The 61,503-nt window shown below is 39.2% G+C and overlaps 2 pseudogenes across 1 annotated transcript; one reads left to right on the top strand and one right to left on the bottom strand.

The window, feature by feature from the left end:
• Positions 1-14,003: 14,003 nt before the first annotated feature.
• On the bottom strand, positions 14,004-21,377 carry LOC105529601 (annotated as a pseudogene).
• Positions 21,378-21,709: 332 nt separating this feature from the next.
• Positions 21,710-23,201, top strand: LOC105529589 (annotated as a pseudogene). The gene has a single exon (XR_001004534.1). The product of XR_001004534.1 is annotated as a tubulin beta chain-like (transcript).
• Positions 23,202-61,503: the final 38,302 nt, after the last annotated feature.

Genomic DNA, 61,503 nt, shown 5'->3' with positions numbered 1-61,503 from the left:
GCATTTACAATCCTTGAGCTAGACACAGAGTCACAGAGTGCTAGTCCTCCAAGTCTCCACTAGGTTAGCTAGATACAGAGTACTGATTGGTGTATCTACAAACCCTGAGCTAGACACAGAGTGCTGATTGGTGCACATATGATCCTCTGGCTAGATATAAAAGTTCTCCAAGTCCCCATCCGGTTCAGGAGCCCAGCTGGCTTCACCCAGTGGATCCTGCACCAGGACTGCAGGCGGAGCTGCCTGCGAGTCCCAAGCCACGCCTGCACTCCTCAGCCCTTGGGCTGTCGATGGAACTGGGTGCCAGGGGGCATGGGGTGGCGCCCATCAGGGAGGTTCAGGCCACGCGGGAGCCCACCACAGGGGGAGGAGCTCAGAGATGGCGGGCTGCAGGTCCCAAGCCCTGCCCCACGGGGAGGCAGCTAAGGCCCAGCAAGAATTTGAGTGCGGTGCTGGTGGGCTGGCACTGCCTGTGGACCTGGCCCAACCTCCGCAGCTGCTGGCTCGGGTGCTAAGCCCCTCACTGCCCTGAGCCAGCAGTGCTGGTCGGCCGCTCCGTGTGCAGGGCCCGCTAAGCCTGCACCCACGCCCATGCCCGCCGGAACTCACACTGGCCCACGAGTGTAGTCCCTGTTCCCACCCACGCCTCTCCCTCCACACCTCCCCACAAGCAGAGGGAGGAGACTCTGGCCTCAGCCAGCCCAGAGAGGGGCTCCCACTGTGCCATGGCAGGCTGAAGGGCTCCTCAAGCACCGCCAGAATGGATGCCGAGGCCGAGGAGGCACTGAGAGTGAGGGCTGCTAGCACATTGTCACCTCTCAATATGAGGCCAGTTTCTCCAGGGGCTTTATTGGTTCCATAAGTCAAGTTTGATTCCTTAAAGGAAAGGACACCACTCCAGTAAAAGCCTTGGTAAATAACCAGTTTCTCCAATTGTGTCCTGTTAAAATGAAAGCAGATTCTTACTACACTTATGCAAATAACTGTATTGCCATAAGTTAAAAATACTCACAAATCATTTCCAAATTCTGGAGAAATCAGGTAGAGAGAAAGAAATATGCTCCAAATTTTGTTCATAGGAGTATACTGAATTGTTAAAAGATGTCAATAGCTGAAAAGTTTCAAGACACTGAAAAACAAAACAAAGGGTCAGCAATATTTTAAGCAAGAAGTCAAGAAGATTAGTTCAGTCCATGCAGTTAATTCCTGTTCTGCTTGATATTCATGAACATTTTAGCACTCCATGAGTCCTGAAAGTTTTTCCTCTATTCTGATGTTACAGTCTCCAAAGTTATCAGAAACTTGCATTCAAGAACTCCTGTTAGAGTTTTATATTTGATTATAAAACCATCTTCTAAGGAGGACCAAAACAAGACAACAATTGTCCACAGACGACAAAAGTTTTAGGGCAGCCATAGTCAAAGACACAATTGATGAGGAAATTTGTTACCTCTGTGGCATCCAATAATTTTAACATAACAATTACTATAATTACTGATAATGTACTCTAAGTTATATCAGAATTGTAGGAGTTTCCCATAATTTTGGGACAGATACCAATAACATATTTATACAAATAAAGCCCAAAGAAAACCCAACACCATTTCATATTTGACAATACTTCCTGTATAATTTTTGTACCAAATAAGCCAAACTATGTTATTTTTTGGACTTTAGGGAACCTAATATGTTAAAGGACTAATTAGGTCAGAAAAAGACATAATTTACAAGTTGATGTTGGAAATTTTGTCAAATATCAAAGGTTTTAAACACTTGATATCACAAAACATGACCACAGGTCTTTGTAAAATAAGTCATTTATTTAACCAAAGTGATAACTCAAGGATTTTTTTTTAAAGGTGAAAACCTTTATTCTTCGAGAGAGGAGACTTAATTTTCCAAACAAGCCCTAATAATAATAGCAACAAGCCAGTAAAATTTGTTTTTCAAAATTTTGTAAACAATCTATAAAATGTTAATCTTGACCAGGCACAATGGGTTACGTCTGTAATCCCAGCACTTTGGGAGGGTGAGGCAGGCGGATCATAAGGTCAGAAGATCGAGACCATCCTGGCTAACACAGCGAAACCTCATCTCTACTAAGAATGCAAAAAATTACCTGGGCATGATCATGGGCACTTGTAGTCCCAGCTACTTGGGAGGCTGAGGCAGGAGAATGGTATGAACTCAGGAGGCAGAGCTTGCAGTGAGCCAAGATCACACCACTGCACTGCAGCCTGGGCAACAGAGCGAGACTCCATCTCAAAAAAAAAATTTAACCTTGACTATAAGATACAGCTTCCATAAGCCTTTTAAAATTATTATTATTATTTATTATTATTATTATTATTATTATTTTGAGACAGAGTCTCACCCAGGTTGTAGTGCAGTGGTGTGATCATGGCTCACTGCAACCTTCACTTCCCACATTCAAGCGATTCTCCTGCCTCAGCCTCCTGAGTAGCTGGGATTATAGAAGCATGCCACTATGCCTGGCTTATTTTTTTATTTCTAGTAGAGACAGGTTTTCACCATGTTGGTCAAGCTGGTCTCAAACTCCTGACCTCATGATCCACTCTCCTTGGCCTCCCAAAGTGCTGGGATTACAGGCATGAGCCACCATGCCTGGCCCCATAAGCCTTTTGTAATCTTTATTAAGGAGTTGGTTAGTGCTTCAAAAAAAACCTTGTTAATCCCACACAGGGGCCCATATGCTGGTCTTGTATCAGTGTGTCTTTGAAATTAATAATTAATTTATAGAGAAACTGAACTTTTTTATCTTTTAAAATTGACCCTTACAGTCTTACATGCCCACCTCTTCTGTAATAGTTCCTGGGCCTCAAGGAGTTCAATAGCTTTAATTTACTGCCCTGTGTCTCAGGAATGCAGTTTGTTTTTATTGGCATCTTCTATGTGGCCTGAAATGAGGCTTTGATTGGTGTCAATGTTTAAGATTTAGCAGGACTTGATGTCCCTTTTAGACCTAGGAATCAAAGCCCTGTAACTTAATGTCACAAGGACTTTAAAAGCACATACAGGAAGACACATGGATGTAATAACCCTTATTAAAAAATCTTTTTCTCTCAATTCTTTTTCTAAGCAAAACAAAACTTAAATATGACAATTTGATCATATCAAAGCTCTTTTTTTTTATTTTGAGACGGAGTCTCCCTCTGTCACCCAAGCTGGAGTGCAGTGACTCAATCTCGGCTCACTGCAAGCACCGCCTCCTGGGTTCACGCCATTCTCCTGCCTCAGCCTCCCGAGTAGCTGGGACTACAGGTGCCCACCACCACACCTGGCTAATTTTGTTTTTGTATTTTTAGTAGAGACGGGGTTTCATTCTGTTAGCCAGGATGGTCTTGGTCTCCTGACCTTGTGATCCGCCCGCCTCGGCCTCCCAAAGTGCTGGGATTACAGGAGTGAGCCACCACGCCTGGCGCCAAAGTTTTTTTTTTAAGCATAAATCCTCTTATTGTGACTTACACCAACTGTTCATGACATACTTGGACTTTCTGGTTTGTCCTGAACATTCCTCCTTCTTAAACAACCCTTCATTTTATTTTAGGACTAAATTTACCATACAAGATTGTTTTTCATATACAATTATTTCTCTTAAAGCTTTCTTACCACAAAATAGTTCTTTATTTTTATAACTTTCTTTATATTTCTTTTTTTTTTGGTTCCTTTTGTTTTATACATAACTTTTAAATAAGCTTTGAATGAGACAAAACTTGCTCACATTTTTTTAAAAGGACACACTTTTTTTTTTTTTGCAAGAATGTTTTCCTACAGTATATATTTATTGGGAAATACCCAAATAATGAAATATCTGTTATTTAGTTCAGTACAGTTTTATATTCCAAATTATGACTGATTTGGCTACAAGTATTTATCTCATTACATTTGCATAATTACTTAATTTTAATTGTTTATGTAGATTATTTATAAAAACTGTGATAGTCATGATTCAAAGTTATGAAACCACCATTGCAAAATTATAACTGAGACAGTGAAAAAAGATTTGACCTAACTGACTCTATCTTGCTCTTAACCTTCAAGCTTTCCTTGTTCATTCCTGGGCATCGGCTGAACTAACTTTGGGAGGAACTTAGTTTATAGCTTTGAAACAAGGATGGTACAGTCCTTTCCCAAAACAAACCTCCTTATTGCCCGTGGACTAGACTGCCTAAAGCCACAAGATTGGAAGTTATGGTAATCTTACTAAATTTAAGATGCAGCTATTTTCATTAAACCTATACTGATGTCTTATTTATTAAAAATTACACAACCAATCAAGATCATCCTGGTTAACACAGTGAAAACCCATCTCTACTAAAAATACAAAAAATTAGCCAGGTGTGGTGGTGGGCACCTGTAGTCCCACCTACTTGGGAGGCTGAGGCAGGAGAATTGCTTGAACCCAGAAGTTGCAGTGAGCCAAGATCACACCACTGCACTCCAGCCTGGGCAACAGAGTGAGACTCCATCTCAAAAAAAAAAAAAAAAGACATTACACAAGCAAAGATCATTCTCTTTTGGGCCAGGTTTATAGTTTTGTAACCCCTATGCCACATTTTTGACACCTTATAGTATTTTGCTGGGATAAGTATGAAACTGCTTGATTAATAAACATAAACGTATGCTGGCAATTCTTAAGACATTTCTAATGTTACTTTAACAATAATTTTACAGCTAGCTTATTTATTAAATATTTTAATTAAGTTACATGAACTCATAAAACATTTTCTTTCTTAGTATCTAAGTGTTTTTATTTTTTGTAAGCCAATTAGAACGCTTTTATATATTTTTAGTAGTGAAACATTGTGTACACGACACACAAATACATAGGTTAGGTACGTTAATGTTTTTATAGATTCATAAAAACCTTTTTTTCCTGTATTAGACTTTTAGATTCTTGATAACCTGTTTTACAACCCTGGGCAATTGTCAGCTAAATAGCCTTAAATTTGCATATTAAAGGAAGCAACTCAGGTGAAAGTCAAATAGCAACATTTGACTTTTACATTATAAAATACAAAGAGAAAAAGGTTGGATTATAGGAATTATAAAGTCCTTTAAAGTACACACACACACACACACACACACACACACACACACGGATCCTATAGGTTTTACTTCAGAACTTTTAGCCATGAGATAAACACAAATTTACCGACTTGCAAAAAAAAACTTGTTGGATCTAAACAGTGGTTTTTATCTTAATAGAAAAATAACAGCAGATTTAGAGCAGCAGAAAAGAAGAAATAGAGAAAAGGGGGACTTAGGAACGCTCTAGTTTGCAGGTCGACTTTAGGGCTATTTTTCCTTAATGTAAATGTGCACAAAGACCATATTATTTCCATAAACTTTGGCAAGCAGAAGTGCCATTAAATCTACAGAGTGCTCAAAAGGAGGTCCTTCTCCTCGTTTTTTCCTCACTTGTTTCTTGCTTTTTTTTTTTTCTTAAAAGGAGGAACTGAGCTGTGGTCAAGGTTTTTGTGTGGTGGATTGCTATGTGCTGCTTGTGGGCAGGACTCTACAGTATGTCACCACTGAGTCGTTTCTACCCTTTTATGTGCCTCAGTTTCTCTCTCCAAAGGTCTGTGACCTCAGAGAGGGTTCAAAATGCCAAGTGATCAGCCCTCACATGTGTTTCCTGGATGAGTCATTTTTAAAATTAAGTTTTTGGAGGGATTTCCCTGCAGGGCCACTGCATGTCATGGGGGATCAACCCCCCAGACACTCCCATGAGGCCCAGGGGTGCCTTTTGGCTGGGAGGGGCAAAAATGCCCTTCCTTTTCACAGCTGAGAAAACTCAGTTTCATTAACATATGACAACAACAATTCAGTTCCTCATGCAAATTCACACAGAAAAACCAAATTAAGATTAAATTTGGGAGAAAAAGCAATAGAGGACCCTTTAGAACGCATCTCTGAACTAGAATTAGGATCCTTAAACAACAACTTCAGAAGGGAACAAACAACAAAGAAACCCAACAATTGATCACTGAGTGCTCTAATCGTAAGGAGAAATTAAGACCAGCTGGTTGTTATCTTAACTTTGGCCAAGACAAACCCCAATTCAGTTACTTACCTAGGGATGGGTCTCAGACTGAAGACTACTCTCTACCATCCTAGAAGCAGAAAAAACAAACTCATCTTCCCTGTTGGAAGTGAGCTCAAACTCCACAAAGGAGTTACCTGCCTTTCATCATTATGGAAGCAGGAAAAATTTGCCTTACTTGTGTTGGAAGCAAGTAAACCTCCAAGAAAAAGAGGAGTTGTACAGCAAAATACACTTTAGATCCTGACCAAATTTTGGGAGATCAGGGCTTCTCTGGAGGGGGTGCTCTCAGACTTCAGCAAACTGTCTTTTTGGTTTAAGCCATAATGTTAGCTCATGCTGGTACCAAGCACCAATAGGAGATTTGTCAAAAGTCAGGGGCATCTCCATTCACGATCCCCCCATGGCTACCAAAATGTGACCCCTGAAAATCTGAGACATATCTCAGTTATTTTAGAAAGTTTATTTTGCTAAGGTTGAGGATGAGCCCATGACATAGTCTCGAAGTCTTGACAATATGTGCCCAAGGTGGTCAGGGCAAAGCTTGGTTTTATACATTTTAGGGAGACATGGGACATCAATCAATGTATGTAAGAAGTATATTAGTTCCCTCCCAAAGGTAGGGAGAGTTCAAAGCAAGGAACCCCCAATGCTGGGGGCTTCCAGGTCACAGGTAGGTGAGAGACAAATGGTTGCATTCTTTTGAGTTTCTGATAAGTCTTTCCAAAGGAGCTAGTCAGAATATGCATCTATCTCTGTGAGCAGAAGGATGACTTTGAATAGAATGGGAGGCCGATTTGTCCTGAAGAGTTCCCAGTTTGAAGGGGCCCAAGATATTTTCCTTTCACAGGGAGTACCCATTTGTTGATTCTCTTTTCTTCTGTGGACAGCTTGTGATTTCCTCTCTTTCCATCTATGGGACACGCCAGTCTTTTTGGTCTTCAGGTATAAGCACTCAGCTGGGAAACTGAGATCCTAGAAAACACAGCTGGACAGAAATACAGGTCATTGCATTTGTAGCTAGTGAGACTTTTCTTTCTTCTAGCTGCCTCTGGTTTGACTGTGGATCTTGAGAGGATTACTTTTCACCTCTTTGGAGATTTCTAGTTCAACCTTCCTTGGTTAAGTCACAACATTAGGTAAGGTTTATTGGTTTTGATGAGTTACTAGAAAAGTTACCTTTAAAAAAAAAAAAAAGCTGGTTACAGTGTTTATAAAAGATAATTTCACAAGTAAAGTAGGCTAGCTGCTTTTTCAGAGTCATATATCCTGAGTCCAGGCATAGGGCATGCTTTTGTTGCCTTATTCATTAAGGGGATCCACCCTGAAGTCAACAATCTAATCAAGAAACAGGTTAAGTTGAAAAGACCATCTCTCTAACCATATTGGTCTCCAAAATATGACTGCTGGAGTTTACCTAGCTATTTTGAAACTCTTTGTAAAATAAATTTACATCTATAAAGAAAATTTCTATTTGTAAAGGCATCTTTCTCCTGCATTCAAACCACTAGAAACTTTTAAGATAGGAAAGACATTTGCTTAATATTTACGTAGCAAGCTTTACCTATGTTTAAGATACTTTCCCTGTCAATCGTGTCTTGACAGAGCCTTTACCTATGTTCTTCTTGTCTCACAAATAACACTGCTTAGATTTAGGTTGTGTGCCTTTGGGATGTACATTTTCACTTAAGGAACCATCCTATTAGAAGTGCAAATTTAGGATTGCCTAGCTAACAATTGTTTAGGGCTTGGCAGTTTAAATTGGGGAGAGAAACCATTTGAAAACTGGAAAATGAGAAACCTAATAAAGCTATAAAATCTCCTGTCTGTGAGTCTGTATGTCTATGTGTCATGTGTATGTTATATTTTACCACTAAAATATATGAAAGAGCTCTAATTAATTGGCTTAAAGAAAAAGTAAGTGCTTAAATTAAATATCTTATCAGAAAAATAGAAAGTAACTCAAATGCCTCTTAGTATACATGACTTGAGTATGTTTTTGGTAAATAAGATGTTTTGTTTTCTACAATTTTTTTTTCTTTTGGGCTATTTATAGCTTATGAAAATTGAATAAAGCATATTTTTGTGAGCAAAATTGAAATATTTATATTTCTCTTTATCTGGTTTTTCCAGAATTTGGAAACTATCTAAGTATTTTTAATTTATAATGATGTAGTTATTTGCCTAAGTTCATCAATAATATGTTTTCTTTTATAAGAGGACACATTGGAGACACTGATAATTTTACCAAAGCTTGGACTGGAAAGGCATATTTTCAGATATGACTAGATTGCTTTAAGGAGTGGAGGTTGGTTTTATCAAACTGATAAAAGGGCCTTTGGAAAGACTGGCCCAATACTTTGTCTGTACAGTTTCCTTACAAAGTTTGTGACCTTATGGTAAGTAAAAATGTCACCTTCTGACAGGTCCATGAACCTCAAAATACTTTGGGACATTGAGAAGAGTTTACCCAATTCATACAGGCATTGCAGGCACAGTCCGATGGTGAATCCTTGGCTTGGCCTTCTAGCCCCAAGAGGCTTTTAAAAGTCTAATCTGATATTCCATATGAAAAAGTACCAGCAAAGCCAACTTACGAGAACCTTTATGGTGGATCACTATTCTTGCTGTACTTTATGCAAATAATCAGACCAAGTATAGTAAGACTATAAAACTTATTTTACAAATAACTTGGTACTACTAAGATTTATCTTTTGTAGAAACGGAGAACTTGGGAGAGCAAAATTATGTTTCAGAAGAAAATTGTAGAACACCTGTTTTGAGATTCTAGCCCTAATCATTATTTTTGTAGAGATGGGGTCTCACTATGTTGCTAAGACTGGTTATGAACTCCTGGTCTCAAGCAGTCCTTTCACCTTGGCCTCTCAATATAGTGGGGTTATAGGCATGAACTACCACACCAAGCCTGCCACTTTTTTCTTTTTTCTTTCTTTTTTTTCTTTTCTTTTCTTTTCTTTCTTTCTCTCTCTCTCTCTCCCTCCCTCCCTCCCTCCCTCCTTCCCTCCCTCCTTCCTTCCTTCCTTCCTTCTTTCTTTTGGAGAGGGAGTCTCACTGTGTCACCAGGCTGGAGTGCAGTACTACAATCTCTGCTCACTGCAACCTCAGTCTCCTGGGTTCAAGTGATTCTCCTGCCTCAGCCTCAAAAGTAGCTGGGACTATAGGCATGTGCCATCATGCCCAGCTAATTTTCGTATTTTTAGTAAAGACGGGGTTTCACCATGTTGGCTAGAACGGTCTCAATCTCTTGACTTTATGATCTGCCCACCTAGCCTCCCAAAGTGCTGGGATTACATGTGTGATTCACCGCGCCTGGCCGCCTGTCACTTCTTTAAAAAAAATCCAGTTGTAAGGACTACTAATCAGAATGTAAATTCAGGGCAACTTGAATCTATGCTCCTGGGTGACCATCTTTAATCCTTTTTTTGAGACAGGTCTTACTCTGTCACACAGGCTGGAGTGCAGTGGCATGACCTGCCTCCCAGGCTTAAGTGATCCTCCCACCTCAGTCTTCCAAATGTCTCTGGCCGCAGGCCTGAGCCACTATGCCAGGATAATTATTGTATTCTCTGTTGAGACAGGGTCTTGCTATGTTGCCCAGACTGGTCTTGAACTCCTGAGCTCAGGAAATCCACTCACCTTGGCCTTTCAAAGTGCTGGGATTATACGCATGAGGTACCATGCTTGGCTGATCCTTAATCTTTATACTTGAATAAGTTCTCTTTTAACTAGACTCTGAACTTTTTGATTATTTCAGTTTGACCCTATACTCTGATGTATGTAATAAACTGAAGTTATTTGTTTGAAAGATGTTTCTTACTATGTAAGGCTTCACTGCAAGTAGTATTATATTAGTGAACACATGTATGTGTAAAGATTTTATAGACACATTTAATAAATCTAACAATATTACTTATTAGCTGTATTGTTAACAATGTTAATTCACTCATTGTAAATGGTTACCAAGTTATAATATCTGTAGTGATATCTAAAACATACTTACTTCAAAGATATTTTGCAGCATGAGGCTTACAGGCTTTGTAACCACCATTTTCAGCAAACTAACACAAGAACAGAAAACCAAACACTGCATGCTCTCACTCATAAGTGGGAGTTGAACAATGAGAACACATAGACCCAGGGAGGGGAACACCACACACCAGGGCTGTCGATGGGTGGGGGCCAAGGCGAGGGATAGCATTAGGAGAAACACCTAATGTAGATGACAGGTTGATGGGTGCAGCAAACCACCATGGCACGTGTATACCTGTGTAACAAACCTGCACGTTCTGCACATGTATCCCAGAACTTAAAGTATAATAATAATAAAAAAGTGTTACTTCAATGAATCAATGTAATATATGAAGTGTGACTACACCTATGTTTAAAAGATAATTTTAAGAATGTTACTTATGAGTTGCATTAATAAATAGTATTAATTCAATCAATAAAAGTGTTTACCAATGTCTAAAGTATGTATGTGTTTAAACATACTTCCTTAATAAAAACTTTTCCTTATATATGTTACTTCTTTGTTGTGAAGAGGGTTATGTCAGTTATGCATATTATGTAGTGAAGTGTTTGTAGATACATTTAAAATGATTCTAATAATTTTCTTAAAACTGATGCTAACAATGTGAATTCAGTAAGTATAAGTGGCAAGCAAACCATAATGTATGTAACAAAGTGTTTAAAGATACTCCTTTAAAATATTTTTAAAAACCATCTGCCCACCTTGACTTCCCAAAGTGCTGGGATGATAGGCGTGAGCCACCACCTCCAGCCTATTTCTTTTTAAGAGTATTCACTGTTGCATACATAAATGCTACTGATTTTTATATGTTGATTTTGTATCCCTAACTTTACTGATTCATTTGTCAGTTCTAACCAATTTTTTCGTAGAATGTTTAGGGTTTTCTAAATACAAGATCATGTTGTTTGAGAACGAGGATAATTTGACTGCTTGTTTTCCAATTTACATGCCCTTTATTTCTCTTTCTTTTGCTCAGTTGGTCTGATAGGATTTCTAATATCATATTGAATAAAAGTGGTGAAAGTGGGTATCCTTGTTTTGTTCCAAAACTTAGAGAAAACAGTTCCAATTCTTTCCAGTTTGCAGTTAGATGTGGGTTTGTCATATTTAGTCTTTTATCTCATTGAAGTACATTTCTTCTCTACACAGTTTGTTGAATGTTTTACTATAAAGTTGGATTTTAATTATACTGTATTTACTATATACTATATTTATTTTACTATGAAGTCGAATGCTTTTTAAACATCAATTGAAATAATAATATGGTTTTGGTTTTGGTTCTGTTAATGTGATATATGAGATTTTATTGATTCATGTATGTTGAATCATGCTTGCATCCTGGGATGAATCCTATTTAATCATGGTGAATGATCTTTTCAATATGGATTGAGTGAGGATTTTCTAGTATTTTGTTGAGCACATTTTTGTCTATGTTCGTTGAAGATATTGTCCTGCCTGTAGTTTGCTATTGTTATATCCTTATCTGGGTTTAGAATCAGGCAAATGCTATCTCACAGAATGTGTTTGGAAGTATTTCCTCCTTTTTAATTTTTTTTTTTTTTTTTTTTTGAGACGGAGTCTTGCTCTGTTGCCCTGGCTGGAGTGCAGTGGCGTGATCTCGGCTCACTGCAAGCTCCGGCCCCCTGCAAGCTCCGGCCCCTGGGTTCATACCATTCTCCTGCCTCAGACTCCCAAGTAGCTGGGACTACAGGCCACCACTCCTGGCTAATTTTTTGTATTTTTTTTTTTTTTAGTAGAGAGGGGGTTTCACTGTGTTAGCCAGGATGGTCTCAATCTCCTGACCTCATGATCCACCTGCCTCGGCCTCCCAAAGTGCCAGGATTACAGGCGTGAGCCACCGTGCCCGGCCTCTTTTTAATTTTTTTTTAAAGAATTTGAATAGACTTGGTATCAGTTCCTTTTTAAGCATTTGGTAGAATTCATCATTGAAGCCAGATCCTTGGCTTTTTGCTGATGGGGGACTTGTTATAATGCCTTAAATCTCATTACTCTGTTTTTTTTTCATACTTTCTATTTCTTCATGGATCAGTCTTGGTAGGTTGTTTGTGTGCAGGAATTTACGCACTTCTTCCAGGTCTTCCAATTTGTGTGTATACAGTTGTTCAGAATAGTTTTTAATAATTATTTGCATTTTTGTGGTATCAGTTGTTATGTCTCCTTTTTCATTTCTGATTTTATTTCTTTGGGTCTTCTATCCTTTTTAGTCTAGCTAAAGATTTGTCTCTTGTTTATCTGTTCAAATCCTCAACTTTTTGTTTCGTTGGTCATTTGTATCCCTTCTTAGTCTCAATTTTATTGATTTTTCCTCTCATCTTTATTATTTCTTTCCTTCTACCAAATTTGGATTTAGTTTGTTTTTGCTTTTCTCGTTACTTTAGTATATTGTTACGTTGTTTACATAAAACCTTTCTGTTTTTTCAAATGTCGGCACTTATTGCAATAAACTTCCCTCTCATCACTGCTTTTGTTGTATTCTTCAGTTTTTTTGTATATTGCATTTCTATTTTTGTTTCCAAACATTTTTAAATTTTCTTCTTCTTTACTGAACCACTGAATATTCAGAAGCATGTTCTTTAATTTCCATGTGTTTGTGTAGTTTCCAAGGTTCCTCTTGTTATTGTTGTCAAGTTTTTTTCTCTTGTGGTTAAAAAAAAGATATAATTTTGACTTTTTTTGCATTTGTTGAGGATTATTTTGTAGCCTAACAGAGGCCTGGAGAATGTTTCACATGTTGATGAGAATTATATGTACTCTGAAGCAACTGACTGACATGTTCTATAAATGTCAGTTAGACTCATTTGGTCAAGTGTGTAGCTTAACTCCAATTTTGTGGTTGTTGTTGATTTACTGTCAGAATGAGCTGTTCTTGCCTCAGAGTGTTGAAGTACCCTACTATTAATATATTGCAGTTTTCTCTCTGTTTAGATCTACTAATGTTTGCTTTATGTACTCAGGTGCTCTTGTTTTGAGTATATATTTATAATTGTTATATTTTCTTGCTAGATTGACTCCCTTTTTTAGACAGGGAAAAAAATTTTTTTAATTACAAACTCAATTCATTTGGTGTATTTCAAAGGTGCAATACTTTTCTTCATTTATCAGTGAGAGAAGTTAGAAATTAACTTCCCCAAAAAATCAGCAAATGGCAAACAAATGTCCTTGAAAGTCACAATCACATATAGTGTGTCCTAGAAAAGAGGAGGGGCAAGACAGGCTCCACCCACTTTCAGGAGTTTCATCCAATACTGGATCTACTCCAGGGTGGGGAGAAAAGGCAACTTTCAAAAAGGAGCATGTTACTAAATGAGGCATTTACTCTACTCCTTCCTAAGAGCACCAGATGAGGAACATGTTTTCTAAACTAGATCTAGGAAGTGAAAAGTGGAATCAATCCATCCTCCTCCCCTTAAGGGCTATCCACTGGTTAATGAATTTAAAAAAACAGGACTAAAAAACAAACCCCACACACAGTCCTTGAAAAAAAGAGGAGAAAAACAAAAAAAGCCAAAACACTAAGATGTCCCAGATTACTCTCCAGAGTGGAACCAGGGAGCAGCTTCAACAATTCGTTAGTCTGTATGCCTTACTTTTAAACAAACAAAAAAAATATTTTTTCAAGCTACAAAACCAAAACTAGTACTAATCACTTTTCTGACAATACACAATTACTCAAAGTCACCTAGTCCTGGGAGGGGGAAGGGGCCATACCTATGGCCGTGTCTCACGTGAGTGTATGTGGGTAGGTGCAGGGCATTTGCCATTATTGCAAAAATGAACTTTAATTTTTAATCTTTAGTTTGATTTAAACATTGCTTTTAGTATGATGCCAACACCAGCTGGGCAGAAAGGGCTCTGGAGAGATGTTCATAGCAGCACACACCTGCGGCTCTTCTTTGGTTCTGGAGGCTCCAGGGCAGCCAAAATTGCTTCGTCAAACACATTCTTTAGGCCTTTCTGTGTGAGTGCGGAACACTCCACATACCTTACAGCCTTCAGGTCACGGACCAGCTTTTCAGCAGTCTCTGGAGTGACAGGCTTCTGTTTGTTATTGGAAAGTTTCTCAACAGTAGAGGGGTCATCTCTGAGGCCAATTTGGATCCCAACAAGCAAAAAAGGAGTCTTTGGACAGTGGCGAGTTATCTCAGGCACCCACTTTTCTTTCGCGTTTTCAAATGAAGGTGGAGTGACCACTGAAAAACAGACTAGAAATACATCTGTCTGTGGATAACTCAGTAGTAGTAATCTGTCATAATCCTCTTGCCCTGCAGTATCAAAAAGACCAAGAGTATATGGGTCTCCACCAATCATAACTGACTGCATAATTGTCAAAAACAGTAAGCACATGTTCCGATGGAAATTTGTTTGTCGTGTAGGATATTAGGAGACTTGTTTTACCAACAGCATCATCGTCCACAACAACACACTTAATTGTCTGTATTGCTGAAATAGGTTTGTATCCACCTTAAATATTTAAAATCTGATGTTGACCTCAGCTTCTCCACTGGGGTGTTCAAAATTGACCCCTTTATCATTATATAGTGACCTCCTTTATCTTTTAACATTTTACTTGTGGTCTATTTTATATGATATAAATATTGCTACTCCTGCTCTTTTTTGGTTTCCATTCGCATGGAATTTTTTCTCATCCTGTCATTTTCAGTTTATACGTGTCTTTATTGATGAAATGGGTTCATTGTAGGCAGTGTGTATATTCTTTATTCATTCATCCACTCAATGTCTTTCAATTGAAGAAATGAGTTCATTCTTTTGATAAATGAGTACTGATAAATAAGTACTATTGTCATTTCGTGACTTGTATCTTTGTTGTTTTGTAACTCCTCTCTTTCTCACTGTCTCTTCTTTGTGGTTAATTTTCTATGGTACTGTGTTTTAATTTGTTGCTTTTTATTTTCAGTGTATTTATTAGAACATTTTGTTCTGTGATTATGAAGATTACAAAAATATCTTAAAGTGATTACTTTAATCACAAAATAATATAAACAAAGAAAAAAACTAAGAAAGCTCTACACTTCCCCACATTTTGAATTTCATTGTGTCACTTTATGTATCTTTGTATTTCTTCTCTCTTAACAGGTTCTGTAGCTACTTTTGTTTTTGATAGATTTGTTTTTAGTCATCATACTAAAATGATAAGTGGACTTCATACTACAGTTACAATTACAAAATTTTGAGTTTGTCTGTGAGCTTATTATTACCACTCGTTTTTATAACTTTAGATGTTTTCTTTTTTGCACATTTATGTTTTTCTCTTTCAGACTGAAGAAGTTCTTTTGGCATTTCTTGTCAGAGGGGTCTGATGGGATGCATTCTCTTAACTTTCGTTTGTCTGAGAAAGACTATCTCCCCTTCATGTTTGAAGGATAGCTTTGCTGGGTACAGTATCCGCAGTTGACAATTTTAGTCTTTCAGTACTTTACATATACTCCCACTCTCTCCTGGGTTGGACAGTTGCCATTTAGAAGTCTGTTGCCAGTCAGATTGGAGCTCCTTTATATTATTCACTCATTTTCCCTTGCTGCTTTTAGTATTTTATTTGTCTTAGATCTTTGAGGGTTTTATTATCCTATGTCCTAGGGTAATCTTATTTGGCTTTACTCTGTCTGGTGATCTCTGACCTTCTTAAACTTATACTTGGAGATTTATATCTTTCTCAAATTTTGGAAAGTTTTCTGTTATTATTTCTTTGAACAGACTTTCATTTTTTTCCTCTTTTTCTTCTTTGGGAAGGAGTCTCACTCTATCACCCAGGCTGGAGTGCAGAGGCATGATCTCAGCTCACTGCAACCTCTGACTCCCAGGTTCAAGCAATTATTTTGCCTCAGCCTCCTAAGTGGCTGGGATTACAGCTGCGCACCACCACACCCGGCTAATTTTTGTAATTTTAGTAGAGACAAGGTTTCACCATGTTGGTCAGGCTAGTCTTGAACTCCTGACCTTCAGTGATCCACCTGTCTCAGCCTCCCAAAATGCTGGGATTACAGGCATGAGCCACTGCACCCTGCCTCTTTGAATAAATTTCTATTCCTTGCTTTTGCTCAGCTTCCTCTTGAATATCAGTAATTCTGAGATTTACTATTTCAATATGATTGTCTATATCTTACAGGCTTTCTTTACTACATTTCATTCTTTTCTTTTATCTCATCTGACTGTGTATTTTCCATCAGCGTGTCTTTAAGCTCACTGATTTCTTCCTCTGCTTGATTCATCTGCCATTGAGAGCCGCTCATGAATTTTTGTTCAGTCGATATACTTCTTAGTTTTAGGATTTCCGTTTGATGTTTTTAAAAAATAATTTCAATCTTTTCCTTAAATTTCTCTGATAAATTTCTGTATTGCTTTTCTGTATTATTTTGTGTATCACTGAGTTTCCTTAAAAATATTATTTTGGGGGCTGGGCGCAGTGGCTCACACCATAATCCCAGCACTTTGGGAGGCTGAGGTGGGCAGATCACAAGGTCAGGAGTTCAAGAACAGCCTTGCTAACATGGTGAAACCCCGTCTCTACTAAAAAAATACAAAAGTTCGCTGGGTGTGGTGGCGGGTGCCTGTAATCCCAGGTACTCGGGAGGCTGAGGGAGGAGAATCACTTGAACTCAGGAGGCAGAGGTTGCAGTGAGCCGAGATCATGCTATTGCACTCTAGCCTGGGTGACAAGAGCAAGACTCCATCTCAAAAAAATATATATATAATATTTTGGATTCTTGACCAGAGAGCCTAACTATCACTGTTTAGTTAGTGTTGGCCAGTGGCTTCTTGCTTTGTCCACTCGGGAAGATTATGATTTTTTTGTCTGCTGTTTTCTCTTATGAATGTACATCCATGTGTCTGCATTAAAGGATTAGTTATGCATTCAAATCTTCTCTATCTGGCTTGTTTTATTTTGTATTGGGTGTGTTTGTTAGAGATTGTTTGCAATTTACCTTGAATATCCTTTATGCTATGTCACTACCTCCTTTTTGGCACTAGATGGCACCTTAATCCCAGGTTTGCCTCAGCTCTAGCAACCATTCAGGGCACCTCTTGTGCCAGATGAGGGAGGTCCTAAAGGGAATACCAGGGAAGCTTGGCAAGGCTAGCTAGGGATTTGTGATCTAAGAACCTATGAAACACAGCTCCTACAGCATGGTGTCACTGAACAGCCACTGTGATTTGGCATCTCCTTTGGCTAAATAGCTACATTTCCCAGGCTGGGGATACCTGTTACCTAATCTCTTTGTTTCTGGGTGTCCTCAGGAGTTTTTCCTCCCTTAAGGCACTGGCTATACTTCTTGTGGGTGTCTTCTGTCTGGAATCCCCAGATGGCGGGAAAGCTGGTTGTCTTCCTGAATCTTCTTTTTCTTCACCTTTTTTTTTTTTTTTTTTTTTTTTTTTGAGATGGAGTCTTACTCTGATTTTCTGCACACTTGGTGTCCGGCAGATGTGTGCTAGGATGTCGGGAATATAAAAGTCTTACTCCTCTATATCTGCATGGATTTTTTCACTTCTCCATTACTTCAGTAACTATCTTATTTGCATATTTGAGTTCTGTGATATTGCTGATGATAATCTTGGTGCTTTGAATTTGTTTAAGGTTTTCTGTCAGTCAGGAAGTGGAAACCAGCTTGCTTCTACTCAGCCTTTTTGGTGATGTCACTGTCCTTATGAATTTTGAAAGCTTTACTGTGAAGGGTGTTTGTTATATAAGTAACATGTAGTAAGGTATTTGTAGATACATACTTAAAATATATTTCTTTTTTTTTTTAACTGAGATGGAGTCTCGCTCTGTCACCCAGGCTGGAGTGCAGTGGCGTGATCTCGGCTCACTGCAAACTCCACCTCCCGGGTTCATGCCATTCTCCTGCCTCAGCCTCCCAAGTAGCTGGGACTACAGGCACCCACCACCATGCCTGGCTAATTTTTTTGTATTTTTTAGTAGAGACGGGGTTTCACCATGTTAGCGAGGATGGTCTCGATCTCCTGATCTCATGATCCACCTGCCTCGGCCTCCCAAAGTGCTGGGATTACAAGCGTGAGTCACCGCACCCAGCCCTTAAATGATATTTCTAAGATGTTGTTGATAAAATGAATTTGTAAATGTATTAATTTAGTGATTTCAAGTGTTTACCCAATTGCAAATATATAATAAAATGTTTAAATATGTTTCTTTAAAGAAGTTCCTTACTATACATCTTAAAATCTTTGTTGTGAAGAGTGTTCTTTTAGTAAGGGGATATGTAGTGTGAGGTTGTAGACACTTATATTAAAGATAATTCTAATAATGCTATTTATTAGATGAGTTGGTAACTATGTTAACTCATTGAATGTAAGTGCTTACCACGTGATAAAGCATGCAATAATATGTTTAAACATGTTTTAAAAGATGCTTTTGTTATTCATTTTAAGAGCTTTGTAATGAAGAGTGTTATTTCAGTGAGTAGATGTAATACTATGCAGGGAATAGTTAGTAGACACACGCCTAAAAGATGATCTAAGAATGTCATTGATAAAATGAGTTGGTGACTATGTTAATTCAGTGAATGCAAGCAAGTATTACCAAACTGGAATGTATGTAATAAAGTGTTTAAACATGGTTCTTTAAAGATTTTTCTTACCACACATTTTATTTTATTTATATATATACATATATATATATATATTTTTTTTTTGAGATGGAGTCTCATTCCGCCACCCAGGCAGGAGTGCAATGGTGCAATCTTGGCTCACTGCAACTTCCTCTGCCCCCCAGGTTCAAGTGATTCTCCTGCCTCAGCCTCCTGAGTAGCTGGGACTACAGGTAGGTGCCATCAGGCCCAGCTAATCTTCTTTGTACTTTTAGTAGAGACGGGGTTTCACCATATTGGCCAGGCTAGTCTTGAACTCGTGACCTCAGGTGATCTTCCCACCTCAGCCTCCTGAACTGCTGGGATTACAGGTGTGAGCCACGGAGCCCGGCCTCTTTCCATGCATTTTAAAAGCTTTGTTCTGAAAATTGTTACATCAGTGAGTGAATGTGGTTCACTGTAAAATGTTTATAAGCATATGCTTAAAAGATGATTCTAAAAATGTTACTGATTAGTTGATAATGGTGTTAATTCAATGAATGTATTAATTAAATGCAAGTGTTTACCAAATTATAAAGTATGTAACGAAGTCCTTAAACATGCTTATTTATAGATTTTTAAAATTATGCATTTAAAAATCTTTCTTGTGAAGAGTGTTATATTAGAGAGTACATCTAATATTTCACTACATACACCTACTCACTAGGTTTGCAGGCACATGTTCAGAAGATAAAACTGATAATGTCACTTAAAATATATGTTGTTAACTGGATTAATTCAGGGAATTTAAGTGTTTAATAAGCTATCATATATGTGTAAAGTGTTTAAGCTTTTTTTTTTTTTTTTTTTTTGAGACAGAGTCTCACTCTGTCACCCAGGCTGGAGTGCAGTGTGCAATCATGGCTAGCTGCAGCCTCTGCCTCCTGGATTCAAGCAATTCTCCTGCCTCAGCCTTCTATAGATGGGACTATAGGTGACCACCACTACACCCCGCTAATTTTTGTATTTTTAATAGAGATGGGGTTTCACCACGTTGGCCAGGCTGGTTTGAAATTTCTGACCTGAGGTGATCTGCCCCACCTCGGTCTCCCAAAGTGTTAGGGTTACAGGTGTGAGCCACCCTACCATGGCCAGCCAAGCATATTTTTTTAAAGATGTTTCTTACCATTGCATTTTGGGTAAGAAACATTCTATGGCAAAAAGCTTTTATTTTTAATGAGTGGATCTAACGTATGTAATGTATGCAGTGAGGTGTTTATATGTTGAAAGATAAATCTAAGAATGCTACTTAAAAGATGTGTTGTTTTACTGTATTCAGTAAATTTAAGTGTTTACCAAGCTGTATAGTATGTAATAATGTGTTTCAATATGCTTCTTTAAAGATATTTGTTACCAGAGAGGGTGATGTCAACAAGTTGTTAGAATAGAAACTATCTCACTCTACTTGCCTCCATAAAAATTCAACTAACAATTTTCCACAGATTAGAATACCTTTGTAAATATCCCAGAACTTGGGAGTGAATCTGAGACATCTTCTAGAACTACAGACCAAGAGCCACACATAAATGTACGAGGAATGATTTCACTTCGACCAAGTTGCTCCTCTCCCTAAACTACACAGTGATATACACAGTGTTTTCCAGTAACCATGTTATTTTTTCAGAGGGAGAAAAAAATTGGAGGTGAATGTTTAGCTATCCTATTATTCTGGGACCATTCACAGGAGATACTACCTTGTCTCACCTCATGGGACATATTGGAAGGTATTGGAGGAGCTGGTCCTACCCTAGCCTACCCGTTTTTCCAGCCCAGTACCATCTTATCTCACCAATACTCACACTGACCCCAGGGCATCCTGAAGGCTCAGATCTAGCCTTTCTTCCTCTTTGCAGAAAGACCTTTCTCTACCCAGATATACAGGGACATCATTTTATACACTTACCTTAGGTGTTCTAAGGAAAAGCACCTACCCTGATCGACACATCTGTGAAAGTAAACAACTCTCCCAGTGGAAGGTGACAGAATTCGGGCTGCTCTGATTAAAATTCTCTGGCTTAGTGCTTGCTGTAGGTGTAGGGTCACATAGAAATTGCAGGGAAAGATTACTGTTGCCTTTTTGGTTCCCTTCCCTGCCAGTAGGTGAAAAGCTAGCCCTATGGCCTTTAGTATAACTATAAGCGCAAATGTGTGTGTGTGTGTGTATCTGTGTGTGTGTTTGCATTATGTTTATTATATGCATATTTATACAAATATGTATTTATGTATGCATAAATGTATATTTTTGTGTTATTACATATAAGATCTATATTTTATTATTTATAATCTATATGAATTTTTTCTTGCTTGCATGCAAAGGCACCACCACAAACTGGCAGACAGTGCTACAATGTTGTATGTATAAATATTTGTATTTTGATTTCTATTTATTTATATGTTGATGATATATTTGTAAATGTTTCCTATTTCATTTAAAATGTATGCATTTATGTGTATGTATATATTAATTTCCAGTTATGGTTTTACTTGTGCCCTGTATGCTTAAACATTCCAGACTGATCGATTGTGCTACATTGTTTCCTGAGACTACCAATTCCAAAACGCCGAGATCCTGCTGAGGCTTTTTCTGGTCTAAGTGGGAAGATGCGGCTACACATTGGACTTCACGTGTCAGGGCCATCTCTTCCCTTGGCATTTAGAAAAAGTTCACTTCTCCTATAGGAGGGAGCAGAGAAAGTTGGCTGACTGTTTCAGGGCAAACGAAGGAACCAATGTCTATGGAACCTGGCAATATTAGGCAGTCTTCCATTCAAGTCCTATTTGGACACTGTCTCTCTGAGATTTTAAGAACAGAAAAGCTCTCAGAGCCTTCCTGCCACGGTGCTCACACCTCACTGCTCCAGCCTCTGGGGCGCATTCCATCCTTTCAGCCTGCGACTAGCAGAGAAAAAAATTACATATTTTCTTGCTCCATACACACCTTGTGGCGAGCAAAAAAATTAAATTTTAACCATGAGGGAAATTGTGCACATCCAAGCCAGTCACTGTGGCAACCAGATCGGTGCCAAGTTCTGGGAGGTGATCAGTGATGAACACGGCATCGACCCACCAGCACCTACCACAGGGACAGCGACCTGCAGCTGGACCGCATCTCCGTGTACTACAATGAAGCCACAGGTGGCAAATATGTTCCTCGTGCCATCCTGGTGGATCTAGAACCTGGGATCTAGAACCTGTTTACGCAGGTCATTTTGGCCAGATCTTTAGACCAGACAACTTTCTTTTTGATCTGTCTGGGGCAGGCAACCACTGGGCCAAAGGCCACTACACACAGGTTTATTCGTTCCTGGATGTGGTATGGAAGGAGGCGGAGAGCTGTGACTGCCTGTAGGGCTTCCAGCTGACTCACTCACTTGGCTGGGACACAGGCTCTGGAATCGGCACTCTCCTTATCAGCAAGATCCAAGGAGAGTATCCTGACTGCTTCATGAACACCTTCAGTGTGGTACCTTCCTACAAGGTATATGACACTGCGGTCGAGCCCTACAATTCTCCATTCATCAGTTGGTAGAGAACACCGATGAGACCTATTGCATTGACAACGAGGCCCTCTAGGATATCTGCTTCCACACTCTGAAGCTGACCACACCAACCGACTGGGATCTGAACTACGTCGTCTCAGCCACCATGAGAGGTGTCACCGCCTGCCTCCACTTCCCCGGCCAGCTCAGTGCTGACCTCCACAAGTTGGCAGTCAATATGGTTCCCTTCCCATGTCTCGATTTCTTTATGCCTGCCTTTGCCCCTTTCACCAGCCGTGGGAGCCAGTACTAGCAAGCTCTCACAGTGCCCAAACTCACCCAGCAGGTCTTCGATGCCAAAAACATGATGGCTGCCTGTGACCCCCGCCACGGCCGACACCTCACCATGGCTGCTGTCTCCCGTGGTCGGATGTCCATGAAGGAGGTCGATGAGCAGATGCTCAACATGCAGAACAAGAACAGCAGCTACTTTGTGGAATGGATCCCCAACAACATCAAGACAGCTGTCTGTGACAGCCGCCTCATGGCCTCAAGATGGCTGTCACCTTCATCAGTAACAGCACTGGCATCCAGGAGCTCTTCAAGCGCATCTCAGAGCAGTTCACTGCCATGTTCCACCAGAAGGCCTTCCTCCACTGGTACACAGGCGAGGGCACGGACGAGATGGAGTTCACTGAGGCTGACAGCAACATGAACGACCTCATCACTGAGTATCAGCAGTACCAGGACGCTACCACAGAAGAGGAGGAGGATTTCAGTAAGGAGGCTGAAGAAGAGGCCTAAGGCAGAGGCCCCCCATCACCCTAGGCTTCTCAGTTCCCCTTAGTTGTCTTACTCAACTGCTCCTTTCCTCTCCCTCAGAATTTGTGTTTGCTGTTTCTATCTTGTGTTTTGTCTTTTTCTCTTCTGGGGGGTCTAGAATGGTGCCTGGCACATAGTAGGTGCTCAATAAACACTTGTTTGTTGAAAAAAAAAAAAGAACAGAAAAGATGCAGAAGTTTTTTGGCTTATATAGCCATACACTTCTCAGAATACCCTTGATGACCTAAAGGTTGGTCGGACACTGACCAGCGCTTCTGAACCAGGGCTGCATGCCTGGCTCAGAAACTCCAGGCCCTCTGTAGCTTTCTGGCTTGTGCATGCGCAGTTCTTACCTGCCGTGATGGACTCATCTCACCTACTCTAGTTTGAGCACAGGCATCATTCATTCACCTGGGGTGGCAGGGCCCAACAGTCTGCCTCTAACCTAGTTTTCTTTTTCTAACAGCTACTTTGGCATCCAGAAGTGTTTGTCAAGCCAGACATCTGTATTTCTTGCTTTGGAAACTTGTGGAGGCGGCCTCAGACACCTGGCTTTTCGGGTGTCTCTGATTCAGAGATTCTTTAGTACTGCCCTGTAGGGTTCTCTAGAATCAGCTGGGAACAGCCAGAATAGAATTACTCAAGCCTTTGGCTTCTGGGGCCATTTTCCTGGTTCTGAAAAGCTCCCAGTGTCTCGCATTTCAGTTCAACCCTGGCCTGGTGTTGCTCTGGCCTGATATCATCTTATCCCAGCACATCCTCAGTTCTCGATCTAGCCTTTCCAACTCTCTGTGAAAAGCTTTTCCTTCACAGAGTGAAGTGTCATACTTGGACACCATTGGATGCACCCACCTCAGATGTTCCAAAGAAGGGCACCTATCCTGATCAAGAGGTTGTCTAGAAGCGGACAGTTTTCCCACTGTTGGGTGATGCTGCTTGGGCTGGATCTGGTTTGTCTCTGGCCTGGTGTTTGCCATTAGTGTAGGGTCACATGAAACCTGCATGGAAGGACTTCTGTGTCTTTCTGGCTTCTTTTATTGCCAATAGGTGATGAGACAACCTTATGGCATCTAGTTTAGATGTAAGTGCATCTGTGTGCATTTCAGTGTGTCTGTGTATTTCTCTGCACTATATGTATTTTATACATATATTTTATATACACATATACGTTTATTATGTATATATCTGTCATTATATACGTTTATTTTTAAATATATATTTATGAAAAAATATGTTTTTATTTCTCTTGTATGGAGAAATACCACCACCAACTGGTAGACCACTCTAAAACACTGTATATATAAATAACTCTATTTTAATTTTATTCATTTATGTGTTGTGTATATTCATATATGGTACCTATTTCTTCATACACAAAAATATATGCATTTATGCGTGTGTATATGTATTTATTTGTCATTTTATCTTTGCTTGTGTGTCATGTATGGGTGAAACACTTTAGACTGACCAATTATGCTATACCGTTTCTTGAGATCAGTGACTTCAAAACACTGAGATCTCACTGAGTGTTGTTTTTTCAGTCGTGTAAAAGATGTAGCTGTTTATTTGACTTCAGATGTGAAGGCCATTTCATCCTTTGCCATTTGAGAGAAATCCTCCTCCTGCCCTAGGAGAGCAAAGAGAGAATTGACTGGCTGTTTCACGTCAAATAAGAAAGCCAAAAGCCTATGGGACGTGGTAGTTCTTTTATTTCAAGTCCTATTTGGTCACTACCTCTCTGAGCTTCTAAGAACAAGAGAGATGGGGGTATTTTTTGGCTTACGTGGCCATACAGTTCTTAGCCTAGTCTTAGTGACCCCACAGCTAGATAGAAAGCTAACATTGCTTTTGGCCCAAGACCACATGCATGGTCTAGGGCCTCAGAGCTTTCCTTAGGTTCCTGAATTACACACAAGCACAACTCATATTGCCATGATGGACCTACTTTACTTCATAAACTGGGCCCTATTTTGGGGACAAGCATGATTCATTCATCTGGTGTGACAGGGTCCAACAGTCTGCCTCCCCTTCACTACTGATGTTTACTCTTTGTCATTCTCCATCCACTGTACCCACCCCCCACTCCTTAAGGGCAGCTATCAATTTCCAACTGCCCATGCTGAATTTGGAGAGAGCCCCATCTCTCTTCCCCATTGTAAGACTCACATACAGTGATCCCTGTACCTATCAGAATGGCTCTGAATAAAGTCTTCCTTGCCACGTTTTAAAAGGGTCATAGAATCATTTTTTAACACGTGGTAAAATTTATGGGATTTTTTGTCTTTTTTATTTTTTTAAACCACAGGAAAAATGCTGTGAAATTTTTAGAGAGGTCAAAATGATAGAGACAGAAAGAGAAATAGTGGTTGCCAGGGAGTGGGTGGGGGCAAGGAGGAAAGAGTTGGAAGAATGGGGCGTTATTATTCAATGCTTACAATTTTTTGGCTTTACAAGGTGAAAAGAGGAATGCAGATGGTGGTGATGGTGGCATAACATTGTAATTGAAGACAGTGCATTTTATGTGTATTTCACCACAATTTTATAAAATCAAAAATAAATAATTAAAAACATTAGTACACATAATTACATAAACCAAGATACTTCTTGCAGCAATAGGTGTATGACAAAATAATTGGCAACCCTAAACATGTTTAAAAACAGAATAATAATTGAATATACACAATTTGACAGCCTCTCTATCCCTTCACCACTTATTTTGCCAAAACAACTTGTCATTCCAGGGTGCCTTCTATTGGGTTTGTTCATGTTTGTCTATCTGCCAATTTTTGGTGGTGAAGAGGCAGATGAAATCACTCCAGCAGGCTACTGCCATGCGTGAGTGAAATGCATGGTGCATCTATGCTAAAGTAGAACAAAAGTACTGGTGCCTTAGAAGTCACATAATTTTCTTAGAATAAATTAAGCTTTCTCGGCCACGCGCGGCAGCTCAAGTCTGTAATCCCAGCACTTTGGGAGGCCGAGAAGGACGGATCACGAGGTCAGGAGATCGAGGCCATCCTGGCTAACACGGTGAAACCCCGTCTCTACTAAAAATACAAAAAAAAATTAGCCGGGCGAGGTGGCGGGCGCCTGTAATCTCAGCTACTCGGGAGGCTGAGGCAGGAGAATGGCGTGAACCCGGGAGTCGGAGCTTGCAGTGAACTGAGATCCGGCCACTGCACTCCAGCCTGGGCGGCAGAGCGAGACTCCGTCTCAAAAAAAAAAAAAGAATAAATTAAGCTTTCTCATGGAGAAAGGGTGTATATCTCCAAATGACCAAAGCAGAGGTTCTCCCACCATCACCCCTTCCCTGTCCCCCTCTCAGGCCAAAGTCATGAGGGAAAGACCCAGAGGTATGTGAGAAGGTACTTCCAGAACAAGTCTCATCTCTTCCTCACATAACCTTGCCACTGTGACCATTTGCCCAAAATACCAAATTATGCTTCTCTTCTGAAAGATTTTCTGTAGAATGGGGCCTAGCTCACCAAGTAAGAGAAAACTCCTAGCCTAGGCTCCCCAATTGATTTGCTTCAGCAAATCTGTTCAAACGCACCCCATTCTATTGCTTCATTCAAATGCAGAAAACTCTCATCTTGTCAGAGCTGATGACATCTATGGTCTAGGGCTTAACAACTTCATTTCACAATCCCTCCCACAGGCTGAGGCTTTCACACTGCAGAGAACAGGAGAGGAGTGTGTGTGTAAGAAACTCCATCTGTCTGGGGCAAAATATCACTCCCCTACTTTTCCTAACTCAGGAAACGCCACTACGCTCTTTGAGAACCATTACGGTGGAGGTTAACATCTTACTCTGTGTCCTCCTGAGGTGGCTCAGTGAAAGGGGGATACTAAATTGACTTTTGCGGTGTCAAACACAGGAGTGGAGTGATAGAGACCCAGACCTAGCAGGGTTTAGTTTTGAACCATACACCCTTGGTTTTGGGTTTAACATACTCCCTGCTGCAACACTCTGTTCTAGGTGCATGTTTTTACCATTCATCTTGAAGATTCATGATGTATTCTCACTCTCCCATGCACATCCATGGGTAATCCTCAGCTGCATTTCACTCATGCATGGCAGTCACCTGCTGGAGTGATTTCATATGCCTCTTCACCACCAAAAATAGGCAGATGGATGAACATGAACAAACCCAGTAGAAGGCACCCTGGAATGACAAGTCGCTTTGGCAAAATAAGTGGTGAAGGGATAGAGAGGCTGTCAAATTGTGACAAATTATGGCAAATTGTGACTCTAGGTTGTGATCCAGGCTTAATTCTTAAGAATCAGAATACAGTGGGAGGGGCCAAGATGGCTGACTAGAAACAGCTGCAGTTGGAGGCTCCCAGGAAGAATGAAAACAGCAAGTGAATCCTGCACCAGCAACTGAGGTATCCAGGCTCTCTCACTCGGACTGACTAGGTAGTTGGCATGGCCCATGGAGAGTGAGAAAAAGCAAGGTGGTGCAACGGCTCACCTGGGAGCCACATGGGGCAAGGGGATCTTCCACCCACGGCCAAGGGAGACGGTTAGTGATCATGATACCCTGCCAGGGAAACCACACTTTTTCCACAGATCTGTATAACCTGTGGACCAGGAGATCCCTCCTGTGAGCCCACATCACTGGGGCCTTGGGTTCCAAACACAGAGCTGTGCAGATTCTCAGAGGCCACTCAGCTGGAGACTGCTAGAAACGACCAAGTGTCCTGGTGAAGGGGTGGCCATTATCACGGCAGCTGCCTGCTACTGAAGATGACTGAGCTCCCTCAGAGGAGGGGTGACAGCCATCACTGCAGCTCCAGTCTGCCATTTTCCCCTGCTGGTGCTGGGAGATGGGGTAGTTTGGACCCAGGAGGAATTTCCCACAATGCAGCACAACAGCTGTGGCAGATTGTGGCCAGACTGCCTCTTTAGGCCAGACTCTGATCCATCCCTCCTTACGGAGTGGGGCCTCCCTGCAGAATTTTAGCAGCTCCAGCCAGGGGTTTAGGGATAGAACTCTGACCTCCCTGGGACTGAGCCTTGCGGGGAGGGGCAGCCATGGTCTCCATGGATCAGCAGATTTCGTATTTCCGCCTGCTGGCTCTGAGGAATCTGGGCAGTACAGATGAGTGGGATTCTCCCCAGTGTAGTGCAGCTCCTCCAACAAGGGGCAGCCAGAGTGCTTCCTTAAGCAGGTCCCTGGTCCCATAACTCTTGACTAGGTGAGACCCCCAGCAGGGGTTGTCAGACACCTTACACAACAGCATTCCCACTGGCATCAGGTAGGTGCACCTCTGGGACAGAGATCCCAGAGGAAGGGGAAGGTAGTTATCTTTGCTGTTCTGCAGCCTCCACTAGTGACACCTCCAGGTGTGGGAGGGACCCAGGTGAACAGGGTCTGGAGTGGACCCCCAGCAAACCACAGCAGCCCTATGGAAGAGGGGCCTGACTATTAAAAGAAAAACAAAAACAACAACAACAACAGCATCAACACAAAAGTCCCCCAAAAAACTCCAACTGAAGGTCAGCAGCCACAAAGATCGAAGCTAGATAAACTCATGAAGATGAAAAAGAATCAACAAAAAAATGTTAAAAACTCAAAAAGCCAGAATGCCTCTTTTCCTCCAAATGATTACAGCACCACTCCAACAAGGGCACAGAACTGGGGAGAGGTTGAGATGGATGAATTGACAGAAGGAGGCTTCCGAAAGTGGTTAATAATGAACTTCACTGAGCTAAAAGAGCATATTCTAACCTAATGCAAAAACGCTAAGAACTACGATAAAACATTACAGGAGCTGCTAACCAGAATAACCAGTTTGGAGAGGAACGTAAACAACCTGATGGAGCTGAAAAACACAACGTGAGAACTTCACAATGCAACACAAGTATCAATAATAGAATAGAATAGATCAAGCAGAGGAAAGAATTTGAGAGCCTGAAGACCATTTTGCTGAAATAGGACAGGCAGAGAAGATTAGAGGAAAAAGAATGATAAGGAACAAACAAGACCTCTGAGGACTATGGGATTATGTAAAAAGACCAAACCTACAACTGATTGGGATACCTGAAAGAGACAGGCAGAATGGAACCAAGTTGGAAAACATACTTCAGGATATCATCCAGGAGAATTTCCCCAAGCAAGCGAGGCCAACATTTAAATTTAGGAAATCCAGAGAACCCCAGTAAGATACTCCATGAGAAGATCAATCCCAAAACACATAATCATCAGATTCTCCCAGGTTGAAATAAAGAAAAAAATGTTAAGAGCAGCCAGAGAGAAAGGCCAGGTCAACTACAAAGGGGAGCCCATCAGACTAACAGCAGATCTCTCAGCAGAAACCTACAAGCCAGAAGGGATTAGAGGCCGGCCAGGCACAATTGCTCAAGCCTGTAATCCCAGCACTTTCGGAGGCCGAGGTGGGCGGATCATGAGGTCAGGAGATTGAGACCATCCTGGCCAACATGGTGAAACCCTGTCTCTACTAAGATACAAAAAGTTAGCTGGGCGTGGTGGTGAACACCTGTAGTCCCAGCTACTTGGGAGGCTGAGGCAGGAGAATCGCTTGAACCCGGAAGGCAGAGGTTGCAGTGAGCTGAGATCACGCCACTGTACTCCAGCCTGGCAACAGAGCAAGACTCCATCTCAAAAAAAAAAAAAAAAAAAAAAAAAGATTGGAGGCCAATATTTAACATTCTTAAAGAAAAAAATCTCCAACCCAGAATTTCATATCTGACCAAACTAAGCTTCATAAGTGAAGGATAAATAAAATCTTTTTCATACAAGCAAATGCTGAGGGAATTTGTCACCACCAGGTCTGCCTTGCAAGAGCTCCTGAAGGAAGCACTAAATATGGAAAGGAAAAACCAGTAGCAGCCACTGTAAAAACACACCTAAGCACAGGGACCAATGACACTATGAAGCAATAACATTAACAAGTCTGCAAAATTACCAGCTAGCATCATGATGACAGAATCAAATTCACACATAACAATATTAACTTTAAGTGCAAATGGGCTAAATGCCCCAGTTAAAAGACACAGAATGGCAACCTAGATGAAGTGTTAAGACACATCAGTGTGCTGTACACAAGAGAGATATCTCATGCAAAGACACACATAGGCTCAAAACAACGAAATGGAGAAAAATTTACAAAGCAAATAAAAAACACAGAAAAGCAGAGGTTGCAATCCTAGTTTCTCATGTAACAGACTTTAAACCAACAAGATCAAAAAAGACAAAGAAGGGCATTACATAATGGTTAAGGGATCAATTCAACAAGAAGAGCTAACTATCTTAAATATATATGTACCCAATACAGGAGAATCCAGATTCATATGAGAGGCCTACAAGGAGACTTAGACTCTCACACAATAATAGTGGGAGACTTTAATACCTCAATGTCAATATTAGATCATCAAGACAGAAAGTTAACAAGAATATTCAAGACTTTAACTTAGCTCTGGAACAAGTGAACCTGATGGATATCTACAGAACTCTCCACCCAAGGGCAACAGAATATACATTCTTCTCGGCACCACTTGGCACTTATTGTGAAATTGATAATGTAATTGAAACTAGAACACTCCTTAGCAAATTCAAAAGAGCTGAAATCATAACTTCTCTGAGACTGCAGCACAATCAAATTAGAACTCACATAAGCAACTCACTCAAAACCACACAACTACATATAAATCAAACAACCTGCTCCTGAATGACTCCAGGGGAAATAATGAAATTAAGGCAGAAATCAAGAAGTTCTTTGAAATCAATGAGAACAAAGAGACAGCATACCAGAATTTTTGGGACACAGCTACAACAGTGTTAAGAGGCAAATTTATAGAACTAAATGCCCACATCAGAAAGGCAGAAAGTTCTCAAATCGACACCCCAGCATCACAATTAAAAGAACTAGACAACCAAGAGCAAACAAATCCCAAAGCTAGTAGAAGACAAGAAATAACCAAGATCAGAGCAGAACTGAAAGAGATAGGGAAACAAAAAATCCTTAAAAAATTTATTGAATCCAGGAGCTGGTGTTTTGAAAAAATTAATAAAACAGACCACTAGCCAGATTAATAAAGAAGAAGAGAGAGAAGAATCAAATAAGTACAATAAAAAAGATAAAGGGGATGTCACCACTGAGCCGAGAAGAAAACAAGCAAAGGTCAGAGAATACTATAAACACATCTATGCAAATCAACTAGAAAATTTAGAAGAAGGCCAGGCGCGGTGACCCAAGCCTGTAATCCCAGAACTTTGGGAGGCAGAGACGGGCGGATCACGAGGTCAGGAGATCGAGACCATCCTGGCTAACACGGTGAAACCCCGTCTCTACTAAAAAAATGCAAAAAACTAGCCGGGTGAGGCGGCGGGCGCCTGTAGTTCCAGCTACTCGGGAGGCTGAGGCAGGAGAATGGCATAAACCCGGGAGGCGGAGCTTGCAGTGAGCTGAGATCTGGCCACTGCACTCCAGCCTGGGCGACAGCGCGAGACTCCATCTCAAAAAAAAAAAAAAAGAAAAAGAAAATTTAGAAGAAATGGATAAATTCCTAGAGACATACACTGTCCCAAGACTAAACCAGAATGAAATAAAACTCCTGAATAGACCAAAAGCATGTTCTGAAATTGAGGTGGAAATAAGTAGCCTACCAACAAAAAGAAGCTCAGAACCAAACAGATTAACAGCTGAATTCTACTACAGGCACAAAAAAGAGCTGGTACCATTTCTATTGAAACTATTCTAAAAAACTGAAAAGGAGAGACTCCTCCCTAACTCATTCTATGAGGCAGTATCATCCTGATACCAAAACTTGGCAGAGATACAACAAAAAAAGAAAACTTCAGGCAAACATCCCTCATAAACAGCAATGCCAAAATTCTCAATAAAATACTGGCAAACCGAATCCAGCAGCACATCAAAAAGCTTATCCACCACAATCAAGTCAGCTTCATCCCTGGGATGCAAGGCTGGTTCAACATATGCAAATGAATACATGTAAACATAATTCATCACATAAACAGAACTAAAGACAAAACCCACATTATCTCAATAGATACAGAAAAGACCTTCAATAAAATTCAACATTTACGTGAAAAACTCTCAATAAACTAGGTATTGATGGAGCATACTTCAAAATAAGAAGAGCCATTTATTATAAACCCACAGCCAATAGCATACTGAATGGGCAAAAGCTGAAAGCATTCCCCTTGAACACCAGCACAAGGAAAGGATGCCCTCTCTCACCATTCCTATTCAATATAGTATTGGAAGTTCTGGTCAGGGCAGTAGAAAGCAATAAATGCAAAAGAAAGAAATAAATAGTATTTGAATAGAAAGAGAGGAAGTCAAACTGTCTCTGTCTGCAGATGACATAATCCTATATCTAGAAAATGCCATTGTCTCAGTCTAAAAACTTCGTAAGCTGAAAAGCAACTTCAGCAAAGTCTCAGGATACAAAATCAATGTGCAAATATCACAAGCATATGCATTCACCAACAATAGAGAAGCAGAGAGTCAGATCATGAATGAACTCCCATTCACAATTTCTACAAAGAGAATAAAATACCTAGGAACACAACTAACAAGGGAAGTAAAGGACTTCTTCAAGGAGAACTACAAACCGCTACTCAAGGAAATCAAAGAGGACACAAACAAATGGAAAAATATTTCATGCTTATGGATAGGAAGCATCAATATCCTGAACATGGCCATACTGAGCAAAGTAATTTATAGATTCAATGCTATTCCCATTAAACTACCATTGACATTCTTCACAGAATTGGAAAAAACCACTTTAAAATTCATATGGAACCAAAAAAAGCCAATATAGCCAACACGATCCTAATAAAACAAAAAACAAAACAAAACCAAAACAAAACAAAAAAAACAAGCTGTAGGCATCATGCTACCTGACTTCAAACTATACTACCAAGCTACAGTAATCAAAACAACAAGGTACTAGTACAAAAATGGACACATAGACCAATGAAACAGGATGGAGAACTCAGAAATAAGACTGCACATCTGCAACCTTCTGATCTTCCACAAACCTGATTAAAAACCAGCAACAGGAAAAGGATTCCCTATTTCACAAATTGTGCTGGGAAAACTGGCTAGCCATATGCAGAAAAACTGGACCCTATTCCTTACACCTTATAGAAAAATTAACTCAAGATGGATTAAAGACTTAAATGTAAAACCCCAAACTATAAAAACCCTAGAAGAAATCTAGGCAAGACCATTCAGGACATAGACATGGACAAAGATTTCATGATGAAAACATCAAAAGCAATTGCAACAAAAACAAAAATTGACAAATGGGATCTAATTAAACTAAAATACTTCTGAACAGGAAAAGAAACTATCATCAATGTGAAGAGGCAACCTACAGAATGGGAGAAAACTTTTGCAATCTGTCCATGTGAGACAAAGGTCTAATATCCAGCATCCACAAGGAAACGTAAACAAATTGACAAACAACCTCGTTAAAAAGTGGGCAAAGGAAATGAATGGACATTTTTCAAAAGAAGATATTTATACAGCCAACAAACATATGAAAAAAAGCTCAACATCACTGATCATTAGAAAAACGCAGATCAAAACCACAATGAGATACCATCTCAAGCCAGTCAGAATGGTGAGAATTAAAAAGTCAATAAACAACAGATGCTGGTGAGGCTGTGGAGAAATAGGAACACTTTTACACTGTTGGTGGGAATGTAAATTAGTTCAACCATTATGAAAGACAGTGTGGCAATTCCTCAAAGACCCAGAACCAGAAATATCATTTGACCCAGCAATCCCATTACTGGGTATATACCCAAAGGAATATAAATCATTCTATTATAAAGATACATGCACGTGTATGTTCACTGCAGCACTATTCACAATTGCAATGACACAGAATCAACCTAAGTGCACACCAGTGATTAACTGGTTAAGAAAATGTACATATACACCATGGAATACTATGCAGCCATTATAAGGAGTGAGATCATGTCCTCTGCAGGGATATGGATAGAGCTGGAAGTCATTATTCTCAGCAAACTAACACAGGAACAGATAACCAAATACCACATGTTCTCACTTATAAGTGGGAGCTGAACAATAAGAATACATGGACACAGGGAGGAGAATACTATACACTGGGACCTATCAGGGGAGCAGGGGGAGGGAGAGCATCAAAATTAATAGCTAATTCATGTGGAGCTTAATACCTAGGTAATAAGCTGGTAAGTGTAGCAAACCAACCATGGCACATGTTTACCTACATAACAAACCTGCATGTCCTGCACACATATCCTGAAATTTAAAATAAAATGAAATTTTTAAAAAGACAGGAAAAAATCAGAATATAACAGTGAATGTGACAACATTGTGAATGTGCTTAATGCCATAAAGTTGTACTGTAAAAAATGCTTCTGAAGATGGCCAAATAGGAAGACATCTCCCAACAGGGGTCGACAGACACCTAATACAGGAAAGCTCTAGCTGGCATCTGGTGGGTGCTCCTCTGGGATGAAGTTTCCAGAGGAAGCAACAGGTAGCAACCTTTGCTGTTCTGCAGCCTCCACTGGTGATACCCAGGCAAACAGGGTCTGGAGTGGACCTCCAGCAAACTCCAGCAGACCTGCAGCAGAGGGGCCTGACTGTTAGAAGGAAAACTAACAAACAGAAAGAAATAGCATCAACATCAACAAAAAGAACATCTACACAAAAACCCCATTCGAAGGTCACCAACATCAAAGACCAAAGGCAGATAAATCCATGAAGATGAGAAAAACCAGTGCAAAAAGCCTGAAAATTCCAAAAACTGGAACACCTCTTCTCCTCCAAAGGATCAGAACTCCTGACCAGCAAGGGAACAAAACCAGACGGAGAACGAGTTTGATGAATTGACAGAAGTAGGCTTCACAAGGTGGGTAATAACACACTCCTTTGAGCTGAAGGAGCATGTTCTAACCTAATGCAAGGAAGCTAAGAACCTTGGAAAAAGGTTAGAGAAATTGCTAACTAGAATAACCAGTTTAGAGAAGAACATAAATGACCTGATGGAGCTGAATAACACAGCACAAGAACTTCGTGAAGCATACACAAGTATCAATAGCCAAATCAATCAAGCAGAAGAAAGGATATCAGAGATTGAAGATCAACTTAATGAAATAAAGTGTGAAGACAAGATTAGAGAAAAAAGAATGAAAAGGAATGAAAAAAAGCCTCCAAGAAATATGAGACTATGTGAAAAGATCAAACCTAAGTTTGGCTGGTGTACCTGAAAGTGACAGGGAGAATGGAACCAAGTTGGAAATCACTCTTCAGGATATTATCCAGGAGAACTTCCCCAATCTAACAGGACAGGCCAACATTCAATTCAGGTAATACAGAGACCACAAAGGTACTCCTCGAGAAGAGCAACCCCAAGACACATAACCGTCAGATTCACCAAGGTTGAAATGAAGGAAAAAATGTTAAGGGCAGCCAGAGAGAAAGGTTGGGTTACCCACAAAGGGAAGCCCATCAGACTAACTGAGGATCTCTCTGCAGAAATCCTCTAAGCCAGAGAAGAGTGGGGGCCAATATTCAACATTCTTAAAGAAAAGAATTTTCAACACGGATTTTATATCCAGCCAGACTAAGCTTCATAAACGAAGGAGAAATAAAATCCTTTGCAGACAAGCAAATGCTGAGAGATTTTGTCACCACCAGGCCTGCCTTACAAGAGCTCCTGAAGGAAGCACTAAACATGGATAGGAACAACTGGTACAAGCCACTGCAAAAACATGCCAAATTGTAAAGACCATCAATGCTATGAAGAAACCGCATCAATTAACAGGCGAAATAACCAGCTGGCATCATAATGACAGGATCAAATTCACACATAACAATATTAACTTAAATGTAAATGGGCTAAATGCCCCAATTAAAAGACACAGACTGGCAAATTGGATAAAGAGTCAAGACCCATTGGTGTGCCATATTCAGGAGGACCCATCTCATGTGCAAAGACACACATAGGTTCAAAATAAAGGGATGGAGGAATATTTACCAAGCAAATGGAAAGCAAAAAAAAAAGCAGGGGTTGCAATCTTAGTCTCTGATAAAACAGACTTTAAACCAGCAAAGATCAAAAAAGACAAAGAAAGGCGTTACATAATGGTAAAGGGATCAATGCAACAGGAAGAGCTAAATGTCCTAAATATATATGCACCCAATACAGGAGCACCCAGATTCATAAAGCAAGTTCTTAGAGACCTACAAAGAGACTAGATTTCCACACAATAATAGTGGGAGACTTTAACACCCCAATGTCACTATTAACAGATCAGTGAGATAGAAAATTAGCAAGGATATTCAGGACTTGAACTAGCTCTGGACCAAGTATACCTAATAGACATCTACAGAACTCTCCACCCCAAATCAACAGAATATATTCTTCTCAGCACCACATCACACTTATTCTAACATTGACCACATAATTGGAAGTAAAATGTTGTAAATACAATAGCAATTAAGGATACACTTGTAAGAAAGACACAAAGCTTAACTTAAAAAAATAGAAATTAATCTTTTTTAGTAATACAGGTTCATGTAATTCATAAAAATATTATCTTGGATTCCTTTAAATAATGAACATTGCATGTGGTTAAATTTTGGATACCATTCATTCACATTTTTGAGGTAGAAAACTTGAGATGGTGCAGGAAAACTTTAAAGGTGTTATTAACCCCAAACTAAAATCAACTACAAAGTAAGCATCCCAAAGTATACCTTTAGCTGTTAGGCAATAACATTCCATTTCTAAAATGTAACTTAAATGGAGTTTTCAACACAAATTAAAATGTGTCAGTTCAGTTACAATTACTGAATAAAGTTAAATGGGTATCTCTGGCAAATGAGAGTTCCAGGGACTTAAATATAACTGTAAAATCTCTGGTTTTGGCCGTGTGCTGTGGCTCATGCTTGTAATCCCAGCACTTTGGGAGGCCAAGGTGGGCGGATCACGAGGTCAGGAATTTGAAACCATCCTGGCTAACACGGTGAAACCCTGTCTTTTCTAAAAATACAAAAAAATTAGCCGGGTGTGCTGGTGGGTGCCTGTAACCCCAGCTACTAAGGAGGCTGAGGCATGAGAATCGTTTGAACCCTAGAGGTGGAGGTTGCACTGAGCCGAGATCACGCCACTGCACTCCAGCCTGGGCAACAGAGCAAGACTTCGTCTCAAAAAAAAAAAAAAAAGAAAAAAAATTTCTGTTTCCTCTTTCTATTAACACAGATAATTACGACCTCTACTTCCATGCATAAGACAAACAGCTCTCCAAATAAAATGCAAGAATTATATTAGAAATCTGAAAGCCAAAGGATAAAAGATAATATAAATGACCTTCAACAAACAGTTCTCTGTGTTGTGAGCTTGAGGCAGAGATCCTTAAGTTTTCTCTTGGAATATGGCTTTTGTTGAGACCCAAACTATCATTAAGATTTCCGGCACACAGTGACTCTAAGACCGGCCTCCTAATATGAACAGTGACTAAAGATCTGGTCTGCTCTTTCTCCACAGGAAGTAGGGTGCTGACGTCTGCTAGCATGTCATTAGTTCTGTGAAGATTGCAAAAGACAAATGCTTAGTATTTCATTTTTTTCCTAAATGACTTGCAGCATTTTAAAAGTTGCCATAAGAGTAAGTGGAATATACCATAAGTCATGTTTTAACTCCAAAAATGTGTTAGAGCATGCCTACTGTATGCAATTATAGTTTTTAAATTGTTCTGAAGAAGTACGAATATTTCTACGGGGATTTATAGCAAACAAGTAATTCAAAATAGGCAGGGGAAGGAAAAGGCTTTCAATAATGTATGGCTTAACAGATAACACTTCCTGCTTTCTGGAATGGCTCTACCTATGAGCTTCTTAGGGATGCCATTAAAAATGCTTGCATTTAAAGGGTAACTATGTGAAGTGATGAATATGTTCATTTTCTTGACTATAATAACCATGTCACTGTGCATATAAACATATCAAAACATCACGTTGTACTTCTTAAATTATACGATAAAAAAAGTTCAAAAAAGCTAGAAATACTTGTATTTAGTAAACCAGTGAGATTTTAGAAAACTATCCCTCAAAGACATTGCTGAGCAATCATTTTCACCAGCCTTTTACATTTAACCCATTGTCTGGGAAAAATTAAGGGTTTGCCACTGAGGAATTATTCAGAGTGTATTACTCCGTTTTCAATACGGAGAAAGAAGAAATACCCAAGACTGGGTAATTTATAAAGAAAAGAAGTTTAATGGACTCACAGTTCTGCATGGCTCGGGAGGCCTCAGGAAACTTACAATCATGGTGGAAGTCACTGATTCACAGGGCAGCAGGAGACAGAAGTGCCGAGCAAAGTGGGAAAAGCACCTTACAAAACCATCAGATCTCAGGGGAATTCACTCACTATCAGGAGAACAGCTGGGGCAGGGGAACCGCTCCCATGATTCAGTTACCTCCCACTGGGTCCCTCCCACGACACATGGGGATTAGAGGAACTGTAGGGATTTTGGTGGGGACACAGCCTAACCATATCACAGAGCAACAACTCCTGGGGGAGAATGAGATAGCTGAGATCAAAGACAACTAAAGCAGCTCCAAAGGCAATTAGCTCCTAACACTGTGGCCCAGACATCAGAGGTGGGGCCTGCCCTTTCTGTCTTCCACAGACCCCCTCAGGCTGACCAAGGTGTTATTTTTCACCACTTTGTGGATTATACTTCCCTTCTGCCTAATGTTAATCATTCCCTATTTCAGAAGTATGCCTTTATGTGGAGTGGAAAAACTATACAGTATTTGTTGTCTCAAGGCACCCTCTAATGATAATACCCAAGATAGATCACAACCAAGGAAAGGAAATTTACTGAGTGCCAGAATGTGCCCAGAATAGTAGTAGTACTGGACTCTTGCTTTGTCATCTTTCAGAAAATAATTACATTTGTTGATATTTCTATTTAGGGGAATGATGACTAACAATTTTATGATACTATCACTGTCTAAATTATAAAGAAAAAATACTTAGCTGAAAACCTAATAGATCAGGTTAACTACATGAGAATATTAAGGAAAAAATGCCAGATAAAACCTCAAAACAGGGGAGGCACATGAACTGTCCTGGACTAACATTTTAAAGGTAAGTTCATCTACTAACATCACTTTTGAAAATTGTTGAATCTAGTTAGCTTTGACTTCCCACGAATCTCAGAAACCTATCTCACTAAAAATTATGTTTTGAAGGCAAATTAATGAGCTTAATTTATTTTCAGTGATTCTGTGTCTTGACTTATTTAGTTCACCTGACAAGGATCCTCTAACTTTTTTTTTTTTTTTGAGACGGAGTCTCGCACTGTTGCCCGGATTGGACTGCAGCGATCTTGGCTCACAGCAACCTCTGCCTCCTGGCTTCAAGCAATTCTCTGGCCTCAACCTCCCAAGTAGCTGGGATTACAGGTGCCCGCCACCACGCCTAGCTAATTTTTTTGTATTTTTAGTACAGATGGGGTTTCACTATGTTGGCCAGACTGGTCTCAAATGCCTGACCTCATAATCCGCCTGCCTCGGCCTCCCAAAGTGCTAGGACTACAGATGTGAGTCACTGCGCCTGAACGGATCCACTAATTTTTAATTCTTCCAGACACAACTGCTTATAGTTTACCAATTCACTGTTATTAAAGTCTGCTTGTGAAGTTTTCATTTTGGAGAGTTTGGCTTTCAGATCTTTAACTCTGAGTTTCATCTGACTTTTTAGTGAAGTAACACTGTCTTCTCTTAACTGCTCTAACTCTTCTTGAGATGCTGCTTTTGTCTAAAATGAGCATTTAAAAGAGACATTTTAATAGTAATTATCACTTGAATAATTATTGTGTATTTGCTTCATTTAGTTTTCAGTCAGTGGTTCAGAGAGTGATTTTAGGTATTTTTTAAAAAGAAGCTAAAGTTTAATACATTTATCATGAGTATCAACTGAATTCACAACTTAATCTGAATTGTAAAAAAAAACTGAGTCATTCTTATGGTAGTACTTATATAATGTGATATTCCAAAGCATAATATAATGAATTTTAAATTTAAAAATTTGAACAATATAACTTAAGAACAATCCAAGAATATGGTTTAATTTCTAAATCACAAATGTTTTATTTCTCTCTTCATCTTGTTTTATGCCAATTGGTCTTAGTAATCAAAGGATTCTCTAGTAAGAATCATTATTATGGCAGATCAACTTAGTTATAATAATGATGGGAACTAAAATTATTTAAAGGAAGAAACAGCTACTACCATCCTTCTTAAAATCTACCAAAGAAATTGCTATAAAGGTAAGTAGGGAAAACACATACAATGTGTATATCCAAAATATAATTTGCAGTGAAATGAATGAAAGCACATTATAGGTAAACACAACAACCTGCAAGAAGAGATTGACTTAACTTTTCTACAATCTCCAGTCTTGCTCTTTCTTTTGTCTCTCATTTATATTGTTCAGCTTTACCCTGTTCTAACATATTTCTTTCCATATAACTTTTGAGGTTTAATACTACCTGTGCGAACTGCCTATTGTTCTTCTGTAGTGTTTCCCAATTCTTCTTTATTGTTTTCATATTTCTTCTGCATTGTTTTCATATTCTGTATTGTCTTCATTATTTCTTCTATATTGTTTAACGCCTGTTGAAGAACTTCATTCTCTGCATCCAGATGTAGACATTTTGAAGATGTGGTTTTTCATGCTTCTGGAAGATCAACCTGCATGAGTGAAATAAAATAGTTTGGTAATGAAGGAGGAAGGCCGAGAATGGTCTAACACAAAACCCATAACCACTTTTGAAAGAAATTCAGCTGCAATAAAATGTTATATATACTGTAGTAGATTCATAATATTTGGACCCTTGAGTTATTCACAAAATCAAAAAGAAAGTTAAAACCACTAGGAGTCACAAAAATATATTCTTTACTGTCATCATTTGTGCCATACAACATTTACACTTCTTTTTCTATTAGAATGCCTCTATGTCACCCCTTACTACAAAGACTTTTACTCTTTCCCCTACATTGTCATTCTCCATAATTTCCAAAGAGGTTTCAGGGAAATCATATTGAATTATTTAGGTCTCAGTCAATACATGGCTCCCAAAATTAAACTTTGAAAATAAGACTCTAATTTGTAAATCCTGTAAATGTGGATTCCAATGTTATATGCCTTTTTCTGAACTATAAATGTTTTATGCTAATTTGAATTACATTTCAAGGAGTAATGATTCTTGGGGTTAAGCAGCAATTATATCTCCTAGTATAAAAGTTCAGCAGCATGATGATCCACACAATTTTTCTGAACAAAAATGTCTGAATTCAATAGCACGATCTTATAATCAATCCTCTGTTACTTTACACAAAGTAAGGGTGCCATACTAAACAATGATAACGAAAGATCTTGCTAAAATTTCAGTGCTACTGAATTGGAAAGAATAATTTTTCCTTTAGATGGAATGAATATTTTATTTAAAAAAGGTAAGTAGAGTCGCACCACTACTAATTGTTGGACATGTCTCCCATGAAATTCCCTCTTCTGAATACAAGCTGGCATTGGTAACTGGTTTCTAGTGAACATCATATGGCAGAACTGGGTGTGACTTCTAACGCTGGATAAGAAAATGTATTATAATAAAGCTTTCACCTGACTTTCTCTCCAGGGAAGCTTGTTCTTAGAATCCAGCCACCACATTGTGAGGAAGACTGAGTCACATGATGAATCCTCATGTAGGTGTTCCAGCTGACTGCCCCAGCTTCACTTCCAGCCAAAAGCCAGCTTCAACTGCCACACAGGCAAATCAACAGGACTTTAATATTTTCAATGATTCTTCAAACTGGAGAGTTTGAAGTCACCTCATCTGATACCAGAGAAAGTGAGCTGGCCCCACTGAGCCTTTCCTAAAACTGCAAATTGTGAACAAAATAGATGCTGTCTGGAGACACTGAATTTTGAGGTGATGTATTACACGGCAATAGGTAACATACAGATACTGACACTAACTATGGGTTACTGCCATTAAAAGGTACTACTAAAACACGGCAGGATACCGTTGGGCCAGGAGCTAGGTAGAAGCTGAAAGGACCTAGAGAAGAGTAAGAATGAACGCTGAAAGGGCTTCAAAGAGACTGTTACTGGAAGCCTGTCCCACTCACCCTGAGACTCAAGCTGCAGCACCTAAATCAGCATCTGTTTAAGAGCCCAACCTGCCCCCCCCCAACCAGACTACATCCTGCCCAGAGACCCAACAGCCGCTGCATCTCCACATTCAGTGGAGCCCCGGTGACATTTCACAGTATTCACAGAGAGGACTTGTGGCATCATGCGCCAGCTGGACCCACAACAACTGATGTGGCTGGGTCCCCAAAACCCTAACCTTGCAGCACCCTACACCAGAAAAGCTACTCTAGGACAAAGGAATCGTAAGTGTGTGCTCCCAGAGCCTGAGAGCCACCTGACTGATGCCACTGCCACCAACAGTAACCCTGTCCCCTCCAGGGGCAGCACTGCTGCACACCCGTGCATACCTTCAGGAGGCCTGAGGACTGACTCTCACATGGGCACCATCCTAAATCCTGAAAGCCAGCCTGCCCAACCCACCAGGGGCAGTGCCTGTGTGAGCCATATGGGAGCCTGAAGACAAGGTCACCTTGCTTGCCACTGCCACTATTGCTGCCAGTGCCTACATATGCCGTCCAGGACCTGAAGGATGAGCCCATCCCCTCCAGGCCTATGTGCATTCTGGGGCCTGAAGACAGGCCTGCCCCATCGGCCACCATCACCACAAGTGCCTGTATTCTGGGGGCCTAAGGATTGGCATCCCTATTTCTGTAAGTGTCCATACACACTGTCCATGGGCCTGAGAACAATTCCATTGCCCCACTGGCACCCACGCATGCCTCCAGAGCCTGAGGACCGGGCTCCCCCACCAGCCACTGACAAAGGCTTTGCATGTGCACTCAGTGAACCCATAAACAAACTTGCCCCAACCATGGCTGTAGAAACCCACCCAAATGTGCCACACAGGGGTCCAGGAAAATGCCCAGCCAGACTGCTGTCACCATTACCAGTGCTCGTTCATGCTACCCAGGATCTGGCCCCTCACTGCTATTGTCATTGTAGGTAACACAAGTTCTACCCAGGGTCCTTAGGACTGTCATGCCACTGCCACCACCTATCCCAGCACCCAAAACCTGGAGGCCCCAGGACCAACCCACCGAGGCAACCCACTGCTACCAAGGACTGGCATGCCTGGCCTGGTGCTGCCAGTACTAGTACCCATGCATGCCACCAAAATGCCTGAGGACCAGACTGCTGACCTCCCCATGCTTATCAGGCCTCACCACAGCCTCCCCCAAGTAGCAGCCTGAGCCACTGAGGAACTTACAGAAACTGCTGACATTGATTACAGCTTTTTTCAAAGCATAAGCAAACGGAGACTACACCAATGTGCCCACCATACAGTCACCACTACCACACTCAATACCAAAACACCATACTCAACCAACAATATAGATTCAGTTACAAAAAAAGTGTCTTTCCCTATGAAAGCTGCCCCCGAACATGAAAAAAGTGACTATTTCCACGGCTGCACAGATACAAACATAAAAACACAAGAAACATGAAAAACAGGAAGAGAAGCACTGAAACATAACAACTCCAAAGAAACACAGTAATTCTTCAGTAACAGCTCCCAAAGAAAAGCAAGTCTACAAAATGCCTACAAATGAATTCAAAATAATGATCTTAAGGAAACATAGTGAGACACAAAATAACACACATAGATAATACAAAGGAATCAGGAAAACAATTCACGATCTAAATAAGAAATTGAACAGAGACATAGATAGCATTAAAAAGAAGTAAACAGAAATCCAGGAACTGAGAATTCAATAATAAAATAAATGCCTGAGAAGTTCAGCAGTAGAGTAGATCAATCAGAAGACAGAATTTCTGAACCTGAAGACAGATCTTTACACCAAGCCAGAAAAATAAAAATCCAAAAAGAATGAAGAGGCTGGGTGCAGTGGCTCACGCCTGTAATCCCAGCACTCTGGGAGGCCGAGGCAGGTGGATCACTAGGTCAAGAGATCAAGACCATTGTGGCCATTATGGTGAAACCCTGTCTCTAGTAAAAATACAAAAAATAGCCGGGTGTGGTGGCACGTGCCTGTATTCCCAGCAACTCGGGAGGCTGAGGCAAGAGAATCCCTTGAATCTGGGAGGTGGAGGTTGCAATGAGCCAAGATTGCGTGACAGAGCAAGACTCCGTCTCAAAAAAAAAAAAAAAGAATGAAGAAAGCTTACATGACGCATGGGACACGATGAGGCAAAAATTTTTTTGAATGCTGGGGTTCAGAAGGACAAAAGATGGGGGAAAGCATAGAAAATCCATTTAATGAAATAATAGCCGAAAAATTTCCATGTCTTGTGAGAAATATAAACATCTAGATAAAGATATTCAAAAGAGCCCAAATAAATTCAATTTAAAAGGGTCTTCTAGTCACATCACAGTCAAATGTCAAAAGTCAAAGACAAAGAAAGAATTCTAAAAAAAGCAAGAGGAAAACACCAAATCAGATACAAGGGAATCCGTATCAGACTAACATACTCCTGAATGACCAGAGTCAATGAATAAATTAAGAAAAAAATCAATTTTTTGAAACAAATGCAAATGGAAACAACAACACATCAAAACCTGTGAAAAAATGCAAAAGCTGTTAACGGAAGTTTACAGTAACTAACACATCTAAAATTAGAAAGACTTCAAATAAACAACCTAAAAATGCACCCAAAGGAATAAAAAAAAAGCCAGAACAAACCAAATGCAAACTTAGTAGAAGGAAAAAAAATGATAAAGGAAGAGAACTCAATGAAGTAGAGCCTAAAATAAAAATACAAAGGATTTTGGTAACAAGTTGGTTTTAGAAAAGATAAACAAAGTTGATAAACTGCTAATATTACACAAGAAAAAAAGAGAAAAAAACCAAAGAAACAAAATCAGAAACAAGAAAGGAGATACTAAAATTGATAACAGGGAAATACAAGGGGTCATGAAAGACGATTATGAATAACTATATGCCAACAAATTGGAACACCTGGAGAAAATGGATAAATCCCGGGAACTGTATAACTTACTAAGAATGAACGAAGATAAATGAAAACTTGAGCAGACAAATAACAGGTAATAATATTAAATCAGCAACAAAAGCTTTCCCAATAAAGGTCCAAAACTTTATAACATTAATGCTGAATTATATCAAACTTTTAAAGAAAAGCTAACACCAATTTTCTCAAATTATTCCAATTTCTTCCTAGGTTATTCTACAACGTAAGCACGACCCCAAAACCAAAAGTAGACAACAACACAAAAGTAAAACTACAGACCAATATCCCTGAAGAACAGAGATGCAAACAACCTCAAGATACTAGCAAAAGCAATCCAACAACACCACAAAAAGATAATACACCATGATCAAATGGGATTTATCCCAGTGATGCAAAGATGTTTCAGCATATACAAGTAAATAAATGGGATGTGTCACATCAACAGAAGGAAGATTAAAAACCATACAATTTTCTCAATAGACACAGAAAAAGCATTTGATACAATTCAGCATTCTTCACTGTAAGAACTCTCAACAAACTATGCATAGTAGAAACATCCCTCAGCACACACAATAAAGGCAATATATGGCAAATTCACAGCTAACATTACACTGAATGAGGAAAGCTGAAAGTCTTTCCTCTAAGAACCAGCACAAGACAAAGTTACCCACTTTGACCACTTTTATTCAACACAGTACTAGAACTCCTAGCCAGAGCAACTGGTGAGAAAAAGAAATAAAGGGCATCCAAATTAAAAGAGATGGAGTCAAATTATCCCTCTTTTCACATGACGCCATCTTATATTACTGGAAAACCTAAACACTCCACCAAAAAAAAAACCTCTTAGAACTGATGAATTCAGCAAAGTTGCAGAATACAAAATCAATATACAAAAATAAAGCCAATAGCATTTGAAATATTTCTATACACCCATAACGAACTAGCTGAAAAAGATATCAAGAAAGAAATCATGTTTATGACAGCTAAAGAAATAATAAAATATCTAGGAACAAATTAATCCAAGGTGAAAAACTTCTACAAGAAAAACTACAAAACACGATGAAAGAAAGTGAAAAGGACACACAAATGGAAAAATACGCCATGCTCATGGATTGGGAGAATTAATACTGTTAAGTGACCATACTACCCAAAGTGATCTATAGATTCAATGCGATTTCTGTTAAAATATCTATGATGTTTTTAGGGGGGACAAGATGGCCAAGTAAATGCAGTAAAAAATGCCTCAACCTCGGAGAGAAACCAAAATATCAAGTAAATAATCACTCTTTAAACAAAGCTTTGGAGACAAAACACTATACATGATGATCACATGTATAAGACACAAAGTCAATCAGACTTTCCAAGAGTACAGTGAAGGAAAAATTTCTTATTTTCATTTTTATTTTTTTTTGAGATAGAGTCTTGCTCTATCACCCAGGCTGGAGGGCAGTGGTGCAACTCGGCTCACTGCAACCTCCGCCTCCCAGGTTCAAGCAATTCTCCCACCTCAGCCTCCTGAGTAGCTGGGATTACAGGTACCTGCTACCATACTCAGCTAATTTTTGTATTTTTAGTAGAGACGGGATTTTGCCACGCTGGCCAGGCTGGTCATGAACTCTTAACCTCAGGTCATCTGCCCACCTCGGCCTCCTAAAGTGCTTGAATTACAAGCGTCTGCCACCACGCCCAGCCGAAAGAAAAGTCTTAAAGGCAGCTAGAGAAAGGGTCAGATGACATACAATGGGAACTCCATCAGGCTAACAGTGGATTTTTCAACAAAAATCTTACACATCAGAACAAAGTGAGAACCTATTTTCAGCATCCTAAAATAAAAAAAGTCACTTCAACCAAGAATTTCATATACTGCCAATCCAAGCTTCATCAGTAAAGTAGAAAAACGAAACTTTTTCAGAAAAGCAGATTCTAAGAGAATTCATGACTGCTAGAAGTGTTACAAAAATTCTTAAGGGAGGCTGGGCACGGTGGCTCACACCTGTAATCCCAGCACTTTGGGAGGCCAAGGCGGGTGGATCACGAGGTCAGGAGATCAAGACCATCCTGGCTAACACAGTGAAACCCTGTCTCTACTAAAAATACGAAAAAATTAGCCGGGCATGGTGGCAGGCGACTGTAGTCCCAGCTACTTGGGAGGCTGAGGCAGGAGAATGGCGTGAACCCGGGAGGTGGAGCTTGCAGTGAGCTGAGATCGCAACACTGCACTCCAGCCTGGGCGACAGAGCGAGACTCTGTCACAAAAACAAACAAACAAACAAACAAAATTCTTAAGGGAGTTACAAACACATAAAGGAAGGAAGCAGTAACTGCTATCACAAAAACAGATTTAAGTACATAGCCCACAGATCCTACAGAGCAATTACACAATGGAGAACACAGAGCAACCAGCTAACAATATCACGACAAGATGAAAACCTCATACACCAGTACTAACCTCAAATTAAATGGTCTAAATGCTCCACTCAAAAGTCAGAGTGGTAAGTTGAACACAAAAACGAAAACCAACCATCGGCTGTCTTCAAAACCCATCTCACATATAATACCATGCAAAGGCTCAGTGTAAAGGAATAAAGAAGGATCTATCATGCAAATAAAATGCAAAGAAGAGTAAAGGTTGCCATTCTTTTTTTTTTTTTTTTTTTTTGGGGGGGATGCAGTCTTGCTCTGTCACCCAGGCTGGAGCGCAGTGGTGTGATCTCGGCTCACTGCGAGCTCTGCCGCCAGGTTCAAGTGATTCTCCTGCCTCAGCCTCCCAAGTAGCTAATTTTTGTATTTTTAGTAGAGATGGGGTTTCACCATATTATCCAGGATGGTCTCAAGCTCCTGACCTCATGATCCGCCCGCCTTGGCCTCCCAAAGTGCTGGGATTACAGACCTGAGCACTGCGCCAAGCCACTATTCTTGTATCAGATAAAACAGACTTTAATCAACAACAGTAAAAAAACACAAAGACAAGCATTACATAATGATAAAAGGCTCAATTCAACAGGAAGACTTCATTATCCTAAAAATAAACACACCCAACATTGGAGCACCCAGATTCATAAAACAAGTACTTCCAGACCTATGAAAAAATTTAGAGAGCCACATAATAATAGGGGACTTCCACACCTCACTGACAGCATTAGACAAACCACTGAGACAAAACCTACAAAGAAATTCTGGATTTAAGTTTGACTCCTGATCAGTTAGGCCTAACAGACATCTACAGAACACTCTATCCCCAAATCACAGAACATACTTTCTTCTCATGTGCACATGGAACATACTCTAAGGTCAACCGCATGCTTGGCCATTAAGCAAGTCTCCATAAATTAAAAAATAAAATCATACCAAACACATTCTTGTATCACACTGCAATAAAATCATATCAATACCAAGATATCTCAAAACTACAGAATTACATGGAAGTTAAAAAACTTGTTCCTGAATGACTTTTGGGTAAACAATGAAATTAAATAAGAAACAAAAAATCTTCAAAATAAACAAAAACAGATACACAACACATCAAAACCTCTGGGATATTGCAAAAGAAGTGCTAAGAGGAAAGTTTACAGTGTTAAATGCAAATGCCAATAAGTTAGAATGATCTGAAATTAACAATCTGACATTACATTTGGAGGAACCAAAAAATAAGACAATAACCCCAAAGCTAGCAGAAGAAAAGAATTAACTAAAATCAGAGCAGAACTGAATGACACTGAAACCCCAAAACCCACACAAAGGATAAACAAAAATTGATTGCTTGAAAGAATAAAAAAGACTGATAGACTTCTAACTGGATTAACCAAAAAGTGAGAATATTTAAATAAGCACAATCAGAAACGACACAGATGACATTACAACCGATCTAACAGAAATAAAATACATTCTCAGAGACTATTATGAACACCTCCACGCACCTCCATGCACACAAATTAGAACTTCTACAGGAAACAGATAAATTTCTGGAAACACAAAAATGTTCAAGACTGAACCAGGAAAACACTGAAATCATGAACAGACCAGTAACAAGTTCTGAAATTTAAGCAATAATAAAAAACCTACTAACCAAAATAAGGCCTGGACCAGATGGATTCACAGCTGAATCAGAACCAAAGCTGTTCTCAATCCTGCTGAAACTATTCCAAAATATTGATGCAGAGGGATCCCTCCCTAATCCAGGAGTTTGAGAACACCTGGACAACATGGCAAAACCCTGTCTCTACAAAAAATACAAAAATTAGCTAGGCATGCTGGCACACGCATGCTGTCCCAGCTACTTGGAGGGCTGAGGCAGGAGGATCGCTTGAGCCCAAGAGGTTGAGGCTGCAGTGAGCTGTGTTTGCACCACTGCAGTCTAGCCTGAGCGACAAAGTAAGACCCTGTATCAAAAAACAAAACACAAAGCTAAAATTGACAAATGGGACTTTAAAGAGCTTCTGTACATCAAAAGAAACTATCAACAGAGTAAAAAGACAACCTACAGAATGGGAGATTTTTGCAAACTATGCATCTGACAAAGGACTAATATCCAGCATCTATGAGGAACAAACAAATTTACAAGAAAAAACAACCCCATAAAACAGTGGGCCAAGGACATGAACAGCTATTCCTCAAAGAAGATATACATGCATCCAGTAAGCACATTTTTAAAAAAGATCCCTATCACTGATCATTAGAGAAATGCAAATCAAAACCACAAAGAGAGACTAACCCACACCAGTTGGAATGGCTATTAGTCAAAAATAATAACAGAGGCTGGTGAGGTTGTACAGAAAAGGGAACACTTACACACTGCTGGTGGGAATGTAAATTAGTTCAGCCATTGTGAAAAGAAGTTTGGTGATTTCCCAAACAACTGGAAACAGAACTACCATTCTACCCAGAAATCCCAATATTGGGTATATACCCAAAGGAATATAAATCATTCTACCAAAAAGACACATGCACTTGTATGTTTATCGCCACACAATTCACAATAGCAAAGACATGGAATCAACCAGGAGCCCATTAAAGGTGGACTGGATAAAGGAAACATGGTGCATTCACATCATGTAACACTATATAGCCATAAAAAGAACAAAATCATGTACTTTGCAACAACATGGATGCAGCTGGAAGCCATTATGCTAAGCAAACTAATGCAGGAACAGAAAACCAAATACCACATGTTCTCTCTCACTTAGAACTGGGAGCTAACCACTGGGTACACATGGACAGAAAGATGACAACAGCAGACACTGAAGACTACAAGAAGGGGAAGGATGGGAGGCGAACAAGCGTCAAAAATGACCTATTGAGTAGTAAATACTCACTACCTGGGTGACAGGGTCAATCATAACCCAAACCTCAGCATTATGCAATATACCTTTGTAAAAACATCTGCACATGTATCCCCTCAATCTAAAATAAAAGAAAGAAAACGAATAAATAAAATGCTTTTTAAAACTCGCCAAAAAAGGTGGGCGCAGTGGCTCCCGCCTGTAATCCCAGCACTTTGGGAGGCCGGGGTTGGCGGATCACGAGGTCAGGACATTGAGGCCATCCTGGCTAACACGGTAAAACCCCGTCTCTATTAAAAATACAAAAATAAATTAGCCGGGCATGGTGGCGGGCGCCTGTAGTCCCAGCTACTCCGGAGGCTGAGGCAGGAGAATGGCGTGAATGTGGGAGGCGGAGCTTGCAGTGAGCCGAGATCGCGCCACTGCACTCAGCCTGGGCGACAGAGACTCTGTCTCCAAAACAAAACAAAACAAACAAAAAAACTTGCCAAAAAAATAGAAAAACAATCCTAAAATTCACATGGAAGCAAAAAAAAAAAAAAAAAAAAAGCAAGCCAGACTAGTCCACCTAATTATGAGGAAAAAGAGTAAAGCTGGAGGCATCACTTCTACCTGACTTCAAAATGCATTACTAGGGGGCAGGGGCAGTGGCTCAGGCCTGTAATCCCAGCCCTTTGGGAGGCTGAGGCGCACGGATCATGAGGTCAGGAGATCGAGGCCATCCTGGCTAACACGGTGAAACCCTGTCTCTATCAAAATACAAAAAATTAGCCGGGCGTGGTGGTGGGCACCTGAGTCCCAGCTACTGGGGAGGCTGAGGCAGGAGAATGGCGTGAACCCAGGAGGCGGAGCTTGCTGTGAGCCGAGATCGCGCCACTGCCCTCCAACCTGGGTGACAGAGCCAGACTCCCTCTCAACAACAACAACAAAAATTACAAAGTACAGTGACCAAAACATGGATTAGTATAAAAACAGACCAATGGAACAGAATAGAGAACCCAGAAATGAATCTACGTATTTACAGGCACATGATTGTTGACAAAGGTGTCAAAGGTGTCAACAACAAAACATTGGGAAAGAACATTCCCTTCAACAAATTGGGCTGGGGAAATTGGATATCAGTAGGACAAAGAATGAAAGCAGATCCTTATCTTTCACCATAAATTCAACTCGAAATGCATTAAAGACTTAAACATAAGACCCCCCCACAGGAAGGGGAGCATCACACACCGGGTTCTATTGTGGGGAGGGGGTTGGGGGGATAGATAGCATTAGGAGATATACGTAATGTAAATGACGAGTTAATGGGTGCAGCACACCAACACGGCACATGTATACATATGTAACAAACCTCCACGTTGTGTCCATGTACCCTAGAACTGAAAGTATAACACACACACACACAAAAAAAGATTCCAAATTATGAAACTACTAGAAGAAAATATAGGGAAAATACTTTAAGACATTGGTCTAGGCAATTATTTTATGGCTAAGACGTAAAAAAAAAAAAAAAAAAAGGTAAAAAATAAAAACAAAGATCAAAAATAAATAAATGAGACTATATTAAAAGTTTCATTACAGCAAGGGAAACAACCAATGGAGTGAAGAAAATCCATAGAATGAGAGAAAATACTTGTAAGCTATTCACCTGACAAAGGTCTAAATCCAGAATATATGGGAAAGCAAACACCTTAACAGTGAAAAAGTTAGTAGTCCAACTAATAAGTAGGTAAAGGCTCTGAGTAGATATTTCTCAAAGGAAGACATACAAATGGACAATATATGAAAAAGCACTCAATATCATCTCACCACAGTTAGAATGGCTACTATCAGGAAGACAAAAAGTAAAAAATGCTGGTGAGGTTGGGGAGAAAAAGGGAACTCTTATGCACTGGTGTAGGAAATAGTAAACTAGTTATGAAAAACAGTGTGGAGGCTTCTGTAAAAACTAAAAATAGAACTGTGGTATGATCCAGCAATCCTATTATTGAGTACTTATCCAAAAGAAAGAAAATCAATATATCAAAGGACACCAGTGCCCTCATGTTTATTGCAGCACTATTTACAATAACTAAGATGTGGAATTAACCTTAATGTTTATCAACAGATGATTGTGGTTGATGAATAAAAAAAATAGGATATACATACACAATGGAATACTATTTAGTCAAAAAATAAAATCATGTCATTTACAACAACATTAATGAGCCTGCAGGACGTTATGTTAAGTGAAATAAGGCCCGAAACCATAAGTACTGCATGTTCTCACTCGTGGGAACTAAAATAAAAAATTTGAGGTCATGGATGTAGACAGTAGAACTGTGGGTATTAGAGGGTGGGAAAGACAGGGTGAGTGGAGGATGGGGAGAGGTTGGTTAATGGATACGAAATTATAGTTATATAGTAAGAATGAACTCTAGTGTTCTGTGGCATTATAGGGTCACTATGATTATGATTTTATAGTGTATTTTTAAAAAGCTAGAGGAGAGGATTTTCAATGTTCAAAGCACAATGAAATAGTAAATACTTGAGGTGATGGCTTTGCTAATTAGCCTGATTTGACCATTATACACTGGCTACACTTATCAAAATATCACTGTGAATCCCATAAATATGTACAATTATACACGTCCACAAAAAGTAAAAAGGAAATTGGGTATGATGTAATACACCTGTAGTCCCAGCTATTCACGAGGCTGAGGCAGGAGGACCCCTTGAGCCCAGGAGTACAAGGCCAGCGTGGGCAACATAGTGAGACACTATCAAACAATAAAAAATAAACAAACAAACAAATAAATAAATAAACAATTCATCTTATAAATAGACTATGGGCCACACTTAGTGACTTGCTTCTAATGAAAAGAATGTGGTACAACTTATACCTTGTGGCCTCCAACATTAGGTTAGAAGAGGCTCTCAACCTCAGACTGCTTGTCCTTAGAACCCAGCCCCCACGTTGTGAGGAAGCTCAGGTCACAAAAAGCACACAGAAGTTCCAGTGCAAGTATTTGGGCTGCCTGCCCCAACTAAAGTTACAATCAACAGCCACTGTCAACAACCAGACATGTCAGTGACCAGACCTTCGGATGATTTCAGTCCCCCAACATTTGATTTACTCCAAGTGAAACTGAGAGGAGCAGAGAAGGTTGTCCTGGACAAGGATTTTCCAAACCACAGGTTGGTGAACTAAATACATGCTGCTGTTTTAAGCCACTCACCTTTGGGTAGTTTGTTAGGGCAAAATAAACAGGAAAATGGACTTAAATAAAAAGACAATAAGAAATATAATAGCTTACACAGTAGTAATTAGTCTCTTTTAAAGTAGGATCTACTAAATGTTGAGGTTACTTTATTAATGAGAAACAATGCTAATGAGAAACAACAGACAACTAGGAGACAGACGTATGAACTACTGAGGAGGATGTTTAGAAAAAGTTCCCCTCAGTTACAAATTCTCACAACTAAGCAAATGAGGCTCTTTAGCATTTGTCCCTCAAGTTATGGGATAAGGAAGATGAGGAAGGAAGGATATATAATTTGAAGTATAAAAGTTGAAAAAGAAACCGTAAGTATTTGATATAATAACCTAAATCAGACATTTTACCTGATTTCAATTAACTAAAATTCTAAAAGTGATAAGCAGCACTGAGTAATTATTAATCAATCTAGTATTTGATCTTCATTTTAATTTCCTCAATGAGAAAATAAAAAGAATACTAGGGAATCAGTTTTAATCTTCTCAGTAGTAAAACAAATGTAGTGTCCTTTACATGTATAAAAAATTAAATACAATTTCCCTTCAAGACCATCTCATCCTTACATTGCACCAAAATGCTGCTCCATATCATACAAATTGGCTCTGAAATTTTGAAATTCATATAACTAATCTGACTATTTGTCTCTGATAAATGCCTGCACATCCCCTGATTTTTAGGTGCTGCATTCCTGAAAATTTTTATTTGAATGGGTTGAACTACTAATTTGATTATGTATTGAGCTATAAAGCATAGCTAGGCACTTCTGTTAAGTAAAAGCAGGTAAATACAGAACACTGTAATTTCTGAGAATGTAGGATCTGTGCCAAGAACAGGATCAGCTGCAGTGTTATACAAAGAACCAAGCACCAGGTCAAAAGAGGATCTATTTGTGAGCTGTAAGATGATGAATTAGCTCAATTTTCAATGAGGATAGCAACAGCCCAGACTTAATCTTCTCCTTTCTACACGGCAAAAATCTACACGATTCTATGACTTATTATGAATTAGTAAATATAATTCAGTAAATAGTAGACTGAGTCAGCAGATCCTCTAATCAAGATTTGATGAAAATGGGAGTGAAGAGGTAGGGACTGAGAGAAAAACGGTTTGAATAGAGAAAAAGAAATGAATATGCTCTTTGTAAGCCTGACTTCCCATTGTGTCACAGAAGTCAGCAAGGTATTAATACAAGCCGGCCCCACGTTCCTTCAGGAAGCAAACAGTGAAATGAAAGGCATCCTACTACTCGAATTTCTATTCTTACTTAGGACAATTGGAATAATAAGCAACATGACTGAAAAACAATTCTCCTAAAATTAGATTCGGTACTGGCATAATGACAGACATAGATCGACATATTAAAATTGAGAATCCCAAAATAAACCCACATATTTATGGTCAATTGATTTTCAACAAGGGTAAAAAAACAATTAAATGAAACTATTAATTTGTTAAAAATAATAGCCTTTTCAACAAATGGTAATGGGACGACTAGCTATCCACATGCAAAAGAATAAAGATGGACTCCTAACATATGCCATATCTAAAATTAACTCAAAATAGACCTGCTAAATATAAGAGCTAAACTAAAAAGTCTTTATCAAAATTTAAAATGTCTGCACTTGAACAGACATCATCAAGAAAGTAAAAATAAAAGCCATTGAGTGAAAGAAAATATTTGAAAATCGTATCTGTTAAGGGTCTTACAGCTACGATATATGAAAAACTCTTAAAATTCAGGAAAAAAGGGAAGGCAATTTAAAAATGGACATAGCATTTAAATAGACATTTTTCCAAAGATACGCAAGTGGCTCATAAACACATAAAAAGATGCTTAACATCATTAGTCATTAGGGAAATGCAAATCAAAACAAGAATGAGGTATTGCTTTGCCAGGTGCGGTGGCTCATGCCTGCAATTCCAGCACTTTGGGAGGCCGAGGCCAGCAGATCACAAAGTCAGGAAATCAAGACCACCCTGGCTAACACGGTGAAACCCCGTCTCTATAAAGATACAAAAAATTAGTCGGGTGTGGTGGCTGGAACCTGTAATTCCAGCCACTCAGGAGGCTGAGGCAGGAGAATGGCTTGAACCTGGTGTGAGGGAGGCTGCAGTGAGCCGAGAGCATGCCACTGCACTCCAGCCTAGATGCCAGAGCGAGACTCCATCTCAAAAAAAAAAAAAAAAAAAGGAATAAGGTATCACTTCACACCACTAGGATGGAACCTTCAATCAAAAATGTGAAAAATGTTGGTAAAGATATAGAGAAACTAGAATCCCCATACAATTCTGATGGAAATGTAAAATGGTGCAGCCACTTTGGAAAACAGACTGGCAGCTCCTCAAATTCCACTTGTAAGTATACACCCATGAGAAAGGAAAACATGCAAACATAAAAACTTGTACATAAAAGTTTATAGCAGTATGATTAATAGCCAAAATACGGAAACAACCCAAAGGTCCATAACTGATGAATGGGTAAATAAAATGACTGGTATATCCACAGAGTGGAATGTTACTCAGCAATTAGAGGAAGTTGAGTACTGATACATGTTACAATGCGGATGAACCTTAAAAATGTTATGCTAAGTGAGGCCAGGCATGGTGGCTCATGCCTGTAATGCCAGCACTTTGGGAGGCCGAGGCAGGCGGATCATGAGGTCAGGAGATCAAGACCATCCTGGCTAACACGGTGAAACCCCGTCTCCACTAAAAATACAAAAAAATTAGCTGGGCGTGGTGGTGGGCACCTGTAATCCCAGCTACTTGGGAGGCTGAGGCAGGAGAATGGCGTGAACCCGGAAGGCAGAGCTTGCAGTGAGCCGAGATCACACCACTGCCCTCCAGCCTGGGCAACAGAGCAAGACTCCCGTCTCAAAAAAAAAAAAAAGTTATGCTAAATGAAAGAAGCCAGTCACAAAAGACCACCACATGTTTTGTGATTCAATTGATATGAAATGTCCAGAATGGGCAACCCTATAGAAACAAAGTAGACTGGTGGTTCCCTAGAGCTGAGGAAGGGCAAACTGGTGGATGATGGCTAAATGATGCAGGGTTTCCTTTCAGGGTTGTCAAGATGTTCTCAAATTGATGTTGCTGATGACTACACAACTCCATGAATATACTAAGAGACTTGTATATTTTCAATGGGTGAACTGTATGGTACGCAAATTGTATGTCAACACAGTTGTTTTAAAAAATCCAATGGCAGGTTCTACTAGATACGTTTCTTAATTCTCTACTTTGGATGTATATACGCTACATGATCTGAGTATTTCCATGCTTTTACAATATACTTAAAATGAAACGAAAATGAAGGAAATGCCTAATATTTCAAGTACTTTGTAAATTAATCTAAAACATTTGCATTTTGGAGAAGAGTTTAATGGCCTTTCTGTACAAGTTATCCTGAAATTCAAGCAATAAACAGACACAGATTCTGTACCCATTCATGAAAGTAACGACAAGCAGTAAGACACTTCTTTGGAACATTATATTAAACATCCTCTGATTTTAATCTGGCTTGCCTTACCATGACAGTAGAGAAACAGCTAAAAAATAATGGTTTCAAGAAAAAACTCTCTCAACTTCTGTGAGGAATGACGTATAATTCCCAACTTTCCTAAGGGTAAATATTATTTTTAAAATGTATATACTTATGAGAAAAACATGACAGAACGAAAATCAGAGGTTAAGAAATAAGTGCACGATAAAGATAGTAAAATTAATTACAATAAAAATAAAAAACTATCCAATGCAATTAGTATCCTAAAACATTAGATATTATTCCACCACCTATAGATTAACCATTGACATGTTATGTTTCATACATACCTGACTTCTGATTTTACCTAATTCCTTCTATGAATCCTGTGTCTCTTCTAAATTAATATGGCAATGTGGTGTAGCCTCTAGAGAAGGCTCTGACATAGGTTGTATTTTTAGGGTATCAGCCAGTTCTTGTTGAAGTTGTCTCATAACTACCTGTTCAGATATTTTTGTTACTGATTTTACATGTTACCTTATTAGTAAATCATGGTAATAAGATTTAATGTGTACTCTGAAAAATAGCACCACATACATGAATTTACCTTCTTTTCCTATGTGTATACATGCTTCTTTATTACTGAATTCAGTTAAGGACACAGAAGGTGTTATTTCCTGCCAAGTTAGTGTTCTGTTTAGATTCAGTTCACTATTCACTCATTCCTGATACATTTGCAATGCTTAACTTCCTACTTAAGTCTCAAAAAGAAATCAGTATGTGGGTGGGGCTGGAAGTAGAAAATGCAACATTGTAAAACGTTTTTCCTCCTTCTTACTAGAAGCTCAAAGAAACCTCACTACTGACATCCTCAATTGCCTGCTCAGATCATTCCAATAGATTTCTATCTCAGAATACAAGTAAAATTCCACTGGCCTTCCAGGCTCTAGGTAGTCACCTGGCCTCCACCTCCCTCCCTGACCTCAGCTCCTATAAATCTCTTCCCTACTCACTGCATTCTCACTGTATGTGAATCCTGCCACCTCCCATTAGATTGAAAATGGGGACCCAACGTCAAACAAAGCAATCGCAGATAGTCACAATTATCTTTGTGTGGGACAAAGTTATATCCAAATGATAGCCATTGAACCTTGAAATAAAAATTATGGGCAAATTATTTTTAAGAACATTCAAATTATAAATACCAGTGGTAAGAGTAAATCAAATATGGTTTTGCTGGAAATTCACATTTGTCCCAAATTATGATTTAATAAAAAGTAAATGCTTCTAAACAATTGAGATGTCATAATAATACTGGGATATTGCAACAGTCTCAGATTAAAGTCAAATTTATATGAATAAAAATAAAATTATACCAACTTAAATACATAAAAACCCCTGAATGAAAAGTATGATGAGATACAACACTATATACTTCAGTTCACCTGGGAAATCTTGAATTAACAAAGTAACCCACCTAATTGAATCTTAATTTCAAAAGACTCATTTCAGATACAAGGCATTTCTGTTTATCTGCGTCATCATGGTCTTAAAATGTGGCCACATACAAATATTAAAATTATTTTAGCAGTGTGTCTACATCATAAATATTAGTCTATATCTACTAAAAACTTGTAACTTAACCTCTTAACATTTCCAAAGTGATATAATTTCTTTACTCAAAGTAAAGCATATTTCAGTTCTTTCTTTTTGCTGATATGTTTCTAGGCTAACACAGCTTATATTCTAAGTGTATTTGTACACACTTTTCTTTTTTTCTTTTGAGACGGAGTTTTGCTGCCCAAACTGGAGTGTAATGGTGCGATCCCGGCTCAATGCAACCTCCGCCTCCCAGGTTCAAGTGATTCTCCTGCCTCAGCCCCCCGAGTAGCTGGGATTAGAGGTGCCTGCCACCGCACCCAGCTAATTTTTTATTTTCAGTTGAGACGGGGTTTCTCCATGTTGGTCAGGCTGGTCTTGAACTCCCGACCTCAGGTGATCTGCCTGCCTCCACCTCCCAGAGTGCTGGGATTACAGGCATGAGCCACTGCGCCCGGGCTATTCTACATATTTTTATATTCAACTATATATAACATCTAGCATAACCAAGTATTACTTTAAATTTTCTTTCAGTTTGAAAAATACCTTTCTTGATACTTACCTTTTTTCTTTCTCTTTTTCACATTGATATATTCTTTCTTTCAAATTATTACATGCATTGATTAATTCCTTGTTTTTCTCTTCTAGCAGAAGACTCTGCTTTTCACTCCCAGCTAGATTTTTTTACAACAGCATGGATTTGGTCTTGGATAGTACTGATTGTCTTTTCTTGACTGTCAGCTTTCTTGTGGGATCATCCAGTTGCTGTCCAAGCAACCTATTTTCACTTTGTAGTTGAGCACATCTGTCCTCTATAGATTTCTGCTTCTTTGGCATATTTATTTACTTTGCTTTGTTCGTTTTTATACATTCGTTCAATTTCTTTCTTTTGACACTGTGCTTGGCCTAGGTCTCTTTGGAAACATTCTAAAACCGACATCTTTTCTCTGAGTGTTTCTCTTGCATGATGAAACTTAATTTTTAGGCTGTTAATTTTACTGTCAGCATTACAGAGTTTTTCAGAAAGAATCTCACTGTTATTTTTCAGGTTAGACATATCAGAATTCATTTTCTCCTGTAAATGAACCCAATCACATCCTGTTCTCTGGAAAGCAAGTTCTAGGTTTGCTTATGCTGTCTGACTTTGATCACAATCATGTACAGCAGCATCCATATGACTGAATTTCCATTTCCAGTCTTTCCTCGTTGTGTTTTACATTCTCAAGTCGAGAACTGAGAATTTTATTCTCAGCTGTCAAAATACTAAGTTGTCCACTGTACTGAAATACTATTTTTGTTAATGTTTCCTCATTCAGTTTTATCATATTTTGAAGGTTATCATTCTTTTATTTCACACTTTCAACATCCTTCAAACATTTTTTTCTTTCAGCTGCTTCTGATGTTTTATTGTTTTATTGGTCTAGTTCCAGTCTTAGCATGGCGATTTCTTCCTGCAACATACTATTTTTATGCAACAGGTCTTTTTCTTTCTTATGGCCTTGAGAAATCTAAGTAAACAAAGGAAACTTAGCACTCAATAGAATGACATATCATGATTTCTTCTGAAATTAAAGTATGACATTTATATTTGTATAAGGAAAGAATTCCCATAGTGGATATTTAACTGGAAAAAATGTTAAATCAAAATTTCAAACCTGAGTATAAATTCCCAAACGTTAAAAATATCTATTTGAAGACAATGAATCAATAAAAGTAACAAATAAACCACTAGAGGATTTTTAAGAATCTCAGAATTGACAAAGCCTTTCCCTGAATTACAAAAAACCCAGTGGCATAAAATATAAGATTAATAGACTTGACTACATTTTAAAAATTTTTAAATTTTAAAATCTGATATCTAACCTATACACCACTCCACTGTAAGATGCTTAGCTCTGCATTTATTTGGACAGAAGAAATGTCTCAAAGTTCTTTAAGTTCCTTTTTCCTGAGAATGTTCTATAAATATTCTACTTTTCTGACAATTTTATTGTAAGTTATAAAGATTACATTTATTCATAAATGTTAAATCTAAGCATTGTACGCATTTCTACATTTTACACTTCTACATCTACCCATTCACTTTTACATACATCACTGGATTCACTTAAGGTCACAATTCTGAAAAGGAGAGGTCAAAATATATGCAAGATGCAGGATTTTCCCTTGGTCTTCTGATTCTACTTCTAGTGCTTCTCCATCAAATTGCGGTTACTTCTGTGGTGTAAACATATAAATACAAAAGAAGCCTCTTATTTAAAAATACCAATGGTAAAATTTATAGAGATCTTCTTTAAAAATCATGAGATTATTTCCTATTGCAATAACTTTTATTTCCTCTTTATAATGTTTAAACAGTAGTAAGTGTGAAATAGGGGGAAATACACTGAACTATTTTTCCAGGAACAAAACACTTACCAATAAATTATCATTAAATGTATATTATGCTATATCATTGTTTTCAAAGCCCTTTGCATTGAAATTAGATACTACTTGGAGAAAACTTTTAACCTCTTCAAAAGTAAGAAGAATGACATCCACAATATGGCCTCTAAACTGGCTATACATTTCCTCCTTACCTATCAGTGAAAATAATAAACTGACTTCTCCATTAATATTTTGAGAAGATAAAACAATGTCCGAAAACTAGAACATCTGTTGTTAGTAGCAAAAGTTTTGAGATTATGGAAAGAT

This window comes from Mandrillus leucophaeus, unplaced genomic scaffold, assembly GCF_000951045.1.
Source record: "Mandrillus leucophaeus isolate KB7577 unplaced genomic scaffold, Mleu.le_1.0 Scaffold772, whole genome shotgun sequence".
NCBI classification, from domain to species: domain Eukaryota; kingdom Metazoa; phylum Chordata; class Mammalia; order Primates; family Cercopithecidae; genus Mandrillus; species Mandrillus leucophaeus.
The sequence above is the reverse complement of the archived record's forward strand: the minus strand, read 5'-3'. Positions and strand labels throughout refer to the sequence as shown.